Source organism: Kryptolebias marmoratus, linkage group LG22, assembly GCF_001649575.2.
Source record: "Kryptolebias marmoratus isolate JLee-2015 linkage group LG22, ASM164957v2, whole genome shotgun sequence".
NCBI lineage: Eukaryota > Metazoa > Chordata > Actinopteri > Cyprinodontiformes > Rivulidae > Kryptolebias > Kryptolebias marmoratus.
In genome coordinates, this window is record NC_051451.1 from 20,836,443 (window position 1) to 20,908,531 (window position 72,089).

Here is a 72,089-nt window from a genome sequence, read left to right on the forward strand (position 1 = left end):
AAGGCAGGCAAAATAAGATATTCGTCCTACCTTCTGCAGTAGCTGCAGACTCCACCAGTTTTGTACTCCAGCCACAGAAAGAAAAAAGCCTCCACCAGCCTGAAATTCTGCTCTCACTTAAGCTACAAAAAGACATGCTTGGCATACAGTCTAAAACCTCACCATCATATATAATCACAGTCAAGAGTCAGAAAATTTGGGACATGTGGATTATAATGGATTATAATGGAATCGGATTATTTGCAATTAGTAGTCTCATTTGATACATTTAAAAAAATGTAATTGCAACAATAATAAGAAACATAGTCTGAAATTTGCTGCACATCTGGTGTTTCTTGCTGCATGCATGCCACAGCACCTCAGCAGCAGATGGGCACAGACCTGCTCTTTCTTCAGCCCTGTAAACAATCGACAGGCAAATAGCTGAGGGGTTCTTTCACTAAATGATGAGTTAATTTCAATCTGAGGAGAGTCTTGACTGCAAAAAGGAAATCATCAGCCAAACTTCATGTCAAAACTTTTGAGAGATATTGCTTTTTTCAAGTTTTTTTGTTTTTCTTTTTCCTGACAAGCTTACTTTAATCAGCCTTCAAAGACTGCTGGCTGTGGTATCTTTGCACTGTGCCATGTTAAAAAAAAAATTACTTCATCATGAAGTTCACTTTAAAAGCTATAACGCATGTTGTCTGCATCACTAATGTGACTTTACTTCTCACAGTACTGAAAGCTCAACTCTTGTGTTATGTTTCACACATCACAATCTGTTTAAATCTTGTGTCCCACTCTGTGGTGCGTGCTGGAAAGACTTCAGAGATCCATATCTAGACTTGGACTTTACGAACATAAAAATCTTAAAAGCTATTCCTATTGTCAACAGAGTGAGAACTCATATTATAATTTTGGTGTTCCCTGCTTACCACATATTTTCATTTAGAAAAGAACAGAAACCTTTGCACTGTAAAGTACTGCAGTGAAGTTATTTTTTCTCTCATAGTAACAGATGCTCACATGTGGCATGTTTAGAAAGTTAATTGTGAATTTTACTCACACTAACCACCACAGGCTGCAGTGAGAAACAGCAGCAGTTACAGAAAGAACAGCTTTATCCATGACCGATTTAGGGTTGCATGCTTTGGCTCTCCTATCCCTTCATGCACTTTGTTTACTGGCACACACAACATTTAGTCTTTGCACCCTTATAGATATTCTTTTTTCAGATGAGTAGCATTATTTGTCTGCAAGGCTTTGCACAACGGTTTCCTGTATGTGCACCATTGTGGATTTGTATACTTTGTCTGACTGTAAGCTGATTGCAACTGTAAATTCAATGTAGAAAATATCCAGGGTTTCACGCTTCTTCCACGTGCACAACAAACACTTTGTCTTGCCTTTTTAGCCATTTCTTCTTCCAGGTGGGGAATAGTGATGCAGAGTTGTGCGTGCCATGGCAAGCTCTTCTCTCTGCAATAATGGGGATGTTTTCTGCTATCATTTTCACTGCATGTTCATGATTTACTCGCTCCTCCTCCTGATAATCAATACAGCCAAAACTTCATCCGGGTTAATTAAAAGCAGGAGGACAATCATGGCTTCAGCAATCACGGAAACTTGGTTTTAAATCAGATTTAAGTCTTTTAAATAAGAACAAATGAGGGAAACAAAAAGACTAAAAAAATACATGGAAGATGATTCAAACATGACCTTGTTTGGGTTTTAGTTTCTAATTTCTTTGTTCCACTCAAGGCCTCATTCACCGATATCATTTCAAGTGTATGTTTCAAATTAGCTAAGAATGTCTCAGTGACACTCTACAACCGATTCAAGGCTTGTTCTTCAATCTCAGAGTTGTTTGCACTGAAAATCCTAAAACAGAGGAGCACTTACACGCTGCACAAACTGGAATGCCCAAGAATTACGATTCTATGGAATTTTGTTTTCAACAAAATCTAGAAAAATTTGGGAATAATGACGTAGGTAATCTTAATGTAAAAGTAAAAAAAACACTTTTATGTCTTGATTCAACATTTTTTTTTAAGATTAACTTTATGGTTGAACTTTAAAAGCTTGTCTGTTGTCGGGTTTTAGAAGGAGGGTCAGAACAGAACTTTGCTGTGGTGGCTGAGAAGGAAGTGGTGCACCACATATCATATTGCTTTGATAGATGGAAGACACAGCAGGTCAGTAACTCAGAGACCTCTTAACAACCAAGAGAGGCCCAAAGCCTATAAAATACCAGGAAAAATGTTCCTGTTGGTGAATGAGGCATACTCATTTATCTTTTCTCTTTTAAAATCAAACCATTTATAGTCTTTGTTTTCTGACCTAAAAATGACCAAAGTAATTCTGATATACAAACTTATTATGACTTATTATGTGACAGCTTCTTCAAGGTGCACAACTCTGTTCATAGTAATCTTCTTCAGCTCGTGTCATTCAAGCAAAGAAAAAAAAAAAACTAGGACAAAAACAAAAACAAACAAACAAAACAGCAAGTTTTGCTGTAGCCTCAGATCATCCTTGCATAGTTTTGGAATCCTGTGACTAAAATCAAAATTGATGTCTTTGCATTTTAGCAATTATTGTGACTACTTAGATACAGTTTTTTTTATATAAGCTAAATATCTCAAATCTGATCTTGATACTGATCTTACTTTTGATCAAACAAGACAAGCAAAGACAGCACTTGGACAAAAATGTATTTTTGGCTGAAAACAGTGGAACTGAATAGACCAAAAAACAAAAGGCACCTTATGTGTAAAAGTCACAGAGCTCATCGGATCAAATGTTCCTCTGTAGCGTTAACTCATTGATTATTCATAAACATATATTTTTCCAGTGCTATATTTTTCAAAGGGAAAATCCTCTCAAGTGTCAGCATTTGGGGGATGTTTATAAGACACAGTGGCAGGCACTAAGGTGAGTGAAACCATGGCAACAAACAAGACATAAACGTATGAGAATTCCACTAGCTCAGTGGGAAGGTCGGTGTGTCTCAATGTCTCGGCAGACCGGGACTTTTTCTCTGCTGTCGAAACCTTTTCATGTGTGTCCATCTTAAACCGAGCAGCATGTTGAGCTGTTTCTCTACAAAGTCACGAGAAATGAGTAAATTAAATCACCTCTGCATTGCGAGGTTCTCGTTTCACAAGAAGTGAGAAAACAAGTTGTGAAACATGTAGGATTTTCTAAACTGTACAGTGGCTTTTGTTTCAAGAGGGACAGACTTAAAGTGTGTTAAGACATGCATGTTAACACAGTGACAGCGTGTTTTAACAGAAGAGGGAAAGATACTCTGAGTTTACCCACTAAGCGAGACCGATCGTGTCTTTATATGGAAGTGCAGCGGCGTACATAAGAGCAATGGAGGCAGGAAATTCTTGGCTCACCTTATTTCTCTCATCCCCTTCCCTCTGGCAGCGGTCTAGCTGAGGGACCACAGTTGTCACCACAGCACATAGTTAAAATATCACTATCCTGTAAGACAGCAGAAAAGCCTCCCAAGCACAATTTTAATGTGAATTCAAGAGTGCAGAACAACACAGGGGGCATTTAAAAGCAAGGGCAAGATAAATGTCACAACCACTGCTTGTTATTTGCCATTTAACAGACAGCAACATACTTGGTTTTCATGGTGTTACTATGCAGCTAGCTTCACAGTACTATTATTATTGAGCTCAATCCATATATTTAAATTAGTCATTTCTGCAACAAGCACCTCAAACTGGCAAGAGAAATGAATTTGTTGCTTATTATCTTTCTCACTACTAAATTAAGTATACTGTTACTCACAAGGGATTACATGCTGACAGACTCTATGTCTTTCTATTTTTTTGTTTTTGTCCCCTCCCCTGTCTTTCTTTCTTTGTAACTTCAACTATGTGGAACCAAATCCCACTGCCGGGTCCCTTTTGATCTGAAAATGATCAAAGAAGTATCTTTTTTGCCTCCAGCTCATCATTTTGCTGTCCCTACTGGCCCATGCATTGTCATTGTATCAAAAACAATTTAAGACGTAGCTGGAAAGTCTTTGAATACACAGTTCAGCTAATGCAACGCTCGTCATGCTTATGTATGACATGTTTTTGTTAATAAAAGCAGTCGTAAAAATCTGCTTCTTATGGTTTCCTAATCAGTATTGTGTAACAGTTTAATAAAAGGGGAAGTGTTTTATTTCTTCTGATTGTATTTTGGCCCAGAGAGCACTTAATAAGGAACAGGCAACATTATTGGCTTCTTTGGTTCATCTGTTTGCCTGAGATACAGCCAGCTTTTCCCTGTTGTGTACCTCTGATGCTTTTGGTCGGAAACAGAGGTCTGTGAGCCATCTGCCTTTTTTCCAAATGTGTGGATTGCTTATTTCTTGAATGTGTTTATTCGTTTAATTAGTTTTTTAATTTAATGGGTTTCCCTTCTTGACCTGACCACAGTAAGTGGAAGACAAAGAGATGGCTAAATTTAATTAGAATCACTTAGTGGAGGCACTTTCTCTGAAATGCTTTTCTTTCATTTCTTCTTAGAAGTTTGTTCAAGTGATGATGCTTTGACAGGCTTTCATTCGTTGCGAATCAGAGCTCCAGTTTTAATGTCACACTAGACCAGCCAGCAATGATATCCAACATGAGAACATCTGCTGGTTCTAAAATTTTAACATTTTTCTTTGAGGTTTGATTTTTAGCAAGAAAGACAAACATTCTTTCAAGACCACATAATCTGATAAAAACCGCATGAACAAGATACCAAGTTATCTGAAGTGCTTGGAAAAGAGGATGTGCTGGAGAGGGAACAAAGGTACACGAATATTAAAAAGAAATTAAAAAAAAATGAATGCTTAACATTTTACTGCCTTTAATGTAAGAGTTTTAAACTAAAACTATGTTATGCTGCAAAAGCATGAAATGATAGCTATTTTGGTAAAATCGTGTGAACAATAATATGCGTGATCTTGTGCACTTTGGTAAAATGTGTTAGCTCTCAGAGAATATGTTGAGGATGACTCTCGACTATTACCACACCAATTTAAGTTTTTTATGTTGGTTAAGATTGATTAGCTACAGTGACCATCAAACTGGATTGACTCCCAAACTAAAACAGTCATAGATGTACATTTAATGATAACTCTCTGATAGCTTCATTTTGCTGACCCTACAGACAAACACACACATAAACAGACACAGGGCAAAACACTATCACCACTTTGCTTTCAGCAGCAGGCAATTAGATACCAAGTACAAAAGTACACAAAGGATTAAAAGACATGACTTGTCAAAACTTATGGTTGTTTTTGTTATCTAAATTATTTGGAGGTTTTTATTGAGGTGTTTATTTGCTGTTTAAAAAAGTTCCAACCTAATACTTTTCTGAAAAGTTTTCATTTCCTGTCATGTTGTAAGAGAACAAGATCTCTTTCACTGTGAGAGATTCTCAACTCGCGGTTAAGTCAATAGGAGAGGGGTGTTTGCTGTGGCGTAAAGCCCAGATGTCTTGAAGATAGAAAACACTGCATGCGCAAGCGAAAAAAAATATAAAATTAATAATAACCTCCCTTAACCTTCCTTACTTTGGAACGCGCAGCCCCTATTTCTACTCAGCCAAGCTTCAATTGATGCATTTAAAAATCATCTAAAGACATTCTTTTCTAAGCAGGCTTTTGGTTAGATGTAGGGCTTTGTGGATATTTTGTTGGGTTCTTTATCCCATTTTACTTCTACATTTTTATGCTTTTATGTTTATATGTCTATATAGTTATCTATTTTGTAATTATAGATGCAGTTTTCTTTGTTTTATTGTGAAGCACTGTGTGATATCTTTAATAAAAGTGCTATATAAATAAACTGTACTTACTTACTTAAAAAGGAAGCAGTGGAAACTCATGATGCAGTGAGGATTGTACATGCAACTCAACATTAACAAGAAACATGTCAGGAAAATTTTGACTGAATGTTTTAGGAACACAAACCTCCCTGGAAATACAATCTGCTCTCAAAGTTTTCAGCTTTCATGTGATTTTCCAAGAAGGGGGACAGGACAGCATTCCAGGATGACTCAGTCACTCGCCCACACACACTCACACAAAGACATAAATCTTATCATAAAATACTTATTCTCTTTGTCTTTCTTCATATAATGTTTTATGGGACATAAAGACTGCTGAGGCTAACACTTCTAAGCAGCACAGGTGATGACATGATTAACCTGATAATTTGAAACCACATTAACCAAGAAACTTGTCCAAGTGTTTAATGCTACCTCAGCACTATGAGTTTAAGGACACTGAGCAAAAGAGTAAAAGTTTTTTTTTCTTTGTCAATATCACCGTCTTCAACATTTCACATCATGAGCTCCAAATAGAAACTGTCAGTTTTGGTGTGTAGCTCAAACCCAGAATGTTTTGCTGTAATAAATATTTCATGAAATGTGTAATGTGTAAAAAGCACTGAGTGTGTGTGTGTGTGTGCAGTGCTATGGGTCATTATGATAATTTAAGGCTGCGGCAAAGCTATTATTTTTCTGCTGAAGTGCAGATTTACACAAACTGAAAGACTGGGGATGAGATGTAATATGAAGGCATTTTCTTTCAGTAGTCCTTTCAATATGAAAAGGAATGTACATGTACAGCCATGATGGACGTTTGAATGTAATAACCCTGCAATTTTCTTCAGCTTGCTTACATTTGCTGGAAATCAGCTCCAAACTGAGTCGTTAGGGTTTTCCTATCTCAGTCAGGATGTAACAGAGATCACATTTCTGACAGTTTTGTAAACAAAAATAAACACACAAACAATTACAAACCATCCAGCACAGCTGCTTCTTTGTCATAACATTATATACAAATGCATAACTGAGTTTCTGCACTCATCAGGCGGAGCAGATACAAAATATCTGAAATGTTATTCAAGTTTTGAGCATGTTTAGGAGGCATTGGTTGCTTTGATTTTAATCATTCATTACTGCCTGGCTTTCGTCTTTCAGTGTTGAGGCATAATGTTGTTGTCTGTTAGTAACATTTCTCATGAATCACTAGACTTGTAGTCTCCAATCTGCGACGGTGGACATTACACAGATTAGGAGTTACCATGTATGGTTAATTTTCCAATCTAGTAATAAAGTAAGACTAAATAGAGCTAAAATTGGCAAATGCTGAAGTTTTGTGCAGTCTTCTAAAATTTCAGCAATGGTGTCTGTGTCATGAGGGCAACTGAGAATAAATATCCATTTTGATACATATGCATGAAATGTTCACTGTGTGTGTTTCAGCAGACTGTGACGTTTTCTCTCCTGTCAAAGCTTTTATACATGTGAGCCATCTCAAACCTGCAGAAAGCAAACAATGTGATGAGATGTTTCTGATAAGTCACAAACAAAGACAATACAAACAGTGTCAGGTCATTATTTAAGTAAAGCCATAGAAAATATAGAACAAAAACATTCCCATTTCTGTGCTGTAATGTTGTTACAAAGCTTGAAGGAAGCAGAGCAAGCAGAGGTGCTGAATAACTATCAAACGAGACACGCATGTTAACACACTGATTGTGTTTCAACACAAACTCTCCCAAATTTCCTTTAATGTGCAAAGAGTGCATATTTTCATCCTGCCTGCCAGCATTGTAAATGTCAACATCTTCTTGTTTTGTTTTGTTTTTTCCCGTAGTCTTCAGTCTGCAAAGGAAGGAAAGCACGATACTGGCAAGGGACTGAAATCATTGAGCTGAAGAAACATAACAGAACGTCATCTCAGACATTGTATACAAAAATATGCTCATGTGGATATAAATACACACATCCCAAAGGAATCTGTGCTCATTTGTGATTAGATCCGCATCTTTTCAAGCAATCTAGAGCAAGCAGCGCAATTCTGGCAAGTAGAATAAATTCTGAATTGTCAAAGCTCTTCTGTATTAGCTTTAAATTCTATCAGGATTCAAAACAACTGAATGAAGGGATGTTTGTAAATATGTTTGCAAAGAAAGGAAAAGATCATTTCAGCAAATTATGACATGATATCAGCAACAAAAGAAAAGGGGAGTTTTTCCTCAAACAGGTGATAAACACAGTCTTTCCTTTAAATTACTTTCATTTTATTAAAAGCCTTTTCGTATCATTGGGCTCAAAAATATGACATTTTAACTGACTTCCCTATTTCAGTAGCCCATATGAAATTATCTAAAAGGTTTACAAAATTCTGAGGAAAATATGGCTATTCCTAAAAGCGTACATACAGAGCTTCGAAGTGGACTTCAATAAATGTTTAATATAATATGTTTTTAATGGCGCATTAGACCTATGGGTAACAGGATAAGTTACTGGAGCATGACCACTTTGCACAAGAAACATCTTACTTTTAAAGGACAGCAACAGCAAATACCTGCACAGCATTGCCAAGGTACAGTAATATAAAAAGCAAGCACACTCATAGAAATATCTGAAGATAAAACTACAGAGTTAATAATGATTTCTTTGTGTATCTGTGTAGCAAGATTTTCCCAAATTGAAAGTATTATTTCAGACATATTGGAGATCCTTTCAAACCCTGTTTCCAACTTGTAGAACCCAAAACCTTCTTCTGGATGGCCTGAGCAAGCCTTTATGATCACAGTATGTCACCACATTTCACAGTGGAAAAAATATGATTCTCTTTTAAGAAGAAGAAAAATGCAGGAGAACCAAGCTTAGGATGGGTGGCCATCTGCCTCAACTGGCTGGGGTTTGAGAGGACAGGAAAGAGACAGATAAACACAGAAGGATTGGTCAGGGTGTAGTTTCTTTCAGAAGAAAAATACAAGTTAATGACAGCAACAATTACATGTACAAACATAGAGAACAGAGAGAGAGAGAAAAAGACAGCAAAGTGAGGAAATGAAATCAGTTTGCCCTCCAGCAGTCTAAGCCTATAGCAGCATAACTAAGGGATAGCTCTGAAACCAAAGCCAATCCTAACTATTAGATGTCTTAAGCTTTGTCTTAAAATTAGATAGGGCATCAGAAACAGGAAGTTGGTTCAACAAGAAGCCTGATGACTGAAAGCTCTGCCTCCCATTCTACTTTTAGAAACTCTAGGAACCACAAGACAACCTGCAGTTTGAGAGAGGAGTGCTTTGTGAGGAAAATTTAGAACAATATGAAATTGAATATAAGATGGGGCTCTTACACACACACAAATTCTTCCATTTTTAAAGCAAAAGAGAGTAGTACTTTAGAGGGTTTTGGAAGTTATAACAGCTCATAAGCTTGACTTTGACTCAGTACAGAAATCTGGATTTTTATTTGTATATGATTATTGTTGTTTTTGCTCAGGAGCTTCAGTTTCTGGCTCAGACAGTTTGAAACTTGTAGTATTCCTACGGGTTTTTTTTTTTCTGAAGAGACAAGTTTTTGTGTGCTCTGAAGTGTATAAAATTGAAAAGGAAACTACTGCAGGTTTGTTAATTTATCAAACAGTTAATAAAATAATCACTACTCCACAAGTGAAGCCACATAAACTCCCATGATTCCCCTAAACTAAACAACTCAACAACCTGACAGTGTAGATGTGTAGGTGGAGGTAACGTATAGACCAGCGGTAACGGCATCCCGCAGTCCCGCACCAACACGTGCACGCGAGCTCGTGCGCCCATTACCCAGCCAGCGGCTGTAGTCGCGTCGTCCCGCACAGCCCGAGCACACGGTGGTCTTTTTCAGCCCGGGACAGAGCCTTCTCACTGCAGCATGGCAGCGGAGGTAAGACATTTCTGAAAGATTAATCCGCTTCTTTTCCTCCTGTTTGCCCCAACAATTGCAGGTTGAGACGGCAGGAATCGCTGAATGTGTTGCTCGCAGTGTCGCCGGTGTGTGTGTGTGTGTGGCTTGTCGTTATTTAGATGAATGTTAATAGTTTAAGTCTGCAACATCCTGATGAATGTGAACTCGGGAGAATCATGTGAGGCATTTTAAATTTATAACTAGTATTCGCTAATTAGCTTCTTTTATGAACAGATTGCATTTTTAAATGAATTGCATCGAGTTTTGCTCCTTATTTCTCCTTTTTACACACACTGAGAGCAGATAGACTCAAAACTGAAGGGGCTGTTGATGCAGATGATGAAGACCATGATGAAGGAGCAATCAGCACCATGGACAGGGACAGTCTCCTCTTGTCTTTCCATCATCTTTGAAATAATTTGGCTTTATCTTTGATTTTTTGAAGTGTGTCCCCTTGACAAACTTTTGATATAATTCTCTCCGGTGGAGTTTCATTCCCTTCGTGCAGCTTAAATTCATCATTAAGTTTAAAACTAAAACCTATAGTTGCACAATTGTTGTTCAGACAGGGTCAAATTGAACAACTAGTTGTCTGAAACAGAATTCATGGAAGTATTTTTAGCTTCAGTAATGCCTTGTAGGTCTCAGGCCATCAACACATACCCCCCACCCCCTCTCCTCAGTGTCCTTGGTGATGTCACATGATGCTGAAGACAGAGCTGCCTTACTTATCATAGAGATGATCTCACCAGAGGACACAGTTTCTACTTTGCATGTTTGGAAGAGCACGTTCATGCAGGCGTGTGTGTGTGTGAGCTCTCCATACACCAGAATGCATCCAGTTAGTAGTGCAGTAAGTCAAACATAACAGCACTGCAGGTAAAAATGCAGCGAATAGGAAGCTGGGTTCAACTCAAGATTGTACTTGTGTTTTCGTTTTCTTGTTGGTTTTTTTTGCATGACATCAGCTATGACTCTGATATCCTCTGGTGGTCTGCCAGGACTCTGTTCCAATTTCCATCAATTACTTGAACCCAGATAAACATGCATGCTCAGAAACACATCATTCACAATAATATATTTGGTGTGTATACGTGTGTGTGTGTGTATGCCTGTGTGGGCCTAGGACAGATTTTCACCTCGCAGCCCATCAATTATCCACGGCATATTTAATGCGATTGAGCTGCTGCAGTTTGCAACCATCAGAGATTGGGTCAAAAGATAAGCACTGCTTCCAGTTCATGCTTTCACTCATTTTATGGCGTTTATTGTTTGTCAAGTCAGCAGCAAAACATGGCATGAAGTGACCCAGTATCCTCACAGCATCCAGCAATTCCATTACTTCCAGTTCTTCCTCTCTATTGGTAGGCTCACTTTGGCATGAGAATTACACTGTTGGGGGGGAAATGTGCCAAAGAGAGACTGGCAGAGTCTGAGCTCCATGCTAAAGCTGGTTCCATCTTTATAAAAAAAGATCCATCTAGATTTTGTAAACATTGATTTCTGAACCATTCATTTCTACACTCCTGGCTAAGCCACCTTATCAACAGAAATGTTGCCAATCCCAAGAGATCAGGCATAATATGAAGGGATAAAAATCAAGAGCTGTTCATTAGAAAAATACTGAAAGAGTTCAATGAGACTAAAATGAAATATCTAACAGTGAGTTCCTTCACTGTGCATGCTATAATTGTCTGAGTGTACCATAAATGTAATGTCTGCCCACTGGCAGCACTCACCCACATTATCACTGTGTGCTCCTTAAATTGGAGTGACTTAAGCAAGTAGCATGTCTTGGTAACTGCAGGAATAAAGAGAGACAGCTGTCACCAGAGTGCAATATAAAAAAGAAACTAAAAGATTTCTGAAGGGTACCGATACAGCCACTGCTAAAAAAATTGAATATAACGTTGGAGCAAAGAACAAACTCCTACATTCTGATGCATGAACTGTATAACACATGTTGAGAGAATCAAGATAAAAGGATATATTACAGCTGCTTTCAATGGCTCATTAGGGTCACCATGGTAGCCACACACCTGTGTCTGTCCCTCCCTGATTGCCAAATTAATGAAAGGCAGAAAGAAAGTAAGACTCAAACACACTGTGCGAAAACTACAAGTCAGATCCTATAAGTTCTTAAACTTTTCTTAAAGCTTTTTCTGCTTCTCTTTGACACTTCAACATCTCAGTCTGTGTACCTTATTTAGGTGAAGGAAATGGTTAAATTTGAACCTTGATATGCCATACAGAGAGGTAAACATGAGCAGTGAGCAAACAGAAAACATTTAGAAAAAGTCCAGATATAGCTGCACAACAGGACAATTTAAATCTTTTAAGAAGTCACTGCATGCAGCAGCCGAGTACAAGCCGTCTGGTTGCTCATTGTGCATTTATAGAAATTAATCACGTAGTGAACAAGGCACTACTTTCATCTCTACAACAGAGCAATAATAATAGAATAATGAGCAGAATGTTAACAGTTTGTAAATTCTGGGTAAAACAGAGTTTGATTTGAAACCATCTCTATGGTTATGATTGATTTAGTCCTGAATTCCTTTGCACTGTTCAAGTTAGAGATAAAGAATTTATGGCAAAATCTTTGGCTGTCAGTCCAAATAGTTTGAGCGGGTATAATTTATTTTGCATGATTCCCAACCACTAATTAGGGGACAAGTTCTAAAGTAGGTACTGCTAATAAAGAAAAAAACTTTGTAAAAGTATGAAATAGAATATAAGAGAGATGAACACCGATCCCTGTGACATTTAGCAAGCAGCATTTCGTGAGTGACATTTACAGTATAAGATTTTAGGGAAAAGCATGAAAGAATATGTGGAATAAAGAAAACCCTTATCAGAGCTGCCCTGTTGAATGACAGCAACTGCCTGAAACCCAGCAGTTTTTCAGTTTTATTGATTTATCAGGCAAGTGTTGGGTCACATGTCCTGTGATCACGTCTTTCTATCAATCCTTCTTACGTTCCCTCTTCAATCTGTAGAGCATATATTATTTCTTTTTTATTCAAATGTCATTCATTTAGTTTCTGTTCCTTTACCTTCATGTCTTCCTTAGCCATTTTTACTACATTATAAGACATTTTTTTCTTTCTGTTGTTTCCTTCTGTTTTTCTTTCTGATTTTTTCACTTTTTTTCTATAATGTTTGTCTTTCCTTGTTTTTCACTTTTTAATTCACACAACAGGACACTCTGGAAGGCTTTCACCTAGAAGCAAAACTTAAAGAATGCTTACACTAATTACTGGAGTATTTTTTGCAGTTATATTTGTGAAGAAAACATGTGAAACCTGCTTAATCTAAATGAAGGACATCCTTTGGCTTGTTTTTTTTTTCTTTGCACTTAGAGTCACTTTCACCTGAAGTTGAAACAAGGAGCCTGTGTTAATGTAAAGAGGCCGTCATTCAACCCGCTGATCCTAGCTCAGATAAACGATGCTCAACCATGTGCTGAAGACTGCACCTATTAATTGAACGACTGATTTATCATGATGCTCCAAAGATAGAAGCTGTGTTAGACAAACAGAGAAAGCAAAGAGAAGGATATTAAAAGCTCCGTCAGTGAGATGATTGTGGCTGATAGCAGATGAAAATAGGACCTTAGATGCTATTCCTGGCTCTGAGTGATGTAGGCTCGCTTCATATAGAGATGAAAGACCGGCTCTGTGCTCTGTCTGCTTACATGAACATACTACCTTCCATTAATAACAACATTCCTGCAGCTTGCTAAACGCTGGAACTCAAACACAGTGAAAAGCTGCACAGATTTTAAGCAATCTTGTACAAACATCAAATAATTTACAGTATTTCTTACGGTCCCCTATTTATTCCACATATTTTCTTTTTTTTAATTCTAATGTGTCACTAATTGCCATCCTCTTGATGGAAGTAATTTAGATCAGCAGGGGACAAGTTTGGGTGTAAAACATACAAGTCACTGCCAAAGTGCTGTAAGGAGGAGTCTTTCAGAGTGTTATTACTGCAGCTGGGCCTGTTGATGCTGAAAAACTGCACTTAACGTGCTAAATACTGTAAACATTGTTGCTAACAGATTAAAAATACAAAATATGCTTCCAACAGTGTAGCTTTTTGCACTTGTGATATCAAGCAAAGTGAGGAAAATTGTGTATTTTGAATCTCAGTGTTTCCAACTCTGTTTGTGTATCTCCTTAGTTCCACAACCTTCAGGAAATGCAGCACAGCGCGTTGTTGGTAACAAAGGTGTTCATACAGAGAGACTACAGTGAAGGAACCGTGTGCCGATTTCAGAACAAGTTCCCTTCAGAGCTCAACAACAGGGTGAGCACAAACTCCAAATTCACCTGCTCCAACTCAGAAAGACTGCTGCCAACACACTGCCCTGTTAGCTGTAAGGCTAAATGGTTTTTTGATCTAATCATTATTTTTGCTTATATTTTAGAACCTGAAAACATCTAAACTTTATCTAATATAAATTTAACTAATGCTGATGATAATTGTGTTTATGGTTTTTGAATTGAACTATTTGGATGTGACTTCGCTGCTATGTTATGAGTAACTAATCAGACCTGTTTCCAATAAACATTCACATTCATCCAAATATTAATTTGACAGGAAAAGCCTTATGGTTGACTCAGTATTTGAATCTTATTGAAAAGTTGTCTGCATTGATCACTGATTGCTTTTAAAGTTGGAAAATTGTGTCACTTTAAACTGATTTTTTAAAAAAAAATAAACTTACTCTTTGTTTGTATTTAGATTGAGAGAACTTTGCTTGAGGAGACAGTGAAGACCCTGAACTCCTATTATGTGGAGGCTGAAAAAATTGGAGGTCAGTCGTACCTGGAAGGATGCCTGGCTTGTGCAACAGCTTATATTGTCTTCCTCTGCATGGAAACTCGCTATGAAAAGGTAATATACTGTATTTGTATTCAGTGAAATACTTGGTCCAGGTTAAAACAAGTTGTTGTTATTTACAAAAAATATAATCTCACTCAGACAGAACCATCCAGTTGTGATTTTTTTATGCATTTTGTATGATCAGAACAGTTTTTCAGACTCACTGACACAAAGGAATAAAGGAACGTGGAGATAAGATCTGATTCTCTGTAGCTCCTTTTTTCATTCTGCTCTAAAGGCCACACCTGTGTGCCGGTGGGTAAAGCATGGCATGTTGCACTCAGCACATCCAAGATCGTGCTGTTTGTTAGTCACTGAGATGGAACAAGAACACACACATGCATAATGCAATCAGAGACAGAGCTCCTGATTAGTCCTCTTGTGATTTTCTGCGTAGCCGCTTGTGTTTTAGATAAAACTCGAGTGGCGTGCAGTTCCAGCATACCTCTCTGTTCTGAGTTCTGTCTCCCACAACTTCCACCCGCCTTGTCTCATTGCATTTCCTAAGCATTTCTTTATCAAAGCAGTGCAGAGGTTAATAGGAGCTTGACCAAAAACACAACAAAAGAGAGGTTTACTGCTGTGTTGAAGCCATGCAGAAATGTCCCGCTCTGAGGTACCTTTCATCTCCCTGTCAGCTGGTACCGCTCCATTGAGACGCTCAGATGCTATCAGCTTCACAGGAGAGTTGTTTATTTACTTGTTTTACTTTATAAATGGTGCAGTGACTGATGAAGATAAAAATAAAACCACCCAAGTTGAAGCTGACTGTGTACCTACACGTGCTACACAACAGTGAGTGTGTTCAGCTTCACCAGAGAGAATCTCTGCTTTTATCTGATTGTTCTCAGCGTGCCAGAACATGTACATGTCATGTAAGCACAAATATTTAAACAGTTTTTCCTTTCTGTATGTTTGCCGTCTTTATTTTAGAGTTTTCTCCCTCTCTGCCTTTTAATGTAGCAGTATGATATAAAATACATCAAAACACTACAGAAGACGGCTTTAGCTGAGTTACTTGACAGTGAGACGTGCCTCATTGTTCAGAAATTTCTTTGCAAGAGACTTTTTGAGAGATTTTAGTCGGAGACAAAAATATTCTTTTACGTTTTGTTAGAGGCTACTGTCACCATGTTAGCAGCTGATTCTGCAGCTGTAGCAGGCCTCTGGCATCATGGAGGAGCACTGCTCAGTGTGTTGTTTTGTCTCTGTTGTTTCATTCTGTTAAGGATGACTGCCGAAGTGACCTTTGGGTAAATTACAAAACTGAATGTGAACCTGTCATGCATAATAAATTAGTTAAACAGCACATGCTGCTTTCAAATACAGAAGCGGTCTAAAACAAATTGCCATGAATGCGGGAAAAGCTGAGCTGCCTCACATGAATTCATGTAAATACAAGGAAAGCATGTGCAAAGGAGTCCAGATAAAATATCATTTTTGGTCCAGATCCCAGCTGCGGACCATCATCGGTAGAACCCTAAAACACAGCATCTGCAAACCATTGCTTGTTGTTGTTAGTGGCAGTTTTTTGTTACTTAAGCCTAGGCAAAAGTATAAATTAAGAATTTTTCTGCCATTGTCAAATGGCAGACACTCACTCAATGGACAGCAGGAGGGACAATTTAGCCAAGACTCTGTCACTACAGGTATATGTTGCACAATGCGGCTTTGGCAAGGTTTTTGTTGAAACAAGCATTATTTCTGTAAATGATTTCTCTGATTTTTATCCTGGAAGACTTGATTTCCAAATAGGACTTCCAAAAATTGTTTCAAAACTTGTTTTGTGAAATTTCAAGACATTTGTACAACTTCATTCTGTTCATTTTAATAAATCTCAAATGCTGTTAAGGCATTTGCATTTCAGGATCTTGTTGTCACAGCAAATGTCTTTTTTTTTTTTCCTGTGCACTTTTTAAATTTACAGAGATGTTTTTTTTTGTTAAAAAACACAATTCAAGTGTTCCTGAGACCATGACATAAAATCTGAAGCTCCAAGCCACCAGTTGGTTTCAGCCTTGCCACTTGTGTACAGACATTTTGCAGCAGTGTACTGTATATGTATCATTTTGTGTCAGTTTGTCTTAAAAGTATTGATTAAAGACTCTGCCTTTTGAAAAAAAAAAAAATCAAGTCATCTTGCTGATCTTTCCAATTCTTTGCTGCCTCTGCACTTTTTGTTGTTGTTGTCAATAAATTCAGAATTAGCAAATCTCCACATATTTTTAACATGATTTATTTTATTATAAGTCATATTATGAACAAAAATTAAATCAGCTATGACCACTACAGCTAAGAATTTCTGAACCAAATAAAAGAGAATCTAACAAGAAGGTAAACCGAGTGGAGAACACAGCAGAAGTAAGGCCAGAAGCTTCCTCACCAAAGTAGCCAACTAGCCAAGCTAACTCTTGGCCAGGCCTTAATCCAACTGGAAACTCTTGCTACACTGGCACATCTACTGTAGCTCATGAAGGAAGCCAGGAGCCCTCAGGAGCTCCAGGACCTGCCTGTTCTAAGAACTGGAGAGATAAACCGGAAGGTCCTGGCTCGCTCCCAGTCCTCAGAAATGGAAGCTCCAGATTCCCATTGTTGACAGCAGTAAAAGGTGAAAACATTCCCATTCTGAGACTTCCACTTACTTTAAGCCTTCAATAATTCCCACTGCAACTTGAAACTGGTGCTCTGGTTCAAAGATAAGCAGCCTAATTACTCTCATATTAGGATTAGTTGTTACTTATCATAGCAGAGACTGTGTAAACAGAGAAGGTCAATGTATGCTGCTGGCAGGTGGGCATGTAGGTAGGCCAAAATTACCATATTCATTTGCTCATTTAGGGAAAAAAAAGTGTTTCATCTTTAGCTATTTTAAGGGCAAAAAAGGTTTTACTCTGACAAATTCTGAAATACACAGCCTTATATACTGTATATTATATTGCATTAGAATATTATTTGCTGGAATGGGGCTTATCAGCATTGTATAAAGTCTCTGTTCTATTTTTAGTTTACAATTAATTAGAAATTTGAAAATATTCATATTTTACATGATGGCCTGACACAACTGGAGGCAAGAATGTTCTTAAGAAATTTCTTAAAAATGTAATTAAAAGTTTACTTCAGTGAAGAAATAATACAGTTGCACCCACTGAGGGTTATAAAAAGTACTCAAATTTACTTATTTTTGAGGTGCTGTAACAGCATAAGACCCGGTGTACCTGACTGTAGTCAAAGTTTAGAAAAGGCACGGCGTGTCTGCATTGTTAGTATCAACAGAAGCATATCTGAGAATGAATAAGCTGTTCTAATGATGCCGTTTTAGTTTAGAGCTGTTCATTTAGCAAGACTGGCCATCAGTTTGCAGCAGGCTTTCAGTTCACTTCAGTGGTCCTTAGCTACTACTTTAGTTGTAATTCTTAGAAGAATGTATACAGGGATTGTTTGAATCTGTGTGCAGAGATGTGGTCTGAAGTGCACAGCTTCACTCCACTGCTGGTTAATGCACAGTAGATGCATTACCCATTGCAAAAGTGCTGGATTTACTGCCAGTGCAATCTAAATAAACTGTTCACTTTGAATTTTAGGGTGTTTCCATTTTTGCTCTGACAGCCAACCAAGGCGTAGCGTCAAGTCTAACTGGGTCCTTTTTTTAAATTAGGAATTATAGCTTCCCAATGGAAATTTTCAAAAAGAAAAAAAAAACAGTTAATCCATTTTAGCAATTCAATTCATCTAGTCTTGCTTGACATAATTGGTTTAAAAGCATGTTTAAAAAATAACTAATGTACTTATATCAAAATTCAATTACTTTGAATTTGTATTATAATACTAAGGAAAAATAAATGACTTGAGTTAGTATTATCTGTCTTATGAGAATTTTGCACAGAGGAGCTGAGGCTAAGTTTTCCTCTTCATGTTAGAGAGAACAGAGGAGGGTTTCGGTTAAAGCATCCAATCCTATGTTTAAACTCCCATTGATGCATAGTTCTTTGCATGTAATACAGCATAAATTTTTAAATGTAATTTTCAAGTAGTAGACTTGAAAGTTTGCATGGTTCTAAAGATTATTTTGTTTCCATTCTGTTTGTGTTTTTATTAAACCTCCAATAGGTCTAATGAAATTGGATTAAATCTAGATGTACCGTAGTCTTTTCCTTAAACCTCTCCACCTGCGTTTTATTCTAGGTCTTGAAGAAGATATCAAACTACATCCAGGAGCAGAATGAGAAGATCTACGCTCCTAGAGGTCTGCTGCTCACAGACCCCATAGAGAGAGGAATGAGGGTTGTATCCTTCACTTTTCTGCCACTGTACTCCCTGTGTGCAACAAATAATGGATAAATGTTTGGAAAGGCCAGTGGCAAGTGATTGGTATAATTAGAGCTGTTGCAAACATATAGGTTGCATAAATTAAAGAGAAATAAAGTCTGTTAGCTTTTAAATGATGCCTTCTGTCGCAATTTTGGTTCCCAGGAGTAAATCTAAAGCAGGGCAAGTTTGAAGATACGCATGCTTAGTCTTTTAAAAATAACAGCTGAAAAGGAGCCAAAAATTGTGCATGCAGTTGTGGCAGAGTGTTTTTTCTTTTATTACTCCAAAATAATGGTTTGCTTTGTGGTCTTCTAAACATTTTTAGGTGTTTGTGTGGCTCGTGGTACATTATTTTACAGATGAGCTGTTCTACTTTCAGAGGAGGCCAACAGTATGTCTCTCTCTGACAGCTGCAGGGATCACACTTACAGGCGAAAGGAAAAAGAAAATGTGTCCAACAGACCATCACACAGGCCTGGCCCAGGCTGCCATAAAGATCAGGCTTCACTTCGAAGGGCCAACTTTGTACCAACACAGTCAGAGCTTTTCTATAAACTATGATCTCTATTTCCAAAGCCTGGATGGAGAGCTCATTATCCAAAACAACAGATTAGCAAGTGTCACGCTTTAATGTATTAAAATGCATAACAGTTTCAAGTTCTGAAGTCATGTTGACGTTCATATTAGGGCTAATAAGGCTGGATCTGGAAGTCTGTTTGGGATACAAAGGGGGCTAGTCTTTTCTTGTGTAAGTGAGTCTGCATATCTTGTGCTTTCTTGGCAGTATCATGTTGATTTTATTATGGGCTGGTCCAAACGTTTTCCATCATCTGAGAAACGATGGCAGAGAATCCAATTTCCAGTTAGGGCTGATCCCCTGCAGCAAACGCTGAGTAGCCTCAGTGCATGGAATTACACGTAGCAACTTGGACACTGAGAAAATGGTTGTCACGCAAAACTTTTTTCCTCACGCAAAAAGGAGAAATCTCTAAATGCGCTTCATATAAATTCCACAATATAATGTTTACTTGAACTGGAAGAAAAATGTTTTGAGTTTAAGTTGTTTTAGAAGGTGAAAATTCACTTTTGGTAAGGCTTAGTTCTGACGAGTTGGCAAATATGGACACAACCATACTTTCAGTAAAAAGAAATGCAAAGAATATCTCTTCAAATATAAATGGCAAGGACTGTGTTTGCTAAACTGAAAATATTCTATTCTTGTACTAAAACTTTTCTTTCAGCCAAACATGAAGGTGGGAGTATAATGATTCAAGTTTTTTATGGTGCATTTAGATCAGTAAGACTTGCAATCATTGGTGAAACAATGATTTTTTAAATTATTTCAACAGATTCTAAAGAAAAAGGTCAGAACTGAATCCGAAGAGTGAATGGGAAAACAGCAAGACTGAGTTTAAAAGTTATTATGAAGAGGAAATAAAGAAAATTATGATGAAAAAATTGGAACTCAAAGTCTTGACCTCATACAACAGAAAATTGGTGGAATGATCTGAAGAAAGCATTCAACATCCCAGACATGAAGCTGTTCTGTGCAGAGAAATATGTTGGAAAACAATCTTACAAGCTAATGTGCAAGATTGATCTACAACAACCTGAATATTTATCTGTGGTTATATTTCCACAAGAGGGTAGCACAACATACTGTAAGTTTTACATTCCTGTACCATCCAAATATTTGTAAGGTTGGCTCATATCAAAAGTTATCTAATGTTGTGTCCAGTCAAACATGAGCAGACAGTTTTATGCTGAAAAAATCCACAACCTTCTTCATTTCTTTGTTCCTTGACATCCACCGTGTCCTCAGCTGGAGGTCAGCGTGTTTGAGGACCGGGGCTCATCCGGCTCCACTCCCAGCAGCAGCATGTCATCATGCAGCAGTGCTCGATGACTGGAGGGGCAGCGCCAGGCTTACGGGTACCACCACAGGGGCAGCGGGACGCTTACCAATATCCGCATGCTGAAACATGAGAGCACCAGGTTTTAGGCCAAATTTAAAGAAAAAGGCAAGGAGATGATCTACAGCATTCACACGCCTCCTGCTGGGGCCTTCAACATACCACCTTCAACGGATGAGATGGCTTTTCTAAACCTGGATAAGATAATAAACACAAAATCTAAACATCAGTATGACATACAAAGCAGTAGGTTTCAAAATCTGTCTTTTTTTTTGTTTGTTTCTCCATTCACCTCTTCTCATCTTATTACATCACATCAGTTTCCATCAGTCACACATCTAATTCAGCAGGCTCACCTTTGATCAGAATGGAAGTCAATATGCTTTTATTTTATGATATGTTTCTGCTGATTTACAAGCAGTTTATTCTGAAGTCTCAGCAGCAACCCTGACATCCAAAAAGAGAATATCTTCCAGCCTCCCAGGACACACGGTGTTCCCTATTCTTGCTGAATGACTGCATGTGTGTCAGGTGGTTCAGGTCAAGCTGCTCTGAATGGTGGCAAATTGGGCCTACTGGGGGACTGCACACCATTCACAGGCATTAGGCATGCACATCAAACAGCTAACAGAGAGCACATTGAATTATTTATCTTTCTTATTCTCTGAAGTGGATATAAAGAAATCCACATCACAGCTGTAGGTCACACACACGCACAGATTCATACAAATGCACACAACCGTGCCAAAGCATGCTATGGAAGGGACATGTGAGCATGTGTGCTGAAAGACACACCTGTAGCTATAATGGACATGCTTCCCTGCACACGTTTGGATTATTTTGGATTTGGAGCCAGAAAATATTTTGTATGTGGTCTCAGCTCATTGGGAACACAAGCAAATCCAGGTCCCTGTGCTCGTTTCCTCTGTATATGGGCTTTTGTATCTTGTGGTATGTGTGTGGCAGTGCAATTAGTTCCAGTTTAATGTGAGATAAAAAGCTTGCAAATCTTCAAGATGTCATAAGTCGGTGCCCCCGAAAAGACGTATTGTATTTACTCCTGAGGAAGCTGAAAGAGTGTGGGCTGTTTTCGCTAAGGCAAGAAAATATATGGTTGTTTGTGAGAGAGAGGAGCTTTTGTTAGAGTGTAAAAACCTGCAGGAGATTCGGCCCACACAAAGTAGAAGACCTAAACCTCTTATAAGCTGTTTTCATGGTTGTCATGTTGATGCAGATTGTCTTTAAAATATACAGAAACAACAATAAAAGAGGCAAATATAGACATCTGGTGTGTATTGCACTGGACTGGAACACATTAGGACATAAAGATATTTTGCAGATAAAATTTTACAGGGAATGAAATTTGCTGCTGTTTCAGGCAACAACAAAAAAATACCACTGACTATAGAAAAGATAAGGTTTTAAAACAAACAGCAACTGCACGGCTGTCATCCTCCAATGAGAGAGTTAGAGGTTCGATTCCTGGCAGCGGTCACATGTTGAAGTGTCCCTGGGCAAGGTACTGAATCCCTCAGTGTTTAAACCACTGATTCTATTCTACAGAATGATTTATTCAGATTAGCTTTGTAGAGATGCATGTAGTAGAGATGGATTAATGAGGGCACTATATAAAGACACCTTGTTTACAGTCTGTATTTTTCATGTCTTTCTCGTCAGTTTTAGTTGTTTCAAATTTCAGTTCTGTGCATTTTTGGTTTGTATATTTACCCATAACATCACCTAATCCGCTCTACAAGCAAAGAAGCCCTTTTTTGTTCTCTTTACCCATTAATTATGAGCAGACGCTGCCATGCTTGGCCTTAAAAGCTAAATTAGTCATTGCTGAACTGTTGCTTTCTTCTTTCCTACAGATAGTTTGATTTCAGTATTTCCACATCAGCTGGATCAATGGAGACATTTTACCACAGCAGTTGAGTTTAGCTGTAGTTGTGTTCGGCCTCCTGTCCTTTTTTTTTGATGCCTTCATGTTTCATCCCAGTGGAAATGGATATCCAACCTGGGGCTGATAGACTGAGCTTTTTAAAATGACTTAACACTGCCAATAAGAACATAAAGGAGCTCACTGGACAGTGTATAAAGGAAAAAAAAGAAATATAAATGACTTGTACAGGGAATGAATGGACTCTATGTGCGTGTTTATTTAAACTTATTTGTTGAATGTTAAAAAAGTTGATTTATATCATTATTCTCAGTCAACATTGTTTCATGATTCTAGATCCTCTTTAACATCGAGAGATGACCAGAGATTTTGGTCATTTTGTGAAGTTTTATTTCGTCTAAAATCTTTTTTTCAAATGTCAATGTAGCTTTGGATAATGATAATAGAAATGATGATAACGACAAATGGGTTGATAATGATGATGATCCTCAGGGGAAAATTTTTAATGAAATGTTTCAATTAATGCATTAGGTTATTTATTTATTTTGGTTTATGAATCTCTCAGGATAATATTTCTTGCAATCCCTCATTTTGGATGACTAAATGATTACAAATCCATTTGCATTATGTAATTTGTGTTTGATGTTAACTGATAAACGTTAATATATAATAATCTCTACAACAATATTTTAATCAGTAAATAATAGCTTTTACAAAAATCTGAATACGTCTTCTAAAATTATATATGTATATAAAATAGTGTTGCATACCATTTTTCCCCTTTCAGAACAGGTTTTATTAATCATCTAAAGGAGTGAAAACTCTCATGAGATGTTACACTGAGATATAAGAGAACAGATTTCTTTTCTTTTTTTTCAGTCATGCTATTTATTTTTATTTTTTACCAAACAAATGACTTTGGAAGAGAAGGTGATTAATTTTGTGTGAAATGTTTGTAGAGTTTAATTAATATCATACATTTTTGATATTTGTACTGTGCTGTATTTGAAATGCACCAAACAATCCTGAGTGAGAACATGCCGTATGTTTGAGAAGCTGTGAGTGCGATCATTCAGCAGTTACTGCAGTGTCTTCCTCACCATATAAAAGATGAAATGTGCAATACGTTACCTTCCTCACTGTCTTGCTTTGAGGTTTGGGTTGTTTTCTCCACTGTATTACACTGATGGTTTATACTGCATGATGTGTTTAAACTTAGATGCAAATGATATACAACCCTTGTTTTACATCTTGATGTCATGGGTTCACCTTTGATCATTAACATAATAATTAAAAATCAGTTTATGTACATAAACTCAGTCTGTGTTGTGTCTTTGGGTTGGGGTTACATATACATTTCTCAGAATATCCACTAAAACAGTAAAACTCACAGTGAGACCAACTTATGTCACTTGGCAGTCAAATCTTCAAGGCTTCTGTACTGAAAAGTACACTTTTTGAGTTCATGCGCCTCAATTACTTTTCTTTATTTATTGGCTCTTTAGGGACAACTCTGAACACAATGTGACTCTGAAAGTGAAAATGTCAGTGTACCCTCTACTGAACCGCACTGAGAAAATATTTTAACTAGCTCTATTGAGGACCATCAATAAGGGAGTTGACAGTCCTCAAAACATTATGGGTGTGTGTAGATGAGGTTTACAGTACATCCATCACAGCCTCCTTTTAAGTCCAAAACTTAGTGATAATGTTCTGGCTCAGATACTGAACCTGAGTGAAGATCACAGGAGTGCAGACAGGGAAGGAGTGGTGAGAAGGAGCTGATATTTTCTCAAAGACGTCAAAAGGACTGAAAAACACCTGAGGTCAAAGGTCACTTTCTCTCTAAAGAAAAAAAAAGCTCACCTTTTGCTGGAATGTTGGTATTAAAATCCAAGTTTTAAAATTTACTGTTGTTTGGCTGGAGAGCACAGTTACTCTCTGTTCTTCCACAAATCTCTGTTTTTTTATTGCTTGTTGGCTCAACAGAAAAGAAGTGGTCTGCTTAGTCTTATCCTCGATTTGCTTTTCTTTGTTTTCTGAAAAGAAAAGTCACATTTTGAAACTGATATCAAGGCATATTCTTAAACATGTCAGAAAATCTGTTAACAACTGGTGACTGTATTTTGGCTGGCAGCTGGTAAATGGGGTATAACTGTAAACCTTCAATTTATGTGCTTGCATAGAAAGAGATAAATAGAAGACTATAATCTCACTTTAACACAAGTGTTTGACTAAATTCACACATATTTGCTTATTTATTTAAGAAAAACCTGACATAACACCAATTCTGCAAGAGACAGTTTGGATCCCCTGTGGCAATAAAAACTACATAAATTTACTGAGTTAAAAAGTGATGAGACAAACAAAAGATTTCAGTGCTTCTTTTGATTTCAAAATGTAAAAAATGTTTATATAAAGTTCAAGCCAAAGACACTTTTTGGTATGTTATTTGAAGATGTGTGAATGTTGTATCATATTTTGAAATTTTTCCATAAAACCTGAAGACTGAGATGTTTTGGAAGTCAGGACAGAGGAAAATTAAAAAGGAACGGCTCTTCAGCTGCACTCAATTTATTGTAATTTGACTCATTTAAGATAATTTGTTTTATCTGCTATACCAGTGCCCTGTCTGTTGGCTTTGAAGATTGCTTCAGTTTATTTAACATCAGTGTGATTGACAGTTGTTCTGTTCTGTTCACAGCTGGACATTTAACCCCAAAAATGTGGAATAAAAACACAGCACCAAGCATTAAAAACAAAATTTGCATTTTAGGTAAATGTCACTTTATATTACATCCCCTAATGATACAGAGGTTATCGTGTCTTTTTTTTTAAGCTAAATGAAAATAAATGGCTCTTTCTTCTTCAAACAGCTTTGAAATGAATCGAGAGCAGAGGTGAAGCTGAGATAAACACTGACGGAGAAACAGATATAAGAGATTGTGTCGGTCTTCTTTACCCAACACCAAATTCAAGACCAAAGGAGGAGATAAAAGGAGATACGCAAATGAAAGAAATTCCCCTTATCATCTCATTACCTATAATGAATGAAAACAGGGTCTTTTAGGAGTCAAATGGTACGAGAGAAATGATTGAGTGAGTTTGCATAAGATTAGAACAGCAAACTGTACATAGCATACTTCCAGAAAATGCTTTATGCAGAATGTCTAATGTTTTTATCTATAAAATGTGAGTACAAGTAAAATACCAATTAAAGTCAGATTGGGTTAGTTGTGAAAGTTTTGTTTTTGATACATAAAAAGTAAGACTGACTGAGATATCCAAATCGGCTTCACAGAGGTGTTGAGGAAGGCTTTGTGACTCAAAACAACACACAAAGTGAAAAGCTAAGTCAACATATTGTCTACATATTGTTGTTTAAGTTTATTCATTTGTCATTTGTTTTACTTTCTAAAACTTAAAAATAAAATTCAACAAGCAGACAAATTGTGTGTAACATAAAATGGAGCTTCTTTGTTTCATTTATTTTATGACAAGCTTGACTGCTTTGTAAACATCACCTTATCTACATAATACTAACCAGGATTAATGGCTTTGCTTCTTTTTCATTATTATTAATGCTAGAAGACCACACCCCACCATGATAAATCACTTTTTAGATAACAATTTTCTTACATTTTTTAAAAAGGCCATCCTAAACAATGACATGATCATCTGTGCAACTGCATTATGAAAGACGTGAATAGTCTCAGTGACTCAGCGCTATCATTATGTGGTCTATACTTTAAAAATTGAAGTCCTAAACTTTCACAGATGAGGCTGTAAGTCAGACGCCCAGAAATAGTTTCCAGCACATAACCACAATTCACTGCTTTTGACAACATGAACCAAAAACACCCACCTGGTTCAGGAAAAGATTTATTAGGAAATAATCTTTAAAACATGTTAGGGGATCAGTTGGTTTATGTAACAATTCTACAGACAGGGTGTGAAAGTTAGGACATCATTTGTCAATGATTTCGCTCGTTTCAAAAATAAAAAGTTCTTTAGCAGCTTCAGCTTTTGAGGTTTTCAGTTTTGTGGTGACATATTTACAAAGGGTTAAATATGGTTACTATTAAAATGTGTTGTTTTTTTTTATATATATATATATATATTTGTGAGGGCAGCTCTTACCTTAAATTGAGCCACTAATTGGAATTCTTATTACATCCACTAAACAGTTTTTGTTTGGGGCATTTTTCTTGTTTTCATTAAAAAAAAAACAACTTTGCTTTTCTTTCATTCATTTCATTCTCCTTTTCATTCTTAACACCTGCTGATCATTTCATTTTGGTGTTTGCTCCAAAATATACTTTCCTACTACAGTGCACGTAAAATATCATATTGTTGTCCTGTGTCTTTGTGGGCTTAATCACACATAGCCTTCTGCTTCTCATCTCCTCTGCATGTTGCATATTCATAGATAACAAAATGTGTCCTGCCATCAGAGACAGATGGTCTGGCATATGTTCTCCTACCTGATCGCCTCTTCAGATCACACACAGCTCACACAAACCCACTGATACACACACAAAACCGGGAGCCTTGTTTTTTTTGGCTTCTTAATAAACCTATATTGAAAACGAGAGGGACGTCAGGAGGATTAGAGGAGGGGTGGAGTTACAGATGGGGCCTCTGTATGTGTATGGTGGTGGTGGTGGAGGTGGTAGGGGGGGTTATACTGTATCTCCACTTATTGAGTTGGCCTCAGTTCAGGTCCCACTAAAACAAATGCCAGGGGATGACATGAGGGCTCCACAGGTGACACAGTTACTCCTGATCTCTGTAGCTCCCAGCGAGCATGCTCCCTGCGTGTTTTCTTTTGAGTTCAGAGGGGGCCGGGAGCCAGGAAGTGACATACAGCAGCAGCGATGAAGGTTCGGGGCTGTGACGAAAAAACAACAGCAGCAGAGATCCATGGAGGAACGGGGAGAGAATCATTTTTGGAGAAAAGTTTAGACGCAAAGTTTTTAAACTGGTCAGTAGCAGCTACAGAAGTCCCGTCTGCAGTTGGGTAGAGATGAGTAGTAGGACAGAGAGAGAAAGCACGTGGAAAGCATCACGATCCCCAGAAGACCGAGTTACACCGAAGTAAGCCACCTGGGCTGCAGAATAAAAAGAAACCAACAGAAGGTAGGAAAATGTTAATCAGAGAGCTGACAGACCACTCATTAACATGTGGAAGTAAGTCATGCAAGATAATGAGGGCAAAGAAGAGAAACAGTCAGAGAAACTGTTAGCACCTCTAAGCCATTACACAAAACCTGTGTCATTAAGACATACTAATGAATCTCCTTCTCTGGTAGCGCTTTCTTTGTTCTCCTGATCTCGATAATCCAGCTGAGTCTCTGTCAGAACCACTCACCCACACAGGCCGACCCATCATCGTTGGGCTCAAAGCCTTGGTTACATCTCCTTTTGGCACGGCACTTATAGCTGCCGTAGGTGTTGGTGCACACGGAGCGGTCAGAGGGGCACACAGAGGGGAACTGGGTACATTCATCTTTATCTGAAGGGAGGGGAGGGTGTGGAAGGCAAAAACACTTAAAGTGCTTTAAACCAGGAGACGAGAGACACGGCTCAACACAGGAATGAAACGTTTCTTACCTGTGCAGCGACCATGCTCGTTCAAAGCAAATCCATGACCACACTGTAAGACAAGAATATTCTGTTGTAATTTTGGCAACATTTCAAGACTTCCTGCTTTGATACTCATTTGTTGCACCAGTTTTACTTTTAAAACTGCAGAACTAACAGAAAGACCACTAGTTTTGATCTAGCACCAGTTTTGTGTACAACTTAGGTACAGTTCGTAACAGGAAATCACACACATATCCATGCAGGTAATGTCTTTATGATATTATTTTCATAAATAATATAGCATTTTAGGGTCCTTCTTATTTTAGCTGCTCCCTTAAGCAGTTCCCTCCATCTCACCAATCCCCAGCATCAGTTTTCTGCATACATCTTTAAACCAGCACTGTGTTCTTCCTCCTTTCCACCTCCTTGACAGCTCCATGTACAACATATTTTATCTAATATATCCACTATCCCTCCTCTGCACATGTCCAAACCATCCCAACCACGCCTCTTTAATTTTGTCTTTAAACCACTCACCCTAAACTGTCACTTTCACAGACTCATTTCTTATCCTGTCCAATCTGGTCCTCCACTTCTGTGCCCTCTTCCACCAGCTCCCTACTCTCACTACCATTTGTGATTAAACACCTTTATTAACAATGAAAAACCCCACCCATGTTCTGTTTATGCCTACAAATAAGTCTGTCTTGTACTATACAAGTATTTTTTGAATGATCAGAAATTAGTCAAAAAATGCAGTAATTCCGTACCTCTATTTTCACAGTAGGAGTGACTTCATCTTCATCTCTTGGATAGTGGATCTCCAGAACGGAGTTGATCTCTGAAGACTCTAGGGGACGGGCTATAGAGCGTCCATCGGGCCAGTATACCTCAACATTTGTAGCCACATCCTTACCTGTTCAGATAGGTTAAATATTAAACACACATATAATATAACCTCAGGGAATCACTGAGGGATCATATATACCCTGTTGATAGTCATGAATCTTCTATCTTTCCCTCCTTTTTCACAGACTCTGTATAGACTGAGCGGCACTCTCTTCTCTCCATTAACTGTTTTAATCAGGCACAGAGAAAACTCATTTCACCATGGGACCCTTTTGTGGCCTTTAATTAAAGTGGCATTTCTAATATAAACAGATCTTCAGTCACCCTGCCAGACAGGTGCACCGTCTGGGAGCCAAACGGTATTTCACCTGATTTAAACCTACGTGACAACCTCTCATAGGTGTGCTGTGTACCCTACATGTCCACTAACAAAGTCTGGAGGTTTTTTCAATAACGCAGTGAGGTCTACAGTAGCTGATATGTGACTGCACACCTCTGATGCGCTGAGCAGGACCAGGGCAGTGAGTCAGCTACCAAGCCTGGATGGCCACCAGCTAACTGCCCCACAGGAGAATTGGGGAGGTGGGGGAGAGTTTGTTTCTCACAATCTAGGCTGGCCTCCAGCTAGAGCACCTGTCTTCTCTCTCACACGTCTTTGTCCAAAAAGCTCCCTCCCACGGGCAAATTTTGCTCCTGTGAATTTCTAATCAGGCTTAAGGTATTAAAAATACCTTTTCTCCCTCACTGCTAATCTCTAATCTCTCAAATAATCAAGATTTTTTTTGTTATGATTCAAATAACACAAGCAACCTAAACGTGGAATAGTTCAGAAAACAGCCAACCTGTTAATCCCAGATCTTGTCTGACACTTGCAGACTTACGCTTGTTTAGCTAAGAAGTGTGGTTCTTAAATATTTGGGTAGCTCTTTAACTGTTGTCTCACCAAGGCCAAAGTGGGCAACAGGCTCCATCTCACACAGGTACCCTGAGCCACCATCAATAATCCGTGTGTGTGGGCCACTCTTCTTTGTGTAAACCACCACTTTAGCTCCTCTGGCAAAAGCTCCAAACTTGGTCCGAGGAATTACTCGCAGCCAGGAGTTAGTTTGGCCCTAAGACACGAGTAAAAATGAGGAGGAGATAGAGTTAGACAAGTTAGGTGAAGATGAAGCAACCTACTGATTGTCCGGTAATCTAAAGCACTCACTTGGTTGACTTTGTAGACAGAGAGAGGCTGAGCAGCACTTTCACCGTGAGACACAACCAGTTCCAGATGCCCGTCACCATCAAAATCTGTAGCTACAGCTCCTGGAGATCCATCACATTAATGTTACAGCAGAGGAAACAGCCGTTAACGACATCTATCCTCGTGCCACAGAAATATGGATATAAGTCAACAGTTATGGCACTAATGATTATGAACTAGAGCAGCTGAGGAAACCAATTTCCCAAGTGGAGCTATAATGCCATCTAGTGGTTTCCTGTGCTACTACCAAATACAAGATGCAACACATCTGTACAGTTTTACCCAATATGACTTAAAACTGTCATATTTATGAAAGAGTTAAAAAAAACTACAGAGGCAGAAGTGTTAATAAAATATAGTTTTAGACAGGACTGCTGTTTTGGTTTTACATTATATTTCATACGGATGCATATAACTGATGTAGATGAGCAAAAAGTATTATTTGATCACCAGTTCCTCGTCCTTCGGGCTCTGCAGCCTCACCGATATTCAGCTCTTCTATCTGGGGGTCTCCATGTTCTCTCCTGCTCACCCTGCCAAAGCAAAATCTCAAAATTTACTGAATCATTACAAAATATTGATATAACCGCCACTACAAAAACTTAAGAACTGTTTATATCCACCGTTTTATTTTTTCCCCTCCACATAATAGTGAAGAATTTGATTTTATATTTATGTTTATTTCACAGTTATAGTGTACAAATTGGAAATATAACCCTAACATTCCTGCTCTTACTTTGTATTGTACCTGTAGTTCATGTTGTCTTTGGTTTCTGATGTGGTTTCCATGTTCAGTTATAATGCTTTTGTTGCTTGTCCTGTATCCTTACTTTAGTCTCTTAGTTTGTTCCCTAGTTTGTTTTGACCATTCTTGATTTCTGCTCTCCACTTTAACCTAATTTATGCTAATTAATGACACAAAAAGCCATTACATAATACAGCCCGGTTACCATAGTTAACAGGTACATGCACTGTAAATTCCAGGTACATACCTAGTAGGTATTCTGTAAGTATAAGATACATACATGCAATTAGAGACTAGGAAGTTGCATTAAAATATAGACTGGTCCAGGTAGGTACTAAGTATGTACCCAGAAAGTACCTGGTGTGTACCTTGCCAAATAGTTCCAAGTACATTTCCGGTAAGTACAAGGTCTGTACCAGATAAGTACCATGTACCAGGCACATACAGGGTAAGACCCAGGTATATACCCAATAAGTACCAGGTACCAGGACTCTGCAAGTACAGCAAAACAAGTCACTTTATAATACAGTCCAGTCCAGTCACAGTCACTTTTTTATAAATAAAAAAATAAAATGACATCAGAATGCAACCTTTTGATATTGATACCTGTAGGAACCTTGATTTAACTTTATACTTACATCTAAAAAAAGAGACTGAAACAAACTGTGCATAAAACCAGCTACCATGTAACTTTATTATCTAAAATATGTATACTTCCAGATTTCTATAATTATAATACATTTAATAATGTGCTGATCATGGCTGTTGAAGCCCAAAGCACTGATAAATATTGATTTGATGTAATGGACAAATTAGCTTGTTCAAGCTTTTTTTGTTTTTTCATTTTCGTTCCCGAGAGCAGAATAAATGAGTTCATTCATCTTTATAGCAGACAATATCAGAGCCACAAGCTGTGAAGTAGTGACCCTTATGGGACCAGTGACTTGTTGTGCTGGAATATTTTGTTTTAGAAATTCTCCGGCACGTGGACTGATGACTGATACTCAGTGCTAACTGAACTTTGAATCCTGTTTAGACAAATTTGCCAAATCAGATTTTTATTCACACAGGAAAGGTTCATTGTCCTATCAGTACACTGATCATTTGATTTGCACATTTTGAGCACAGAGTTAATTAATATTATCAGAAAGGAAACCAAACCTGAGAAAGGAAAAAAATTAAAGATCTAAAACTGTCTTAATGAAAGATTTATTCATGCATGGAGGGGGAGAAGGAGGCGGGACGCCAGACTTGATAAGTATTCTTTTGCAGGAAATTTTAAATTCTCATCAGCTTCCAAGCTCTGCATCAGAATATTAAATATAAACACAAGAGCAATCCATTAACCACATCATTACATTTCTATTTAAACTTGCTTGCATCAAACCTGCCTTTGCAGTTTGTACAAGTGTTTGTGCATCGAATTGGTTCCCAAAGTTGGGGTCAGGACCACCAAGTGTGTGTGTGGGGGGTGTCTTCAAATGATTTCCAGTAATTACATTAGATTAAAAACTGATTCAAAGTTGCATATTTTGATGTATTTGAAAGATAAAATCAGTACTCATAATTAAATATAAATTGTAAAAAGGTTGTTAGAGCAGTTTGCATTGACATTATGCCCTCATTTAACTGGTTTAAAGATTTTCATGCTTATGATGGTGTTTGTTTTTTTTAATTTTTTTTAGACGTTTTTGCTTCAAGCAGCAAGTTGGGGTCACAAGTCTCTTAAATTGTTATTATTGGGTTGATAGATGAAAGGTTTGTGAACCATTGATGTATCGTGTTGATTCTGTCAGTACCTAAAGAGTCTGTTGGCCGAGGAGCCCCTGTAGGCGATGTTATTGAAGAAGACCTCCAGCTCGTTGTCATTGTCAAAGTCTGCAGTAATAACAGTTCTAACTGGGGACGGCATGGAAAACTTCTGAGAGGCGATGTCCTGAGGAACAAAGGAACACAAGCACACTCAGAGCACTCGCCACCTCTGAAAAGTGGTTGATTTAGAAAGCAAAGTAGAAGGTAAAAAAAAGCAAAAGGCTCAATTTAAACAAAAAAAATCTGGTTTGTCTAGTCTGGAAAAAATGTTGGCAAAGAATGTGCGTCTGTCTGTAGACTTTAATGACTCGTTCTAAGGACAGTTTTTAAGTTTTTTTGTTTTTTAATTCACTGTCTGAGTGACGAGAGAACTCTGATAACCTGTGGTGTACCTGCAGAAGAATGACGACTACTTAAGTTTACTTTCTACAATGTGCCATTATTTAAAGGCTGGAGAGACTCTTTCATTACCTTAAGGTCACAATTTTTAGTCTTCCCAGAAAATAAACATGTCAATCAACAATTTGTGCCCAGTCCTTGAGTTACAGGGCTTTAGATAACAGTGCAATGTGAAGGCAAGAGATAAGTGAAAATGTATATTTATTAATATATTTTTACTTTTTACTTTTATTGATAAAAAAGGTAGAAGCTTCCTCCCTTTCCAAGTTTGCAAAAAAAAAAAAAAAAGATCTCCAGCAGCTGAGTTTTTGCATGTGAAAGTAACAGATACCTCCTCGCTTCAGTGAGACTGTGATAAGTCTGGGAAGAGTTATAGAGCAGCCCTTCACTCCCCCACTCCTCCGTTTTAATTATAAGGATCATAAAGCTGCAGAGGTAAGGGCCGCCCACAATGACCTTCTCCTTCTAAGGTGAAGGAGAGGGGATGGCCGTCTGAGGCCTCGAGGTAAGAGGGCAGGAGCAGCTCCACATATCAACTAGTTAAGTTTATGTGGCATAAAAAAGAGAGGAGCTCTCAACAAAACCAATACTGAGCACGGAAAAGCAAAGTTTGCTCATTTATTAAGTTACTTTTATTTTGTTGCAATGTTTTTTTTTAATCATATAGAGTAAAAGTATTCAAATTATGAAAATAATCCTCAACATCACCTAATAATAATAACATTGTGTCAAACCAGTGCTCAGTTTTCGTTGAAGTTTGATTCCATATTAACCAAGTAAACTTTTACAACTTCTATTTGGCCCTTTTCCACAAACTTCAATCAATATTTCATGAGAGAGCGTGAGACAGTGAGAGCATGTGTGTGTGCGCGTGAGGTTGTGTGTGTGTGTGTGTGTGTGTTAAAGCTACAGCATGGCAAACCTCTTCAATAGATTTTAATTAAAGCATAAACAGGCCTAATCTGCACTTTCCACTACCAAGGCAAGCTGCTGGCTCAGCCCGATTTAATTGGTGGTTTACTGAAGTGATACAACAGCTTCATTATGCATGCCAAAGGCCAACATTGGATTATTATTGGAGGTGTCAGCTTGTGTGGGAGAAAGGGGTCTTAAATATGTTGTAGGACTGTGATTTAGGAGCTCGGTTTAGAACAATGTCCTACTAGTCTTCAGTACGCATGTGTGGGAGGAGATGCATGTGTGTCGCTCTGATAGAACTGCCTCTGGACCAAACGTCACACATTAACCCTTTACTTGACCCCTATAAAAATGACTCCTGTGATGTTTATCTCTTCGATAAAGGACGCAGAGCCAGGCAGTGGCAGCTGAAACCTCCGCAGATTTACACACAGAACAGCTAATCTCTGTCTGAGGTAAGACAACACACGCAGACTGCGAGCTGCCTCCCAGGAGTTGTCTGCAGAGTCATTAGGTGAATAAATCACCACCCATGTGTCTTTAAATACCACTTAAACCCAAAGTGGGCTATGTGAGCAGAGCTAATTCACTAGCCAATCATTGGGACTGATAAGATGGTGATTCACGGTGATAATGAGGGAGATTTGTTGTTTTTGTGCTGCTTTCTCATCCGACATTGTTTGCTGTCAGAAGAGGTTGGAATAGAGACCAACACTCACTCTCTGAAAGTTTTAACATCAGCAGCTGGAGTGAATTATAGTGAATCATATGATATATTTTGATCACTTTGCTATCTATCTATAATATATGACACTACTGTCAATATGTTTTTAACAGATAAAGAAAGATTTAATTATATGTCAAAACATGCAAAACCATCTACATGGCAGTCTGAATAAACTGATTTTTTTGTCTTTATTTTCAAAATCAATAAAAATAAAAAGCAATCAAGGTCACTTTTTTAAAAGTGAAATGCTTGGAAAAATGAAAAGAAGTTCAAAAGGAATTTTCAAGTTGAATTCTTTACTGAATTTATTTATTATTTCTTGAAAAGAATTATAACAAAATGAATAATTAATTCTATGTTTTATGTTGATAACCTGCAGAGATTCAGTTTAAAATTCAGCAGTAATTAACCATTTTATCAGCAATTTACTCAATTATTTTGGCTCAGTTGTTGAAACAGACTTAATACTCTGTAAATATCAACTGTGACAGCTCTTTAATGGGATGTCCTAACACGAATTAATACCTGAAAAATGTTTTTTATATTTCAGCTAAAACTCAAAGCCCTGATATTACATCATAGTCAGTACTAACACAATGAAAAAGTTACATTGAATGATCTGTAAAGATTAAAATGTTCATTACTTCATAAATACATTCAGATTTGTATGACTTCCTACTTGTCAGTCACATCTAACTGAATATTTGTGTTCGGATCACTGAGCTTTTTCATTGGCTAAGTCAGTAGCTGGAGAATAATGCACAGAAGTTGAATCTACACTATTTTCACACAGCGAATGTATACGCGTAGCTATGTTTTACCCTCACTGCAATAAAATATGTATGTACTGCAGTGTTGACAAAAACCTTTTTTGTTGCCCACCTTGAATTTATGCTTGCGGTTGCTCAGCTGTATGTACAGACGATGAGGTCCATTCCAGTTTCCGTAGACAATGTCAGTCCTGCCGTCACGGTTGAAGTCTCCCAGAGCCACCCCTCTGCCGTGCTGCATGGGGTCTTCCACACCTGAAGTGACATGGTGAAACACTGTTATACACTAAACCCAACCTCGTGTGTTGTTTCTTTACAATATTTTACAAATACATCAAGAATAAACAAAACTACAATCCTTTAAATTCCTCATGCCCTTACCAGCCTGCTGTGCCATGTCAGTAAAAGTCCCATCTCCATTGTTCTTAAACAGGAAGTTAGATCCGTACTCGTTGTCACAGAAGACATCGGACAGAGTCTGACTGACAATAGGTCCCACCACAACGCCTCTCCCCCCTGTACAGATGGACGTGGCCAGAAAATGCTCAGCAGTAACAGAGAAAAAAGGCAGCTAAACAGAGCAGAGCATCTTAGAAAGAAAAAAATGAAACTGAAAAAGTAAAATAGCATGAAAGAACAAAGAGAGAGAGAGATCAGCTCTGTAACAGAAGTAAAGGATCATTACTGTCTTTCCAGGCCATTTGCTTAGAGCAGGTCAAGCCTTTTGCTGACACAGACACTGACTCTGATAGACTACATACACACCAGCACAGGTAAACATACCTACAGAGCAAGCATAAGTGCAACCATAGCATTACAACACATGCTGAGAATTCTTTGCATTGAGCACCTAACCTAAGTCATTTTCTCCTCATGGAAAGAACACCATGACTGTTCGGTACGCTCTCAATATCACCCCATGATTTTCCAATGACTTTCTATTAAGTGAAGTATCCCACTGAAGTGTTTCATCTCAGACCAGCAGAGTTTAATTATGTAGCTGAAAGGACTCGGATTGCCCTTCCTGTATGTGGAGTCAGTGCTGTGAGCCAGGACTCGCTCCTGATTTACTGGCCCGCTTCATCAGCCCAGACAAATATCACTCGCCCCCCACAGCCATAAACCACTAATGCCTCTCCAGAGATATGTAACCATCAGATATACAACTTCACCGGCTGTCCATCTGCTCTGATTAACGGCAGTTTGACGACAAAGCCATCCACCGTACATTATTTATAGTAATTTGGAGCCAGCTCGCTCTGCCCCCCTGGTGGATCAGATGATGTCCTTCATGTAAAAAGATCCAAAGATGATGAAGATTCATTCTGCGGCTCTAAAACACAAAGTCATATCCAATTTTAAAAACTTGCTGGAACATAGGCATCAAGGACTTTTCTGTGGTTACAATAAAGTATCATTAATTCATGACGGTCTCAATTACGAAGAAACAAATCAGAGTTAAGTTGAGTATTTTTGACATTTACTGTTCTGTACCTCCATAAATTATACAGTTCATGTGATCCAGACCATGGAAATGAGCTGTGGAAGTGACAAATAGGGACCTTTACTAAAATAAATTATATTTCTAGCTTATTTGTTTAGTTCAAAACATTTAAATTGAAATCTTAAAAAGTTCATCGAAAATAAATTTGTGCCATGAAATTTGTTTTCCATCATCTAGAAAGTAAGTTATCTAAGTTGTTTTCTGTATATGATAACATTTCATAAAAAATGTAGGAGTTGATAAAATGGTAAAAATTGTAAATAAAGAGCCCCTTCTTGTTCGCTCTGGTGAGGGACAGACTAACAGATGAGGTCAGGCAGGAATCCCCGTGGACTATGATGTTTGCAGATGACATCATGATCTGTGGTGAGAACAGGGAACAGGTGGAAGACAACCTGGAGAGGTGGAGGTATGCACTTGAAAGAGGAGGAATGAAATCAGCCGTAGCAAGACAGAGTCCATGTGTGAGAATGAGAGGAAGGCAGGTGGAAAAGTGAGGCTACAAGGAGGTCAGAGGTCATAAAAGTGTAGTACTTAGAGTCGACTGTCCATAAAAACAGGGAGTGTGGTAAAGAGGTGAAGAAGAGAGTCCAGGCAGGACGGAGTGGATAGAGAAAAGTTTCAGGAGTGATTTGTGACAAAAGGGTGGCAGCAAAGGTCAAAGGTCAAAGGAAAGGTTTTCAAGACAGTGGTGGGAGCAGCCGTGTTGTATGGTTTGGAGACAATGGCACTGTCAGCATCAGGTTTTCATACCCACCAATTAATTTGTTGACTCCTGCTTGCTCTGCCACGTTGGAGAGGGCGACGACACCCTGCGACAGGTCACTGGCTGCCTCATCCATTTCTATAAGAGCGTGAGGTCCCACACTTCCACTAGCGTAGTTAGCAATGTAGATTGCATACCGGCCTGTACCCTGTACAAAAACAAACATGGTTTCCATGTGTCCTTATATATGATCATGATGCAGTTCTTTAGAATTTCTCTTACATCATCTCACAGAAAAAATACAGTATATTTCTCCTCTTTTTGGAGATCTCTGCAGTTACTAGAGCCTTAAAAAAGATGAAAATAAACTTGCACATAATCTTAGTTTTCACATACATATTATCTTTAGAAACTTTAGATGTTAGACATCTTCAGGTGAGATAAAAGTCCTCAGATGCATCTGATTCACTAAAAAAACCACAGATGGGCAGATTGAATGTGAAGAGGACAACAACAACAACAAGTTTTTATAAAACCTACTACAGAAGAAAAATAACTGATGCCTTTCAGCCTTTTAATGTCTTGTTGAAGATTCAGCCTGCTTCTTATTTGTCATAAAGAGAAACAAGACAAACAGCAATCAGGCAGCCAGTTTATTTTTATTCTTTGTTCTATTTTTACCTTTTGGAACAGTATTTCCAGCTAAAAAAAGCTGAAAGATAAGTAACACAATTGATTCCCATTGCATACTTTTATAAAAAATATGCTGCCTATTAGGTGACTGAGTGAGCTTCTGTTACATCATCTATTGTTTTTTTTACATTACTGGTTTGAAACAGTTTAAATCTTTTTAGTTGTCTGCCTTTTTTTTCCTTTGAAATTTAAATATTGCAAATAAGATATGAATTTTAACGGATCCACCATTGCAGTCTACCCTAACCTTCTTCTCCAAAGCATAGTATAATGTATCATCTATTTTTCCAAACAATCGTTGATTGTTTGGAACATTTTGGCCACTTGGGGAAATCAAAAACACAAGATAATCATATAACCAACATTATATTGATGCAACTTTGGATCAACATATCCATACTTTTGAAATTATGTTTTTTTAATAACTATTGAGTGTTTCAAACAAAAGAAAAACTAATCTCCAGAAGCAATAGTTACATTGTTAGCTCCAGATTTGCTTCACTGTGATCTTAGTCCAGTCTTTGGCATTTCTGTCTGGCATTTGGTAGAAAAAATATATTTTTAGATTAAAAAGGATAAAAAAATCAATATGTTGCAAACAATGAGCTAAAATTGCTTAAAAATAAAACTTCTTCGATCCATAGAGAATATGAAATAAGCAGGGTTTTTTTTTAAGATTTCCAATTTGGTTTTAATGTTGAGATTTCGATCCTATCGTACTAACTTTAGACCAAAAACAAAAACACAAATAGTTGCATAGAAAGATAATGACTGACGTAGTTGTATGAATAAATTATGATTGAACAAGTTACTGTAGATATTTTGCTGAAAAATATTCTTCACTCTTTTTTTCCCAGGTCCTGCACCTTTTCCTAATCAAACCTTTCTTCCCCCTCTTTAGCTCTGCTTACCCTGTTTCTTACCCCTTACTTCCCCACCCATCCCATGTTTTCTCCTCAGTCAGTCTCCCTCACTCTGCCTTTCCTTGGAGATTAATTTCACACTCCATTATCAGTCAGAGTCCCTGCAGACACAAACTCACAGACGGAACCAGGCTAATATACTGTACACTCGATTCCAATGAGCTTTCCCACCAGGCCTAACACATTTCCGTCAATGCAAACACGCGCGCACATACTGTATGCAAGACCACACAAATAAAAACCGTTTGACCATTTGTGTTCATCTTACTATAAAAAAAAAAGAAGAGGCAAAGAAGTCGGGTTGTATAAATTAGGGTGTGCTGTGTGAGGAGTGGTTTCACGCACACGCACACACATTAAGAAAAAAAAAAAGGAGCCAGAGTGAAAGACCTGAAGGCCACTGGCTGTTACTTAACAAAGTTAAAAGTCAATGATTTTTCAATAAGTCTTCACCCCAGGCTAATTTCTGTCACTGGGGTTTGCAGTGTGAAGAGTACACCACGCCTGCCTGCAAACTGCATGTTGCTGCTACAGCTGCGAGTATCCTTTTCCATCAATCTTCTCAGCCATCCCAGAGAAGCCCGAATCTGTCATTCCTTCGCTATAAAGACAATTTACACTTTTTTTTTTTTTTTTTTTTTTTAAATTGTAACAAATTTCACTTGTTTAAGTTTTAAAAACTTGCATATTTTTTCTCCTGCCTGCCTGCTCAAAGTGAACTGATCAATCAAATCAACCCCTCAATATGTCACCTTCATCAGTTTGTTTAGGAATAATAATGGGACGTCAGATCCGAGGAGACCGGGTAAGGCAGAAGAGCTGGATAACAAATGCATCTCTTTGGCTCAAAGATAACACTTTATTTATGAGCAAACAAGACCAAACACATTAAGTACGCAGCTGAGAACCAGCATGCCCTGGCTTTAGTCTCGGCAACCTTCTGCTTTTGTTCCATAATATGTTCTCCAATACAACATGCTCAGTAATAGGAACAGTCGATCTGCTTGAACTGGCACATCAGGGCTTTGGCTTCTTCTGAAAGAAATGTGCCATTAAAAGCAGATATCTTTCCAATCTGTTTGGCACCTGCACATCCTATCAGTGCTCAGTGAGATGGGACTGTTAAAAAAAAAATTATTGTAATCCCTGCTGTCCTTTTTCTCTGATTACTGTTTTTATCCAATCTCCTGATTAGAAGTGAAAATTGTATGTGCGCGTGAGAGATAAGAGACAAAGAGAGAGTGTGTCACTCAGACGGAGGGGAAAGAAATCTAGCAAAGGAAGATGGGGGGTGGTGGGGGGATAAAAACAAAGGAAGTGAGAAGAAGCTAAAAAATGCTACAAGCAGAAAGCAGCAGTGCGCAGTCATCACTCCCCCCTCGTACGATGTTCTGTAAAACAAACGAGCCTTTGCTTCTGTAATTACACTGGTGCGATGGACAGAGGAGAGAAAATGGCTCACCATTCCCCCAAATGAACTGTCAGAGCACATGCTGAGAAGGGCGGCGTAGGCAGGGCATGAGTTATCACTGGTAAACAAACAGAAGCACCCGTGCATGCACACAGACGACACTAGGAGGAACCAATGTGAGTATGGTGCATATCTACAGCTCGTACTGTACTCTGCTCTGCGTGTGTGTGTGTGTCATACCTTCCTGTCCACACAGGCCACTGAGCGCCCAGCCATCGGGTTGGCTACATCCCGGTGCTCGTTAATATCGTCATTCAGCAGATCCTCAAAGCGTCCATTACGAAACTTAAACAGCTTGTCAGAATATGTCGCCCGACCTCGATATGCAGAGAAAAAGAGTACAGAAGTAAAGAGACTTTATGCATCACGAGAACCATGAGTTAAATGAAACAGAGGATCAGATTGCTGTGGTTGAGGCATAAACTCAGAGTTTTAAGGAAAATGACAGAGGTGGAGTGCTGCAGTGTTGGCAGAGTGGCTCTGAAGCTCTCCATATGATTAATAGCACCACTGTTATCTGATGAGGACTCTGATGAGATAACCTTAGTTACTGCAAAACTGCTTTGTGTCTGTATAAAAAAAGAAAGTATAATCACTTTCTATGTGTGTGTACTGTATGCATTTGTATCAGTTTGTGCCGTACCAGAGAAAGCATTATTGGTGTTAAGAACATAAATCTCCTCCCGTCCGTCCCCATCTATGTCACACGCTGTCACTCCAATGGCGTTGCCTTGACGGTCTCTCAGGGCGTAAAACGGGGAGCCGCGGTCGTCGACAGCAATGTTGACAAGTCTTTTACTCTCTTTGTCATACTTTAGCACCAGGTTTGGACCATTGTAACTGTCAACGAGAGGAGATAGTAAGTTGTGCATCATCATTTTATTTTGTCTACATTTTAAGAGTTGTAACAAACAAGAAGGACTCAAAATGTACAAAACTATGATGGTAAGTTGCTAAGTTGCTTTGTTTCATATATTAATTTGATCAAAATTATATAATTCAGAATTTGGCAAAAAAATAAAGAAGATATTAGTAGTCACTGCATGAATTGGATCTCCACGAGTCAAAATGCATCTATGTTTAATCACAGATTCTCAAAGTACTTTCAATTTTCTTTTTTTTTTTTTTAAAGAGCCTTTTTTTTTTTGACCCATCTGTAGAGTCTGAAGATGTGAAAACCTGTTCAGTGTTACAAAACACCCAAAACCTTTTAAACAATGTTACACAATAAATTATTATTTTTTTGTTTTGTTTTGTTTTTACATATGTCAAAGTTTTGTGGTTTTGAATGTTACATACTTTCTGTTTTCCCTGTTTCAGATTCTTTGTATCGGTATGTTTCTGCATGTCATTTCTGCTAGTGTTTTCAGTTTATTATATATTCTTACCAATCTGTTTTTCTGCACCTGTTCATTCTGGCAGTTCTGCAGGTTTTTTGATTTTCCATGGCCATATTTTCTCACTCTCACTTAACAGTAACTAATTGCAAATTGAGTCAGTTCCACTGACCTTGCAAAGGAGATTAATATACCAAAAGGTCGTAAATATATGGAGATTTGTGTAAATTTAATCAGATTTATCACTATCACTTCTCAGCAAAAATACTGTTCAACTTTTGTTGTCAAAAAACAATATTGTTTTCTTATAACTTATTTAGACATGAGGAGTCCTGTAGCAGAGCAGTGCTTCCCACTAAGAAGGTGGTACTTTAGTTTTCTCCCAACATGCTCATTAAATGAACTGATAACTTTAAACTGTCCCTAGGTGAGGGTGTGAATGGTTGTTTGTCTCCATGTGTCCCTGTGATGGACCTGCTCCCAGCCTCTCACACAGTGACTGCTGGACAGAGACACCAGCTCCCTGCAACTCAGAAAGGAGAAGATCGATGGTTTGTTTCAACCAACTAAGTTAGATCTATCTAAAAGCAATTTCATTTGTTATTATTTGTTTGGTTGTTGAAGATCAATTTCTGCAACCACTCTGCGTTCTGCACCGCTATCCATATGAGGTTTAGTTTATAGTAAGGAGATAAATGATAGATAAATGCAAATATTAAAAGGTATAATAATGCTTCTCACCATGGTTAAATTTTTTAAAAGAATTATTAGCACAGTTTTAGACATTTTTCTCCAATTGAAGCCTCACAGGTGACTTGCAGACTAGAAAACACCTTTTGGTCTTTTTAAGTAAAATTAACATAAAATTAATTCAGTTTTCAGTAGGAAATTTAAGTAATTTGAGTGAAAATTGTAAATCAGATTTATTCTGTGTGAAAGTTTTTCTTGGCTTGATGAGATTTCTCCATATTGATTTATCTTACACCGAAATAAAAGGTAAGCAGGTTTTAAAACCACTGACTGACTTAAAAATGAGGACAGACTATAACCTTTTTATGACAATCTAATAAATTTCTTCAGGCAGTGTCACCTAAAACCAAGTGTGTCATCAGTCTCACGAGGCAGAGATAACAATCACCACAGCCAGGCAAAACCAGACCTTTCCTGCCTGCCTCTCATCCTGCTGGGTTTGGTAGATCCTGTTCCACTGAAATACATTCAAGTGTACTAAAGAAGGCTCAATGTTTTTATGTTTAACTATATTAGCTCATGGTTTTTTATAGGAGACTTTAATTACTGACAAAGTCAAGGGGTAATAGTTCCACTGGAGCCAAAAACAGTTGTGATTTTATCCAGTTTCAAACAGTTTAAAATCTTTTTGCTGCTACTATTTGTGTAGTTTGAATCGAGAAAAGACCCCCAAAATAAATTCCTTTTACAAAATGCCAGAGGCCTTGTTCTGCTTCAGACAAACTTAAGAAAATAATTATAACCAGTTGAATAAATGTGACTTACTTAATTACAGCTAAAAAGCTGTTGTTGACAGTCAGATGTATATTCTTAATTTATTTAACTGGCTTTAGTTACACAAAAATGGGTAAATTTCATTCAGTTTTAGAGATATTGTGCTACTGGAGCTGTGGTAGTTGCTGAGAGTCGTTTCCAACACTTCGCCCAAGTGCTACGTTCATATTCATATTGCCATTCCCTCTCGCTCCCTCAGATCATCCTCCTCCATCCTTTTGACTGTCCCCTCCGCCCGTCTCACCACCATGGGGAGCAGAGCCTTCAGTCGCTCTGCTCCCCGACTTTGGAACTCGTTACCACCTCACATTAGAAACATAAAGTCATTCTCATAATACAAATCAGAACTCAAAACACACCTTTTTAGATCTGCTTTTTCCACCTGACACAATTGGTTTGCCTGATTTTATATTGATTTTATACATTGTCTTTTCTTATTTATTTTTATTTACTTTCTTTTTCTTTTCTTTCTTTCATTGTTACATCTTATTTTCTGTTACTGCTGATTTTATTCTTTGTACGGTGTCCTTGAGTGTCAGAAAGGCGCCTTGAAATAAAATGTATTATTATTATTATTATTACGTTTCACACAAGATCTTTGTTTAACACTTTAGCTTTGACTGCTGATGTCAACCCTGTTTGTCTGTTAGCAAAATATATCATGAACCAGAGGATGGATTTTAATTTTCAGGAAGTAATAATTGTACGTACCGTACATCTACAGCTGATTAATTTTTGGATTATTTTATTTACCAAAATGTCCCCCACTCTGTAATTTCTGAACATAAGATGTTGTTGGTTTAAAACTCTGGTTGTGCATTCCTTCATGAAAATGCTAGGGCTTTAATTTTATTTGCAGTGGACATATTTTGTCTTTTTTTTCATGCACTTTAATCTTTTAATCTCTTAATGAATCGTGCAGCGACGTGTTACAACAAGAGAAGTTAAAGGACGTGCTTTTAGAGAAAAAAAAAGTAATATATTTAGATTCCAGACATCTTTTAAATTTAATAGACATTTGTGCATAGATTAAAAAATCTTTGAGTTGATCATTATTGTGCTATAAGTATTGAATGTCAGCATTGTAGCTGTAGTATAAACTATATGAAGCTATTCATGCAAAGATTCTTCTAATGGCAAATTAAATTACATCCTCTATAAGGCTGGGGTGATCTTATGCCCCGGTTACCTGCTGAATAGGATGTTTTGGCTAAATGACATTTAGTAATTACACTCATTTTGGCTCATCTATATTCCGTTAAGCATTGAGAATCTCATTGCTGCTTTATTGGATAGCGGCAGGCTTGCAAACCCATTCCCATCAATGGCGTTCTGTTCAATCACATCCATTTTCTTCAGTTGAGTGAGCTTCAAGACACCCTTATGTCTCCCGTGTTACAGCTTTTTAACCTTTGTCCTAAAAGTTACCTTGTAAAAGTGACAATATTCCTCTCTTTTCGATAATATATGGTGTTTTCGCAGCAGATTATCATTACTATTGTAAAAAAAAGATAAGTTAAGAGACAAAGCATCATTTACACACTCTCCTCACCCTGCTACAAATATCTCCAAGTCTCCGTCTCCATCTACATCAGTGACTGCTACTCCGTAGTTGAGCTGGGTGGGGTTGTTGTCATAGTCCGGAGGAAGGACAGTCTTGGTTACAGCTGAGAACATGGGCTCTGATCTCTGAGCCGTGGAGTGGGCAGGCAGGATGAGAAGGAGGCACAACAACATCCTCACCTGCAGAGCAAAACACACTGTTTGTAAAATAAAACTGCCATTTTATGACTGCTCATTTGTCTTTCACTCGCAAATAAATTTAGCAGATAAAATGCATGGGCTGTGACACTTCTTGTAAAAAAAAACGATATAAAAGAACAGCTCTGCAAGCATTTATCACTGTGATTGGGTAAATAAACATCAAATTAAAAACAGTTACGCAAACTATAACCAATGGCAAAGTTTTCTGCTTATACTCGGACTTAAAGATGAAGATATACCACTGAATCAGCAGCGTTCTGCAGGGTTAGATCTGAACGGCCCCTCACATGTGGGCAGCCTGAGGGACAACGGGACAGAAAATCCATACATGGAACAGAGCTTTTTGGTGAGCAAAGAGGAAACCAATAGAACCTGATACAACTGGCTTGAGACACTGCCAAAAGGTTTATTTTTTCCAACAAATGAATTAAAAACAATGCAGCTAAGAAATGGGGGTAAAAGGGAAAGGTCACCTTCCTAAAGCCAGAATAAAACTTTACACACAACACTCGCACCCTAAATGGTGTTTACAAGCTGACAAGTGGATTTTCTCTCCCTGTGGATTTATGAACGCAGCCTCAGCCCATTCCATCTGTGGTGCCATTGAGAGGCTCCCTTCTCTGCATCCAGACTGCTGCATATTCTCCCGTTCAGCTCTGAGTGTCCAGGTGATATATGGCTCCTTAATGTCTCCTTAAACAATTCAATTTAAGATAAAACTACTATGCTTTTTTCTTTTTTTTTTCTTTTGGAGCCACGCACTGAGCACGACTGCTGCGAGACGAAGCACCTCAGCTGACACCTGCAGAAATACATCTGGGTCTGGAGCCGGTTTCATAGGTACAAACAGCGCAGCGATAACACGCCGGAAAGCTGATAGAAATGGAAGCTGTGGCTGTTAGCAAAAAGGGGTTAATTAACAGTTTCTCTCTATTAGAACAGGATGGGATGACAAATGAGCTGGACCACAGAAAGACGTTTTATAGACGTAGTGTTAAACTCATTTCTGGATGGAAGTAAAGAGAAACAGGGGGAACTTGAAAAGTAAGGAGCTGATAAGAAGACGCAATAACTAAACTAAATAAACTACATTTTCTCCTAAACACCTGACTGATGAATGGCTGAATTTCAATGTCCATACGTGTGAGGATTAAAATGAGACAGAGCTTCATTCCCTTGATACATTTTTAGTTGAGCAAGTGCCTAAAAACTGAGAAAAGTGCCATACATCATCTACTTTGTGCATAGAGAATGGCAGGATGAATGGCCGAATGCACCGGGGACTTTTTGCTTTGATTAAGGCATTATTATGACATTATCCAGTCAAGGACATCCAGTCACTTTATCCATCTACTGCAGTGAAGATGTTCCACTCAAGTAAAGTTGTACAGAACTCCTTTCATGCAGTTGATGGGCTTTATGATGCAACATCTGCAAGGTCAACAACAATCATCAAAAGCAAAACATCAAGTCATTTTTTTTTCTTCTTTTTACAAAAGCAATCAAAGATCATATAATGGCATGGGGAAAAAAATGTTTAAAGCAGCCAAATGCTTTCAATTTGGTTATTTATGTGAGCAGTAAGAGGCCATTACCACAGCGTGCAACATCAGCATGTGTTTTCTGGAGCGTTCCTGCCCCAGCTCTGATCCTGATAACACTGCGACAAAGAGCCAGCAAAGATCTTCACTTTCAAACACACACTTTCAGAAGCTCTCCTCAAGGAAGGACAAGCATAACCGCAGAACACGCTCAACCAAAGTCCAGTCAATTTCCCCTCATTTTAGCACAGGATTCACCTTTGCAATATGACTCAGCTCTGATGTGTCCATCATTTATCAAAGTCAGAAGACACACACACACACTCAAAACAAACAAACAAACAAACAAAAAAACACAATCAAGCAAAAATTCAGCAACACCAATCAGAGTAGTAGTTTCAAACATTGTTTTATCTGTCAGCAAAACTTTATGAGAACGTTTAAAATAAGTTTTTGCAAAGTCTAATGTGGTGCATGGAACTCAAATCTATCTATGTAAATTACACACACACACACACACACAAATGAATCCAGAAAAAAAAGCTTTGTTTGAAAGAGAAAAGGAAGCAATAACGAACAAAGTGACTACTGCAATCATTCCTCTGAACCCTGCTGTCATCTGTACTTTCTGCTCATGTGGGCGTTTTTAATTTAAAGGTAATCTGCTTTATGTGGAGCAGCACATCATCCGTGGTAATCACTGCCCATAAAGGTGACGAATAAAACTGTTTTACTTAGTAAGCGAGCGTCTTTATCGAGATTTATTAGCTGAGAAGAAGAGGAGGAAGGGAAGGAAAAAAAAAGTCCAAAAAGGAAAGAAAACAAATCAACTTTCTCTGCAGCGGATTCCAGCAGAGGAGCGCTATTTCTCCACACAGACAGACAGACAGACAGGCAGACAGCCAAACTCAGGTACTCACAGATGCAGAGAGAGGTTCGGAAAGTCCCAACAAATCCTGCAGCGATTGACAGCGAGAGGCGAGCGGCGGTGGGGGGAAACACACACAGAGTCGGGCTAATTGTGCCGTTAGTGCCGCCGTTATCTCAAGGGATTTCCCCCCCCACCACCACTTATTCCCTTCACACAACTTCCAAAAAATTTGCTTTATGAAATCGCTGCTGGGAGATTCCAGCCAATCGCCGGGCGACTTGCTGAATATCTCAGGTGGCAGCCAATGGCGGAGCAGGAGCATCCGCGTGTGGGCGTGTCCTCAGGTGTTCATCACGGCGCGAGGGGAGCGCCGCCGGGTCGAGGAGGCTGCAGGTTCCCTCTGTCAGGACGAGGAGCTGCTTGATGGGCAGCCTTTTAAATTATCGCCCGCCGCCGAAGGTGAAGGCGGAGCGATAATGTTTTTTTTTTTTTGCCTGAGTTTGTACTGTCTGCAGATTATCTCTTGAGTCGCTGGACGAACGTGAACGAAACTCTCTCAAAGTAATCACCGGATAAACATCTACAGCTGATTACCTTCTGGAGTCAGTCCCATTCAAGATGGCCGCCACAGCTATGCAACCCTAGCAAACACAAAAATGGCTATAAATCAGTCAATTTTACAGATATTTGGCTCAAATTTGCTGTGGTAGTAGCTGATACTCATCTCCAACACATTCTACGAGCAAACTGATGATTCTGCAAGATCTGGTTTTAAACTTGACAATTAACTACTGGGGTCAATTCTGTCTGATAGTTAGCAAAATATCTCATGAACCACTGATTGGATTTTAATAAAACTTTCACAAAACAATCATTGGGTCTACCTTTATAACATATTCAATTTTGGAGTCAACCCAATTTAAGATGGTTGCCATAGCCAACTGACTTTAGGAAACGTGAAAATCGCTACAACTCTGCCAGTTTTACAACTATTGAGCTAAAACATGGTGTGGTAGTAGCTGAGAGTCATCCCCAGCACATACTTCATGCACTATACATTGCACAAGACCTTTGCCTCCTATTTTTTTTTTAATCCTTGAAGTCAGCTCTGTTTGTCTGTCTGCAAAATATCTCACAAAACACAGGACCAATTCAAATGAAACTCCCAGAAAGCAATCACTGAATGCACATCTATCACTGATTCAATTTTGGAGTCACCCCTCGAGATGGCCACCACTGCTTATCAATGTTAGACAACACAAAAATGGTTATAACTCAGTCATTTTCACAGGAATTGAGCTTAATGGCCATTTTGAATGAAAACTTTTACATTAAAAGAGGCGGGCGATATGCATTTATTTCAAGGAATGCTAGACCTTTAATTTAATAATATTTCTGTGTAGTTCCTACAAATTTCTTCAAACAGGTTCCACTAATTCAAGCATCAAATAACTCCTAAACCTGATTTTTCTTGACATTTTTCATCAAGACTGTGGAATAAATTACATCTATCTAAACTCCACACTATTACTCCAGGGAAAAAACTCATTTCTCGGATAAAGTCTTCTGCCAATAGCATGAAAATATCAAGTATCCTGTGTTCTTTATATATCATGAGTGATACTTGAGAAGCTCCTCATTTCTATTGAATTCTGGCCTCAGACTCTGCAGACTGTAAGGAAAGCACAAGCACGCTTTAACAATGTAGTTTGACGACTACAGAACATTGATTTTCATAAGTGCATACATGCAAAACGTTCATTCTCACCTATAAAATGTCAAATTCTAATGGTGGTATTGACAAAAATTGTATTTTCTGTTTGCTGTGACAGCCTAACTGAAGCGAAAGAAAGCAATTAAATGCGTGCGGACAAACAGAACAGTGAGCACGCAAATGGCCTTTTTTTTTTTACCTGAAAGGAATCGGTTTTGAAAAGAGAAAAGAATAAAATGATCCTTAGTAAGAATGAAATGATAACAAATGTTCTCTCAGCATAATGAGCACAATGTTAGTGTTGTTCCTCATAACAAAAAATGAGAGTGTGAGGGGGGATTTTGCAGGTTTACAGCTGTCAGATGTATAATTCTTATGTCATGCTCCAATGACTCCACTCTCCTGGAGTCCCCCAATAAAATGAGGTGTGTGTGTGGGTGTGTGGGTGTGTGCGTGTGTGCATGTGTGTATGCGTGTGTGTGTGGTTACGTCCAGCCTGGCGAAATGAGATGTTCACATCCCAAGGACGTCTCCCACCATAATTTAAACTCACTGGTGCTGGAAGACTTCAAAGCAAAAGTGCTGAAGTCATAAAACTGTGCACTTCTGTCTTTAATGTTATTGTCTGTGATCCGCCGCTGTAAATCTGCAGCCAGGTTGCTCCGTGGCACAGACAATGCAAATAGGAGGACGGAGATATGAAACATGTTTTGACCCCGGACCATAAAAACCAACAGGAAACACTGTTTTTACATGCTCTGTTTGGATGCTCTTTTGTAGATATTTATTTTTTGTCCTGCTTTGTATGATTCACACGTCACCAAGTTCATGGTCCCAAAATGTGAAAATAAGTCATAAAAAGGGGATGATCTTCCACGGGCTGCTGTTCTGTTGTGCATCATACCTTCAGCTATTTGCTCCCTGATCTACAGTTCCTTACACTGGAGACCAGTGTTTATTTACGAGGGGACAAAGAGAAATCTATCAGCGCTCAGCTGGAGCCAGTGACAGTGTGTAGTATGACTTCGATGCAGAAAGTGAATTGTATTCCTGCAGACAAAACCCTGCGCTGTGGCCAGTGACTGTTTCCATCAGTGCTCTTCACCACCTTACCTCAGCTTTCTGACACTTATCACCAATGTCTTGCTCCTCTTCCTCCTTGGTGATGATGGAGCTTCTTTATAAGTTTGAAATTGAAAACTTGAGCAAAGAAGCTATAAGGAGGGAGGGACTTTTGAAACTGTATAAAAAAAAGTGTCCAATTTCTTGTTGAAAGACACTTAGAGTCGTGATAAGTCCTCTCCATGGTGCATAGTAGCACTTCTTTCAAAGCTTGAAGCTTCATGGTCCCACTGCTCTGTACTGGAACTGTGACTTGCATCTAGATAACATGGAGTTTGACCTAAAATTTTGTTGTTCCCAGCTGCAGTGGTTAGGTCCCCATTAAAATTCTGAAAAAACATTTTTTAAAGAAAGTGTTTTTTAGCAAAAGCCAGATTGTCCGATTGTCTCCAGGGACATGATTTTAATCCAGTCAAGAACCATTGAGAAATGTAATTTCTTCCCTTCCATAAAGTGAAATAATAAATTTATGTTGCTGCATTTTGTGTTAATTTTATTATTGCTGTTATAGGTGTTTTCTAAATTAGATTTTTTTTGTGTCTTAAAACGTTGTGTTCAGTGAAACTCTGTTGTGCTGTGTGAAATGTTTTTTTGTTGATCATTCTGGTTTCATTCATATATTTTTCTTTTTTTATTAGACCAATTAAGTTTTTCACCTGTATTTCTGTGTGTTTGGTTGTCTTTCATGTTAGCAAAATATCTGATGAACCACTGAATGAAATAAAATGAAAATCCCTCAAAGTAATCATTGTATACATACCTATAAGTGAACGAATTTTGGAGCAGCAGAGCAACTTTAAAAGACAATAAAAGATGGGTTTTGATTCAGTTATTGATGTATAATTTGGTGTATTTGTACCTGAGAGTCATCCCAAGAACATAATCTGCTACAATTCATTTTCTCAACATACAATAGTTTAAAACTCTGGCATGAAAGTTGGCGGGTGATATGCATTCCTTTAAAGATTGCTATTTTTTTTTTCTTTTTTAATGTGATTGTTGTTGTGAAAGTGTAATGATTTATGTTATGGTTCTCAAAAACCAACAATATTACAGATTTATGTCCAAATAACATGAGTCCAACCAGTACAAAGGTTATTATTATCTTTTTTTTAATCTCTAGTCATAGTTTTTTCAGTCTTGTATTTGTTTAAAATACTGGAAATACTTATTGTTTTTTGTGTTGTATCATGAAAATATGTGTGCATATCAGCTGTCATGTGCTATACAGCTTTAACTGCAAAGTTTTCAAGAATCATCTGGGTTTTTTTTTATTTAGGAGACTTGATTTTTTTGTGGTTGAGCAGTTTGTCCCTTGTTGTTTACCCCCTTGCTACTTTTTGATACTTTGCTTCATCTCATGTTAAAAATGAAATTGTTTGATTTTCTGTGTGGATGGACTCCAGCTCTGATCTCTGGGCTTCACAATCGCACTCAGACTCCACTTTGCCTAAACCTCCAGGGTGTGAGTGCATGTGTTACTTCATGCATTGGTGCCCTGCTCTCTTCCACACTCTCACACATGCACACACACACTCTGGGGTATAGGCTTAGCCAGGGTCCTTCATAGATCAGCCTCCCTTGACAGCTCTCTTAAATGTCCTTGGCAGCCCCCCAACACTGAGCCCTCATTCCCTCTCTGTTCCTGCACCTTTTCCTCTTTAGTCGAGCTCCTGATGGATGCTGCCATATTTCTTTGCCTCTCTCCTCTGGAATGCCCCCATAACCACTGGGCTCTAAAATGCAAGACACACTCTGTATATATCCCAATAAGTGTCACTTTGTGAGTGAACCTGCTCCTCAGCACTCAGTCCACCTTAAAGAATCACATGTACATCACAAGGAGGTTAGGGTTAACCGCCTCCTTCAATGTCCAGGAGACAAATGCTTTTGTTTTTATATATGCTGAGTTTTTGTCACTCCTGTTTCTGTTGTAAATTCTCTTTTCAGGCTCAGATTAGGTGTTGACAATTTCTTCTGTAACTGCAAGGTGATTTATTTTTCTGTTTTCCCCCTGATTATAATAAAGTGTTTTCCTCATCTTCAACTAACATTTGATTTTTTTGTTGTTGTTGTTTTTGCATCATAAGATTTCAAACACGCATTGCTATCAATCACATTTTAATTTAATGTATGAATATGTGATTAATGTGACCCAGTCGGGAGATATAAATCTATTTCTGCAAGGGGGGGCTAAGCAGGTTGATGTTCCTTCATTGATTGGCTGGCTTAATAGTGTTTGTTCTTTATAGCTGATCTCAGGAAATAAAGCAAACAAATAGCTGAAAATGAGTCCAGTCACTGTGACGCGCACAAGGATGTGAGGGAGATTGAGTGTAGAGGAAGGAGAAGGTACAGAAAGCCACAGATAAAGAATCAAATGACAGGAAAAGAGCTGAAACATAAAACATCAAATAAATAAACAAAATTATTTCCGTTATTACATAAATGAAAGTGGCCCTGTGATGGACTTGTTCAGGATGTATGCCCTCCTCTTGCACAATGGTTGCTGGAGATAGGCAAATTAATGGATGGAAAGATTAATAAATGTAGCATTCCTTAAAGGAATGCATATCACCCGCCACTTAGCATGCCAGTTTTAAACAAATATGTCATACTATCTGTTAGCACTCAAAGTATGTGTTAGGGATGATTCTGAGCAATATAAAAAATGACTGGGTTATAGCCATTTTTGTGTTTGCTAAAACTGATTAACCTTTGTGGCCATCTTGAATCAAGATGACTAGATACTTTCTAAACATTTTGACATATGAATGGCTAAAAAAGCACAAAGTATGAAGAAGCAGTTTGGCTGCACAAAATCGTATCAACAAACAAAAAACAGGAAAGCAAGAATGTGAATGCTGAATCAACATTTGCACAGTTGAAGATGTGCATCAATTGATTACATTCTAAAAATGTCATTAAAATCCATCCAGTGGTTCATGAGACATTTTACCACAGACAAACAAATAAACACAGGTACACACTCACAGACACAGACAATTACATAATCGTCCACCTTTCATGATGCCATGCACTAACAAATATAGTCATTTTCCAAAAATATGAAAAATAAGCTGTGAAATCAGGACACTGGTTGTTATCATTTCTACATGCAGCAAAGTCCAAGCTGATGGTTATTGTGTCTCTCTGTTTGGGGCTATAATCAAAATTGCTCCCAGGTAACATTGTCCCCTCCATTTTCTTTAATCGCTTCTCCATTCCGGGTCGCGGGTAGCTGGTGCCTATCCCCAGCAGTCACTGTGCGAGAGGCGGGGGACACTCTGGACAGGTCGCAAGTCCATCGCAGGGCCACATATAGACGAACGAGACAAACAACCATTCACACTGTCACTCACACCTAGGGGCAATTTTAGAGTCATCAATTAACCTAACATGCATGTTTTTTGGTCTGTGGGAGGAAACCGGAGTACCCGGAGTAAACCCATGTGTGCACAGGGAGAACATGCAAACTCCACCCAGAAAGGCCTCAGGAAGCGAACCTGCAACCTTCTTGCTGGGAGGCAAACATTGTCCCCTGTAAGTGCAAAATCACAAACTTGTATTGACATCTTTGTGCAGAGTTATGAGTGACAGAACATGTTTCTTTGTAAAGCCAGAAGCCTCGTGCTCAGATGTCAGTATGGAGTCATGTCTTTTCTTGTAATGCAGAATGGCAGGTCATTATTTGCTCTAAGACAGTTTTACAATTCTCAAAGGATTTGTCAAATTGATTTGAAAAGCAAACGGTGGTTAATGCCCAGGATCAAGTTTTCTGAAGGAGTGACAAATTACATTTGTTGTGACATGCCACATTACATAAATAAATTAAGGTCCTAACTTCATATTAATCATCTGTTATGTTGTTTAATGTTTATCTTTTTTGCCCCCCCAGCCTCCAAACTTTAATCAGAACCAACTGAAGGAAACGCTAAAACCTCCTCAGATCTGTGACCTTACCCTTTTTTCCAACTCAGCCCATGCTGAGAGGAGGAGATGAGGGCATAAATCCAGCCCATTAGCCCTCGGGCCTCCTGATGACAGTTCCCGCCCTTTGGCTGATGTAAACCAAACTTCCTGTTTGGAGATGAAGAAGCCTGTCATACGGCTGCAGCCACCTCGGCCCCTGTCACCCTCCCTCAGTGACACTCCGGCATTAATAGCAAATCGATTCCAAATGAGGGACAAGAGAAATAAGAGAGGGAGGAAAGGAAATGTTCATGTCCTGGAGACAGGGTCAAAAGATGGGCTGGTTTTAGGGAGTGACAGACAGAATATAATTTTTCTGTGCATTTTGAAGAACACAATTTTTATCTTTTATCTTTAGTTTTTAGCATTCTTTGAAAGAATGCATATCACCCGTAGCTTTTCATGCTTGAGTTTTAAACTAAAATTATTTTTTAATAAGAAGGGACAGACTTCGTAAATTACATTATGTACAATCTTATGCAATATTATAAAATCTCATGTAAGTGCTCAGAGTATGAAGTGAGGATGACTCTCAGGTACTACCACACCAAATCTTAGCTCCATATTTGACTAAGTTACAACCATTTTAGTGTTTATTAAGATCAGCTGGCTGTGGCAAACAAATTTGAATTGGGGTGAATCCTAACGTTAATCAGTTGTAGAAGTACTTCCAGTGATTATTTTCTGAATGTTTCATTAAGTTTTGTCCAGTGGTTCATGAGATATTTTGCTAACAGACAAATAGTGTTGATGCCAACAGTAAAAACCAAAGTGTTAAGCAAAAATACCACATACTTTAGAGTGCTCAGAGTATGTGTTGGGGATGATGTTCAGCTGCTACCCCGTTAAATTTGTCTTTAATATCTGTAAACATGGCTGATTTGTAGTCTGTCTGTTTCCTAAGCTCAGTTCAGTGTAATTAGCTGTAGTTGAGGTTGCTTAGCTGTAGTGGCCATTTTGAATGTAGATGACTACAACAGTTATTGCCCTTTTGTCTTCAGCAGCAGGCAGTAATGAAGTTATAATTACATCTTCATTTTGTTGGTTTGAGTCAGATTAAACAAACAAATTTTGACATAATATAGAATATTATCAACTGTTAAATAATACTTTTAAGTATTGTTATTATCATAACTGATGTTAAAGGGTTACACTTCATCATATCTGTCTTGTGTTCTTGAACACATCAGCAAAAAAGTGGCCTCGGCCTCAGTCAGCTCACTATCCCTCCTTCTGGACTTCTGTCGCCGTCTCCTCAATGGGGCAATCAGGCATTCTCCTGCAAGGTAATTCCTGCTCAGGAGTGCATGTGGCCGACACTGCGGAAATTCATTTTTTGGTTTAATTTCAGGCCTATTGATCGTGGAGCGCTTTACGACTGCATGACATCCATAATCACAACAATGCTATGACAGTGTAGATAAATAATGTGGCGAAGGCTCGGTTAGAGAAAGAGAGAGGGAGGCAGAGAGATGGGGGAGGGACGTGGGGATGAAAAGGAAGAAGAAGTGAAAACAAAGAAAAAGAGCAAGGTTCAAGCTCTTAGTGCGCTCTGTATTAATTACTGAACTCCTCCCTTCATCGTTACCTGATTGATCTCCCCTCAGAGGCCATAAATTAGTTTTCTTTTCTCCCCCATCAACTGAAATCTGTTTGTTCAAGCGCCCATTAAAGGATCGTATCCTGGGCTATATGGTAATTACAAAGGCCAGTGTAATATGTATAATTATGTTGATTAGTGGAGCAGAATTAAGTTACTGCAAAAGAAATCACAAGAGACCAAAACCAGAGCATGTTGATATGAATTTGCATTTAAAAATTCAGCTGCAGCAAGATGAAGCAATGTATGTTTATTCAGTCAACAGTTGATGAATGCTCAATAACTAAACATATATTTTAGTGTTTATGGGGTTTCTTATCCTTCCTGGTCCCCATGTTATAGAGGAGGGTAATGTCATGCAGCATTAGTCATCAGATGACACAAACCCCTAAATGGTGTTTAAGGACACCCTAAAAAGCAAAAATAACCAAAACAAACAATTAAACTGCAAACCCTGGGAAAAAAATACACATATTTGTTCTGGCAGAACTATTAACCAGTGTACATTATTGCCACTATTTCTTTGGAAATAAAACATTTACACATTATTTTATACCTCTTGTAAGGTATTTGTGGAACTCTGCACACATTCCTGGTATAATGTTGAGTCATTTTTCCCTCAGTAAGCATAAATACCTATTTCAGAGACCACAGGGGTCACTGCGGTAAGAATATGTGAGTGTTGAAACTTTAAGAGAGTCAAGAGAGCTGTTTTGGACTGCCAGCGGAGGCCACAGCAGGTCTTCTGCCTCACCTGCCTGTGTAGACATACCAACGTTTTTGTGTTACTTTACCACAGCTTTACTTAAATTTAAATAGCCCCAACACAGACACAGGAATAAAATGAGCTTTTATATGTATATCATACAATGAGATGTGATAAACTGAAGTCTGAAATGTGACCTTTTATAGTCTACATGCAGCTAAATGATAACGGTCCCCAGTAAACAGTGGTGCTGCCGATGCAGCAGTGCATAAAGCATGTCTCTTCTTGTTGTTGGAGCCTGACAGTTCCTGCTCATAAAATGTCTCAAGTAAGTAAGGCGATAAGGATGCAGGGTTTATGCGGCTTGGCACTCTGTTTTATTTGTGCGGAGGTGGTTAAGTCCCGCTTTCTCCACCCTCTGGAGAGGCTCGGAGTCGGGTGGATACCGTTGCAGGATGTGAAGCACTTGGGCAATGAAGGATGCTTTGTGAGGCAGAGCTAACAGGCACGAGAGTCAAAACAGACCAGTTTCATGGCAGCCAAGTCAAAACAAAATTCTGTATCAAATAAGCTTCTTTTGTAAGGAAGATCATTTAAAAATTAACAACCTGATGTTGCAAAAAAAATAAAAAATTCAGTCAGAAAAATTGTTGATAGAAGGCAGTGGTGATTCAGGACTTTAACCCGTTGAAGTTAGCATGGTGTAAAGATTTTTGGTTCTGTTTCTGTATGATTAAGTTATATCTCCACCACAGGTTAAATTTCTTTTTTATTTGGTTATGTTTCTGTTCAGTTCTGTCTGGTTGTGTGTAATATTCTGCTTACTGGGAACTGGCTAAGAGCCTTTGGACCCATCACTACTCTGCTCCCTACAGTATTTACACTACTTTGTTTTCATTTTTAAATAAAGTTGACTTTATGTGCATCTGCTCGCCTTCGAACAACTGTGTTAGCACGATTCCTTTTTTTTTGTGAACTGTGATGGAGGAATTTCAGTGTGCACAAAAAGAATAAACAGAAGACACATTGTAAAAATAGTAGTGTTTCAATTTGAACTAGCATTATTTTTATTATTATTGTATTGTTTTTTATAATCCATCAAATGTAAATCTCTAAATTTCACTGAATACAAACAACATTTAGTTTAGTAATGCATCAACTAAAGGCAGTAAATTTCCAGAGAAGGCTGCTAAACATGAGTTTTAGTCATGCTGCATGTATTAGCCCATAAATCTCAGAGTCCTGAAGATTATTTGCTAAGTATGCATACATAATGAAAGAATGATTGGTTTTATGTTGCTGATTAAAACCACTGGGACTGAGTTGTACTACAAGGCTTTATAACACTGAATGACTGTAGCCATTTGTATGTGAGTCAACACCTGGCCTCCTGTCTTTTTGGGAAAGGCTGTTGACCCTATCACGGACACAACCTGTTAAGAGAAGCAGCCTCCTCTTATCTGCATGCCCTTGGAGTACGCACCCATTGATATGCCACCATGACTTTATCTTCATGCCAAGATGCTTCCAATTATACGAGCCGCTGAAGTGAGGCAGAGCGTGGGTTTTTGTACGATGAAAACTGATCCATGGGTGATGTGATCTTCCTGCTTTTCCTCCAAAAGTCAGGGCTTCTGCACACAGAGGGGGGGTTAAAAGAACAGCATCATCTCTACTTAAAACCACCCATTTCTCCCTTTTTACCAACATTTTCAGACCATGTAAAGTAAACCAATCTATTCAGTTAATGACTGATCCCTAGGGTCCTGATTTCTTTCCAAACTCCCAGTGGTTTAATATACCATATGGGAGATAGTTTTTTTTGTTTTATTTTGTTTTTATTGAGACTAGTTTCTGGGCTATTAGTCTTTCTTTAGATGTCACCAGACAGTCCAGCTAAGGTGACCTCTCAGGGCACCCTTGTCACTAACAATAAGATGTCTCTCAAATGAAGTGATGTCTCGGAGTTGGACAGCCACAAGGAAAACAAAAGATGATTCTGAGGTAGAGAAATATTATTGTCATTGGAAGCTCCTTTACTTACCAGAGTGTTTGCTTCAAATATGCTTCTTCTATCTTTTTTTTCCTGTAAGATCTTTGGTCTTGCAATATTGTGAAATTTCACGCTCAGAGCACTAGCTGTGAATAACTCTCAGCTTCTACCACATCAAATTTAAGATCCATATCTGTAAAACTGATTGAATTATTGCCTTTTATGTGTTGGCTAATGTTGATTAGCCGTGGCAGCCATCTTGAATTGGATTGACTCTAAAAGTTAATCCGTTGTGAGTAGAGTAGAACTTGGGATATGTGTCAGTGACTCTGGACTTACAACCACACAAAGTTTTAGCACAATATTTGTAAAACTGACTGAATTATAGACATTTTCATGTTTTCTAAGATCAGTTTGCTGTGGTGGCCATTCTGAATGGGAGTGGCTTAGAAAGTTAATCAGTTGTAGAGGTGCATCGAATTAATATTTTTTGAAAAGTTCCAGCGGCTCAAAAGATATTTTGCTAAAAGACAAAATTAGCTCCAAATAGTTAATGGCAAAATTTTAAACAAAGATCAATGTGTAAATTCTCATTAAATCTCATGCTAAATATTTGGTCAATTTCTGTAGAATTGTTTGAATTATAGCCATTTTTGTGTTTTGTAAGGTCAGTAGGTTGTGACAGCCATGTTTAATCAAGACAATGCCAAACATTAATCAGTTGTAGATGTACATCCAATGATTACTTTCTACAAGTTTCATGAAACTCTGTCCACTGGTTCATTTTGCTAATGCTGCAGACAAACAAACACACACAAAGTCAGAAGCAAAAACATTATTGCCTTCAAAGGCAGGTGATTATTAACAAACCTCAATTGTTTTAACATTAAAAAGAGACCTTGAAACTGATTTTTTCCCCCCTAATCTAGATGAAGTCCATTTATCTTGTTTACCTGAAGAGGGCAGCACTTCTTTACCAAATGTCAGCATTTAACCCAGTATTTAAAGCCTTACTTTTGTACTGAGGAAAGCCATTCAGACAGAGGTCATAATCGTTACATTTTTCCACACAAAAAAGAGCAAAAATGACTGCATGTTTCACGTTTTTTCTAATCTCTTTAATCTAATCCTTCCCGCTTCCCTATTTTTAAAAAAGGGAGATCCAAGCTGAAGTCCTGCTTGTGAAGAGCTCTGTAATTTATGAAAAATACACAGTCCAATTTACATGAGACTTCAGTCACTTTCAATTGTACTGCCAGTTGGCCTTCTTTGCCCTGTCTCTCTGCCTCCCCTCTCCCTTGCCTCGCCTCACTTTTTTGTCTCCCCCCTCGGCTCCTTCTCTGCTCCTGCTCCACCCTATAATCACGCTGGTTCATGGCTCTCATTTGGAGTGGTATATATAGCAGTAATTGTCAGGGTGCAGTAGGGAGACTGGGCAGAGCGTGTGTACTCTCTCACAGGCTTCTTTTGCAGTAAATCTCTTAGGGGAGAGGAGAGGACTGGGATGGGGTGGGGAGGCATTGGGGTAATGTACGTGCACGGGGACATGCACACACACATAAGGAAAAATTCACTTGCTCACATGTTCAAAGGGAACTAGACAGCATTTAACAAGTGTGATTAGCAAGAAAAGGCAGTCGCAAGCATTTTACTCTGCTTCTGTAAGGCATTTTAAATCAATTTACTCCTTCAATTAGCCTAGAATGAAAATTGAGTCTGAAAATGTGTTTATACATCAATAGAAAAGAACAATTATTTAAATACATTCATTATTCAGGCAAGCATCACCTTAACTATAAACATTACTGTCCCCAGATGATAAGCTGAGGCCTTATGTGGGCTGTTTATGATTCATAAAAGCTTGAAACTATATATATATATATATATATATATATATATATACATTAATAAAAACGGGAAATATTTAAAGGCCTAGCATGCCTCTGAAGAATGTATATCGCCCACCGGCTTTCATACCAGAGTTTTAGACTAAGATCATCTTACTGTATGTTGAGTGTTGAGAAATAATGGACTTGTAGCTGTTTTGGTCAAACCTTGAAAAAATGTTATGCACAGTCTAGTGATATTGCAAGATGCCATGCTCAGAGTATGTGTTGTGAATGACTCTCAGATATGATCCCATCAGATTTTCGTCCAGTAGTTCACATTCTCTTAAAGAAAGTCACAGACGACGGTGTCTGCCGACAAGATAAGATCATTTAGATTCTTTCCAGAAAAGACATATTCAGGAAACACACAAACACTGGCAAAAACATTATCACCTGCCTTTGCCTATCAGTGGCAGGTGATTAAAAAACAAGAAAAAAACACTGAACATCATCTACATCAGGTTCTTAGATTACATAACAGCCCATATCTCACCATATGTCATAAAAATGCAAGTCATCATGAAGTAAAAAGGTGCCACGTGCCCTTCGTGCTCAGTATCTGATGTTTGATCGCCTTTTCCCCTCAGTGTGTCTGGCTGCCTTGTTAAAGGTGGAAAACTGCCTCTGAAAGAGATGACGGCAAAACGTGTTAGACTGTCTAGTTGTTTGTATGTATGCCGGTCGGGGTGGGTGGGGGTGCACCTTGTAGCTTGTATAGACAGGTCTGTCATTCAGACAGCACACACAGTCTTCATTGTGAAGCTGCCTGAGGTCCCCATCGGCTCAGGGTGGTGTGGCAGGGAGGTTTACAGAATAAAAACATGAGCTGCACACAGGAAGTGGGCCCGTGAGGATTCAAGTGAGCACTGAGTGGTCGCGGGTGTTTATGAATAGAGTGTCCTCATGTTTCCTCAGCTCTTTCGTTCCTGAGATTTCTCTCTGTGTCTCTATTCTGATTCTTTTCAGCATCGCGATTGGCTTTGTTTGGGTTCCACTTCAGATGTTGATCAACATTTACAAGAGTGAGCTTTCCTGGAGATGTGATCAAGTTCTTACAGACAAAATAACATTCTCTTAAAGCTTGTCACTGATGCTTGTGTCTTATGGCATGATGCGATCATTCGGATAATTTCCAGAGAAGACAGATGTTTTGTCCAGGCCAGGGTCACTGGGGGCTGGACACCTTAGACATGTCACTTATCTATTATAGAGCTAACATGTCATTTAGAGTCAAACTAACAGTCATCTTAGGCTCTCCAATTTACCTCGCACGCATGGACTTTACAAGTAAAACAGAACACCCAGTGATCTCAAGCATAAGGTACACAAGTGTTTTTAGGGAAACACTCTCAAGCTGAAAGAGCATGAAAGAATGCTGAATGTGTGAGAGTATACTCGATGAACCCAGGTGCTCCACTTTCAAGTGTTTCTTTCCTGTTTGGCTGGCAGCTGTTTCATCCCGGCGACTAACCACTTCACAGCTTCGCTGTTTTCTTTCTGGGTGGATTTGTCAGCTGTGATCAAATCCCACTTTTGTTGAGAGTAAATTTTCTTTCCAGACATAGTTGATTACTCCACCCTCGTCTACCAGACCAGATATGCTTGACTTCAGCCTTTAAAATCTTGTACAACTTTTTGTGTATTTTTGTTACTGGAATAGGTGAGCAAATTCTCCGTTTCCAGGATGAACCATATTTGCAAAGCAAATCTGACTGCTTAAAAGAGTTGTCTTTGGATCGACTGTTCCAAAAGCTCTGAAGTATCTGAAGCCAAGAGGACAAGAAGCCTGAATGTGGACAGATCAGTCTTCTGTAACTCCTGTTTATCACAGTAAGCTAAATCAATTAACTACAAGATTGAAACAATTTAGTTGAATAATCATGGTTAATAATCTCAATAGAAGATGATGTTGTGGTGGTTCTTCACTATCATTCTAATCCATGGATTTCTCATCCCATAATTCTACAAAACCTAAACAATCTAAATGCAAATCTGCTTATAACCAAAAGAACAAAACACTTCAATAATCCCATGTCCTATAGGTATGTTGATACAATGAGTGGACTGACTCACGGTTAGGAAGTAAATGTTACTTTTGTGCCTGATCAACATACAAGAGTGTATTCACTTTCTTTTTTTTTTATTTGTCAGCAGTTGTTCAAACTACTTTCTGATTGAATATCGTACTGCGTTATGCATTAACAAGAATGAGGCAGGAAGCGAAAGACAGCTTAGAATGAGATGAAGTTTTATTGATTCACAGTAATGATGAATGAATGGGTTGTGATTCGACTCAGCCAGTGTGTATCCACAGTTATCTGAACTTCCCGCAGGGCAAAAACATAACAAAGCTTATCACCATCATACCTTGAAATTTTACCAGCAAAAATAAACGTGTGGGTACAAATTAGTTTGTGTAAAAGTACTGACAGTCCAAACAGCTCCAGTTCATTTGTTGTCATCACAGCTAAGAGCAAATAAGTCACATCATATGAAATATATATTTATATATTTTTTTGTACTATTTAGATGAGGTCAAAGTCCCTGAGAGCACATACGACGGTCAATCAGCGCCATTTAGATTGAACTCTCAGCTTTAAAGCAAAACTGGCCATAAAAAAACAATATCCCAGTGCTATGCTCAAAGTATAGGTACAAACACAGTAATTTGATGGATATGAACCAACTTAAGCTATGAAATGGCATATTGTTTTAAATAACACACAGAAGAGACAACATTAATTAGTCTAAACCAATAAAGACAGAAAAAAAGTTAGTAAATCAGGAAAACATGTAAATTCAAAGTTTTAAGTCTTTCCCGTAACAATAATGTCCAATCTTGTTTAGCTGACTTGACTAGAATTGATATTTTAGCTATTAGGTTGACTATTTGAAAGCTGTTTCAGGCCTTCTTTAGGGAGACCATATCATAAAAAGCCTAATGACACGGTCAATCATCCAAAGAAACAGGAATGTCTGTCTGTAGGAATGACATGCTTAGGAAACTGCTCAGTAGAAAAACATCTTAACAGGTTCAGTTTGAAAGATAAACAGAAAAACAAACACATAAAAGAGAAAAGCAATATCACTAAGACATTTTACATGCTGCAGAGAAAACGAAGCTGCATCATTGTGGGTAGAAAAATACAGTACATTTTAGAAGGCTTGGCCTTAGTACAAATAAAGTCACTGTTTACTGTGTTGAAGCATGAATAGAATAGTTAATTTTTTTCTCCCAAACATGTTGTTTTCGTTGGGGAGCTGAAAATGCTAGCCTGTGGTCTCTATATAGCCGCCAACAACAAGGCAGCTTTTATAGTATAAACTAACTGCACATCTGTCCAAGCCATTCACCAAATTTGAGCCCTTTTTCTTTCTGTCAGTCCCTGTCCCCGTCACTAAAACGCTCAGAAAATCTGCATCTCTTTTGTAGTTTGCATAAAGATGAAAATCCAGATTCATGCCTTTTCCACGATTGCATAAGTGACAGTTCCATGGTGTTTCTTTATAAAGCACTTGCTTGAGCCTCAATCTTAACTGTAACCTTAAGTCTAACCAAACAGAGGTAATTAAAAGGCTTTTTATACGCTCTCAAAACCCAGCCTGCCTGTCTACCACAGTCCTGTGGTTTTGTCAGGCCACTTTTTCCTCCCATCAGAGAGGTTGAAAGCGAGAAAAAGAGAGAGAGAAAAAAAACTATACAGTTACAATTGTTTTAATGACTAAAAATAAAATAAAATAAATCAACAATTATTTTTTTTCTGCAACTGGTCCAATGTCCTATAGCATCTGCAGAAATGATTGTCCCTCGTTAATTGTGTCAGACAAAAATAAAAATATAGAGATTTGATTAAACACTAGCTAATAATCTCTTTACCGAGCATGCTGTCTAAGTGTAAATTTTAATAAATAAAGTAGTACAGCATAAAGAGAACATTGAACAGAAAGAATTAACAAAAAAATACATTTTAATTTTCAAATATAAAACTAAAATACAGTCAGTTTAGATAAACACCCTTGATTATTAATTTGGCAGGTAGTTAAGACGGCGGGGAGGGGGACTTGAATACTTTTGTTCTAAAGATAAAGTGCTTCCTTCCTTAAAATAAATTGACGTCTTTTTTTTATTTATTCTGAATGTCAAGCACAATATTTTTATAAAATGAGCTCTTTTTTTAAAGCTAAAGTAAAAAAATAACTGTACTAAATTACACAGTACAACATTGTCTACCTGAAACTCATTGAGGTTAATATAAAAACATACAGTATTGTTAAAGAGCACCAGTATTTTTGTAATGTCAAAGCACAGAAGGTAAAACTGTGGCAGGTTTTCTAACAATGTCAAGAAAATCTGCCTTTTGGGATAACATTTTATACAATCTCATCATTTTTGTCTAATTTTCATGTCTTCCATTTCTGGAGTTTTATGTTGTTGTTTTGTTTGTTCGTTTTTAAAGCGCAAGTTTCTTCATTGTTTTTGTCACCTATTTTTTTTTCCAGTGACACTAACATGAAATTATGTTTAACTAGAAGATAAAATCATGTTTAACTAAGCAGCACCTGTTCCTCCCAATGAGCGATCTAGTTGATGTAAATGTTCCTGCAATGGTTGCTGAACGATGCGTTAATGAATATTTTACCAACATCTGATGAGAAGATGAACAGGTGGCAAATTGCATCTTTCTTTTGGTTATTGTGGGTCCCAAGCTCCCAGGATTCCTGGAACCATTGACCCTGTGTTCCACTGTAATTCCTTCAAATTGGACCATTGGACGAGCTACACAAAGTTGTTATTGATTTGTCTTTGGTGCTCAAACAGGTCTTCGGTCTCTGCACTGTAAGCATCACCTGTTAAAAGTAAATTTAAAAACAAGTTGTACACTTAAATTCAGCAAGATGAGAAATCTAGGAAGAAAAAAAACATAGATAAGAGAGATTTTTTCATCCTCACCTGTGTGACAACTATACATGAAAACTCTGTGGCCATCGTATTTGCACCGACATCTCATGACGTTGTTCATAAAGTCAGATTCAGCCATGTCCAGTGAAGGGTTGACTTCCACCTGCCAAACAACACAATCATCCATAACATCCCTTTGTTGTTCACCAGACACTAAACTCCAGTTGGCCAGGTTCATAGACAATAAGGAACAAGTTTTATTGTTCTGCTTCCTGGAAAAGTCATTCTAAGAAAACAGCAGTTGCATGTATAATCGTGAGAGATTCTTATTAAACAGCGATCGTGGCTGGGATGTTTTTTTTTTTATGGTCAATCTGCTTCTCATCTATAAAAAGATTACTGGATGACTTTTCCATACAGCAGTTTATGAAACAAATACACTCTGTAGCACTTTCTCATGGACTTGATGATGGAATGATTTTTCATTTTGTCTTCTGAGGTTTGAGCATATGGACTTAAAGGGCAGTGATAAAATCTTTGCCTTCAATATGTAATATGAAAAGTACCACTGGATCCTTCAAAATAACCTGTTCTAACAATGTTGTTAACTTGTGCAAACGTCTAATATATCAAACACGTGGTAAATGGCTGCCAATGAGTTTCAGGGAAGCTAATGCAAACGAAGCTACAACACATATATGAAGCTCTTGAAGACGAGAAGCATGCTCCGCCACTTGTGCCGCCATAAAATTGCAAAAATGAAAATTGAATTATCTTAAAATGGCAGCCTGTTGTGACAGAGTAGTTATGCATAAGTATGTTTATGTCTGAAATCAGTCTTATTCTGAGTGCAGCCGTACACGTACTAATAGTGTGTCATTTGCAGAGCAGCTCTATAACTGCTGATACAACCATTCTCCTAATCTGGCCTAGTGATAGTACTGTGAAGCCATTTACTCTAATAGCTGCTCTGCAAACTGCTACACCCACTTTAAGTACAGGTTACAAACAGCTTCTGGGAGAAAAGAAAGCAATCAACACCAAAATAGGAGAAAACTTGGTGAATTCACTCAAAAGAAAAAACAGTGTCTCTTAATTTTTCACTGTAAATTACAGTGTTGGACCAGAGTGTACAGGGTTCCGCTGAGGAGGGCTGGTTCAGTTACAGAATGCATCTTTTAGTTAAAAATTGGCCATAAAAATAAAAATAGGGCAGGAGGAATTCCTTGGAGGCAAATTAGCCGTTCCTAATGGAAGAGAGGACTAGGTGCTGTTTGACTAAAGGGAGCCAGTAGTTAATTTGGGTAAATTGGTGTGTTTCATTAACTCTGGGTGGTTCAAGGAGAGGCCTGCCGAGTCTTTCTGTGAAGCTCAGGTTAAGAAACATCTGCCGTGATCTGCACTTTTCAAGATTAAAGAAAGAACACGGTAGGAAAAAAAAAGCTGCTGTAAAGCCATTTGTATTTTTCCAATTCAGCAGCCTTGAAGAATAACCACTTCACTGCTTGACTTGTTTTATGTTCTCTCTCTTGTTTTTCCTTGTTTGCTGTTCCAATTCAGATTTCATACTAGGGCTGAAATGACACTGCCCTTCCCATCTTCTATTTATCTTAACTTTAGTTTTGTCATTCTCTATTACTCACTTCTTTGTGTCTCTGTAATGTGCCACGGTATAATTAAACCCCTCTCCGTGTGCTTAAAATACATGCAGTCTGCGCATGGAAATGCGCAACACCTCAGTTATTGGGTAAATTAAATAAGGTGATCTTCAATAGAGAGAGAGTAAAAAAGTGTCAATTAAAGAGACTGAGTGTGTAACAGCAATAATTATCAAAAAAAATGGGTAACAAACTGGGCAACAGCAATAATTTACAAACTGTGAGTTCCACTGTAACCAGATTCCCGCAGCTTGGAAGTAATTGGCACCATGCTAAGATCTGAGGAATACCACATACCAAAGTGTGATTAAGGTTCTGACATGGAAACGGTGGATAATGGAGGATGGTGTGTTTGATGTGTAGTCTGATTGCCACAATGACTTAGCAAAAAGTGAGCACTTTTTTTAAATTGGTGTTGATTGAAAAAAGGAGAATGTTAGCATGTTTTTCTGCATTAGAATGAGAAAGTCCATCTTGAAAGTCTGCTAACTTCTTTTTCTTAACCAAATAGTTTATCTTAAAAAAAAATCCTGTTTTTTTTTCTTTTTGATAATGTTGGGTGAGATTATTTACACTTCTACACATATGTGTAAAGTTTCTGTTGTAGCTAGTTAGCAGTATAGTTAGCTTAACTTGACAAATAGGATACTAACAAACAGCTATTTTGGCTGTTTTTGAATAATCTGGCCAGAATCTTTAATAAGATAATTGTTTAACTTCAGAGATGCTGGCTAAAAAGGTACATTCTACTTGCATTCTACTTGCAGGTTCTCAGTGAGTTTTTAACTGGAACCCCCCAACAAGACAGAAAATTGAGTTTGTTTTGATTTCAATTTTCAGGACAAAGTCAGAAAGTGCTGTAATCTGGTGTCAAGATAATCTAAAAAAATTAGAAATTAGAATTGACTCAGAAAATGACAGTTAGTGCCTTTCTACCAGTATGTCCATAATGGTTATTGAAGAAAATGACTGAATATCGCTGACATATAATGAAAGGGAACCCTAAACCAGCCACTAGGTTCAGAGTTTGTCGAATCTTTGATTAACTTGTGTTAACATGTCCCGCACATGCAAGAAGAAATAAAGAAGATTAAAAATGACCTCTCACCTGGAATATGTAGTCACCTGGCCGCACATCTGTCACGTCAACCCACTGACAGTCAATATCATGGCGATACGTGTCCCAGCAGCCCACAGAAATGCCTTGATCACCCATGTTGTAGCAGGAGAACCGCTTCTGGAGTCCTAAGACACATTCACACATATATCAGCATCCTTATTAATCCCAAGCATCAAAGCTCCTTGGATGCTTCAACACTTCCTGTTTTTTAGGAGCATTCAGCTTCATTAGTACTCTATGAATTGATGCTTTTTTCATGACCAAAGCTATAATAAATAAATGGAGAAGGATTGAACAAAAGCAGCAACATCAGCCACAAAGTAAAATTGTGAAAAACTGTTGTGAAAATATCTTTATTAGCCTTCTGGAATAATAAAAAAAAAACATCATATTTTTGGGATTCATTAACAGTGTTGAACATTACCATCGGGGCAGTATGTATCCTCAAGACAGAAACTGGCCTTGTGTCCCTCCGCAACCTTTGTTCCATTCAGAGTCAGCAGGTCATAATGTGTGAACACCTCGATGCTGTGGTAGTGCCTGCCATGTCAGAAGGGAAAGTCCAGATGAGAGTGTTTCTGCTGAGTACGTGCATTTACTCAAACTGAACACTAGCTTTCTATAGTTTCCATCCTCATGACCTCACCGCTCGAACATGAGCAGGGTGTCACCATAACACTTCTCACAGAAGCTTGTTTTAGCCCCAGCTTGCTTGGGCTATTTATTCATTATAAATGAATAGAGGGCTTTGAAACTTGCATCCATAGCTCTGATATGCTGTAATAACTGAGGCGGACTTGACTGTGTCTGGGCTGCCTTGACCCATATGTGACTTCCAACCTTGGGTGACTGGTTTATCCATAGCTGCCACCAACTAGCTCATGAATATGAAAAGATGACAACACTGTTTCACTTTTTAAAGTGACAATCCACCTCTTATGTCTAATGTCCACCTTGCATGCGACTTGTAACAACCTCATCAAACCTTTAACAACTTTTCTTTCCTGGCAGCCATTAAATGCAATTAAATTAAACATAAGTCAACTCACAAAACATGGGGGAAGCTATGTCATCAGTTCACATACAAGCTATTCTGTTAAATAAATCATATGTTTGTCTTAATGTTTTTAGAGTATCTGAAAACCACAGCTAGTAAACATCCAGGACACTGTAAAGCACAGCCTCCAGCTAACTCATAAAAGTTACCTTGATTTTCTAAAACTTTGCACTTGTCTCAAAGCCAGTTTTTGTACAATTTTATGACTGTTGTATTGACTATCCAGGCACAGGGCAAAATTAGTACCTAAGAAGTGTGGATACTGTGGCACTGTTGTAATGACTGGCACTGTAGTCACTTAAGTAGGGAAAGTACTTAAATGAATTAGACTTACTTGCTAAGTTTTGTGCCTACAAAGACATTAATTATAGCATTTTTAAAAAGCATAGAATGTAAAACAAAGTTATCAGAATGACTGCCAGATGACATCATCACCAAAAAAAATGAAGACAATCTAGGACATAATTTTATGTTTTGTAATGTCTCCTGCACCAAAACTTTTTGCAGCTTTTTATGCTTTTGTTCTTCTGTGCTTATGTATGCTTGAACAGCTTGTTTTAATGGAACCACTATATTTTGTAGTTTGAATGTCATCATCTTAATGCTCTAGTGCAAAACAAATATCAAAATTATTAAATGATGGGGAGAAATTAAAGCATGCAAAGTTTTCATGTAAATGCCTTCTGAAATAAAAGTTATTCAAAATTTCCAAAATGTTGACAAGACAATGGTTTGATAGTTAAGAAGGCCAAAAAGGTGAATCTTAAATACTTGTTAAATCTGATTCTTAGATTAACAAGAACTATTATAATACCTCACACAGATTAGGTCTTTTAACAGTTCTTTTCATTGCAAGAGTCTGCAGACCCAAGCTTTGTATCTCTTACCTGTGGCACTCGTGCCATGTCCAGCTGTCTTTCGATGCTTTAGGTCTGAAATCAGACCGACCCAGGTTCATGATGCGAGAGGAGAAGCGCAGCAGGCGTCGGTGGCCATATGGCCAGTTTAACCTGGCAGCAGAGGATGAGAGACACTTCTCTTCATGAGCACAGGTCAGCAAGTGGAGGGGTCTGTCTTCCAAGTAGGTTGTCTCCTGGACCAGCTGGGCATCCAAAACAAGATCTGGGGCGGCTAAGAAGTGTTCAGTGGGACATGTTTGATTAGAGTTAATACCGAAGAAGAGAAGACAGAGAACTATAGAAAGATTGGTCAACTTACTGTCTGAACAGGTGACCCCAGCGGCCTTGGTTCCACCTCCACGAGGGCAGTGAATGTTGCTGTTGCGACGACACTGTTGGATTGAAAGCTCTGTTCCCACACAGTGAGTTCCACTAAGAATCACATCACTTGAATTTGGGTCACCAGACCAGTACCACGTCTCCTGTCAAAGAAAGGGCGTGGAGACACGACACGGTGAGTTTGTCAGGTTTTCTATCAAAGAGCAGTAACATAGTTCATTGTTTGCTGCAGTGAATACAGAGGCTGTGATTATAGATCTGTCTCCAAGTGTTAATTTCATTTTCACATCAATAACTCAATAATAGTGCTGATGGGATTTTGACAAGTCTCAGAGAAATTATGGGTTTGACAGCTTTAGTTTGTCATTTTAAAAAATTAAACAAATTGGCTTAGACATTAGAAGCTTTGTTTGTTCCTTCAGGACTTTGAGAAAAGTTGGTGGCCCTATCATTAGAGATAAAAAAAAATGACCAGTTGTTGTGTTTTGCTGGTTGGGGAGGGTGTTACCTGGTGAGCACTGGCAGCAAAGCCCATGCCCAGCTGTCTGCACACCACCATGGCTTCATTGATGCCCCAGTTCTCACTACAGACAGAGCCCCAGCGTTTACGACCCCCAACTTCCATCAACACCTCCACACGGCCTTCAGAAGGGACTCTACCACCTGCAAGCCGTATCTAGACAATCATCAGATTAGAGAAAAAATGGTTTATGCTTTATCCATAAGTGAAACTAAGACTACTAATAGTGACAAAGTTATTTTTATACCGTTTTTCCTGAGCCAGTCTTAGGGATGTTACAGCGTACGGAGGCATCTTGGCTGTGCTTAAATGTCCATGGCTGGACTTCCTGGAAGTAGCAGTCCAGGATGGAGCGTTCTGACCCCATACACTGTACGTTGTTCATATGAATAGGTCCTGTACCTGAAGAGGGAGGAGATGTGGTAGATTTAAAGACTGCTGGAAATATGAAAACCAAAAGACATA

General features: G+C 38.2%; 3 protein-coding genes across 6 annotated transcripts in view; 1 reads left to right on the forward strand and 2 right to left on the reverse strand.

Annotated features, from left to right (window-relative positions):
- The first annotated feature begins 9,613 nt into the window (after positions 1 to 9,613).
- golga7bb (golgin A7 family, member Bb) lies at positions 9,614 to 20,873 on the forward strand. Its single transcript, XM_017412743.3, has 5 exons — positions 9,614 to 9,714; positions 13,924 to 14,049; positions 14,488 to 14,640; positions 18,811 to 18,912; positions 20,759 to 20,873. Exons 1-5 carry the CDS (start codon positions 9,703 to 9,705, stop codon positions 20,840 to 20,842), a joined length of 477 nt encoding a protein of 158 aa, XP_017268232.1. The 5' UTR covers positions 9,614 to 9,702; the 3' UTR covers positions 20,843 to 20,873.
- On the reverse strand, positions 20,776 to 48,336 carry crtac1b (cartilage acidic protein 1b). 4 transcript variants are annotated; one of them, XM_025005223.2, is made up of 16 exons: positions 48,185 to 48,336; positions 45,512 to 45,702; positions 41,742 to 41,938; positions 41,279 to 41,415; positions 38,063 to 38,219; positions 36,183 to 36,317; positions 35,914 to 36,056; positions 32,975 to 33,111; positions 30,881 to 30,963; positions 30,392 to 30,492; positions 30,128 to 30,296; positions 29,106 to 29,251; positions 28,363 to 28,405; positions 28,121 to 28,264; positions 24,616 to 24,788; positions 20,794 to 20,911 (listed from the first exon to the last, which is right to left on the reverse strand). In XM_025005223.2, exons 2-16 carry the CDS (start codon positions 45,694 to 45,696, stop codon positions 20,822 to 20,824), a joined length of 2,040 nt encoding a protein of 679 aa, XP_024860991.1. In that variant the 5' UTR covers positions 45,697 to 45,702; positions 48,185 to 48,336; the 3' UTR covers positions 20,794 to 20,821. The 4 variants fall into 4 exon arrangements, with proteins under 4 accessions (XP_024860992.1, XP_024860991.1, XP_017268259.1 ...); XM_025005224.2 differs by lacking the exon at positions 24,616 to 24,788 and having other exon boundaries at positions 20,776 to 20,911; XM_017412770.3 differs by lacking the exons at positions 20,794 to 20,911; positions 24,616 to 24,788 and adding an exon at positions 26,619 to 27,860.
- A 15,022-nt stretch (positions 48,337 to 63,358) lies between these two features.
- The window catches only part of loxl4 (lysyl oxidase-like 4), a 23,145-nt gene continuing 14,414 nt past the window's right edge, over positions 63,359 to 72,089 (reverse strand). The window contains exons 8-15 of the mRNA XM_017412709.2: positions 71,872 to 72,026; positions 71,613 to 71,780; positions 71,085 to 71,247; positions 70,754 to 70,997; positions 69,234 to 69,349; positions 68,798 to 68,934; positions 66,083 to 66,194; positions 63,359 to 65,979 (exon numbers count right to left, since the gene is read on the reverse strand). Of these exons, the coding sequence (XP_017268198.1) occupies positions 65,909 to 65,979; positions 66,083 to 66,194; positions 68,798 to 68,934; positions 69,234 to 69,349; positions 70,754 to 70,997; positions 71,085 to 71,247; positions 71,613 to 71,780; positions 71,872 to 72,026 (1,166 nt within the window). The 3' untranslated portion in view covers positions 63,359 to 65,908. The remainder of the gene's footprint in view (positions 65,980 to 66,082; positions 66,195 to 68,797; positions 68,935 to 69,233; positions 69,350 to 70,753; positions 70,998 to 71,084; positions 71,248 to 71,612; positions 71,781 to 71,871; positions 72,027 to 72,089) is intronic.

Coding starts and splice junctions, on each gene's coding strand:
- crtac1b (XM_025005223.2), bottom strand. CDS start 45,696: ATGTTGTTGTGCCTCCTTCTCATCCTGCCTGCCCACTCCACGGCTCAG. Junction 41,939..45,511: donor TTGGAGATATTTGTAGCAGG/GTGAGGAGAGTG, acceptor TCTCGTTGACAG/TTACAATGGTCCAAACCTGG. Junction 24,789..28,120: donor TGATGGGTCGGCCTGTGTGG/GTGAGTGGTTCT, acceptor TTTTCTTTTCAG/AAAACAAAGAAAAGCAAATC.
- golga7bb (XM_017412743.3), top strand. Junction 14,050..14,487: donor CTTCAGAGCTCAACAACAGG/GTGAGCACAAAC, acceptor GTTTGTATTTAG/ATTGAGAGAACTTTGCTTGA. Junction 18,913..20,758: donor TAGAGAGAGGAATGAGGGTT/GTATCCTTCACT, acceptor CCGTGTCCTCAG/CTGGAGGTCAGCGTGTTTGA.